Below are 68,827 nucleotides of genomic sequence, written 5' to 3'. Positions count from 1 at the left end.
CAGCTCGCATTGATGTGCCATCCTGGATGAGCTGCACTACCTGAGCCACTTGTGTGGGTTGTAGACTCTGTCTCATGCTACCACTAGAGTGAGAGCACCGCCAGCATTCAAAAGTGACCAAAACATCAGTCAGGAAGCATAGGAACTGAGAAGTGGTCTGTGGTCACCACCTGCAGAATCACTCCTTTTTTGGGGGTGTCTTGCTAATTGCCTATAATTTCCACCTTTTGTCTATTCCATTTGCACAACAGCATGTGAAATGTATTGTCAATCTGTGTTGCTTCCTAAGTGGACAGTTTGATTTCACAGAAGTGTGATTGACTTGGAGTTACATTGTGTTGTTTAAGTGTTCCCTTTATTTTTTTGTATATAATTTTTATTTTTGGAACTCAGTCAACTTACTGTTGAGCGTTAGAATAATAGAATACACAACGTGCCCATTTAAGCAACATTGTTTTTAGATTGGTAAGTTAGCTAGCCGCTAGACTATCTAAACTTGTATAAGCAATTACTGACTGAGGTGGAGCCCATTGATCATCAGTTATCATACTAAAAACTGCAAACATTTGCCTCCACCCTATAGCAAAATGTGTAGAATTGCAGGAAATTAATATTTGCAAATAAATTCATAAAAAATCCTACAATGTGATTTTCTGGATTTCTTTTTCTCATTTTGTCTGTCATCGTTGAAGTGTACCTATGATGAAAATTACAGGCCTCTCTCATCTTTTTAAGTGGGAGAACTTGCACAATTGGTGGCTGACTAAATACTTTTTTGCCCCACTGTATACACCTGTTCTGAAAGGGCCCAGAGTCTGCAACACCACTAAGCAAGGGGCACCATGAAGACCAAGGAGCTTCAAACAGGTCAGGGACAAAGTTGTGGAGAAGTACAGATCAGGGTTGGTTTATAAAAAAATAACTGAAACTTTGAACATCCCATGGAGCACTATTAAATGGAATATGGCACCACAACAAACCTGCCAAGAGAGGGCCGGCCACCATAACTCACGGACCAGGCAAGGAGGGCATTAATCAGAGAGACAACAAAGAGACCAAAGATAACACTGAAGAGCTGCTAAGCTCCACAGCGGAGATTTGGAGTATCTGTCCATAGAACCACTTTAAGTGAAACTCCACAGAGCTGGGCTTTACGGAAGAGTGGCCAAAAAAAAGCCATTGCTTGAAGAAAGAAATAAGCAAACACATTTGGTGTTCTCCAAAAGGCATGTGGGAGACTCCCCAAACATATGGAAGAAGGTACTCTGGTCAGATGAGACTCAAATTGAGCATTCTGGCCATCAAGGAAAATGCTATGTCTGGCATAAAACCCAACACCTCTCATCACCCCGAGAACCCTGTCCCCACAGTGAAGGATGGTGGTGGCAGCATCATGCTGTGGGAATGTTTTTCATCGACAGGGACTGGGAAACTGGTCAGAATTGAAGGAATGATGGATGGCGCTAAATACAGGGAAATTCTTGAGGGAAACCTGTTTCAGTCTTCCAGAGATTTGAGTCTGGGATGGAGGTTCACCTTCCAGCAGGACAATGACCCTAAGGATACTGCTAAAATAACACTTGAGTGGTTTAAGGGGAAACATTTAAATGTCTTGGAATGACCTAGTCAAAGCTCAGACCTCAATCCAATTGAGAATCTGTGGTATGACTTAAAGATTGCTGTACACCAGTGGAACCCATCCAATTGAAGGAGCTGGAGCAGTTTTGCCTTGAAGAATGGGCAAAAATCCCAGTGGCTAGATGTGCCAAGCTTATAGAGACATATCCCAAGAGACTTGCAGCTGTAATTGCTGCAAAAGGTGGCTCTACAAAGTATTGACTTTGGGAGGGGTGAATAGTTATGCATGCTCAAGTATTCAGTTTTTTGCCTTATTTCTTGTTTGTTTCACAAAAAAAATATTTTGCATCTTCAAATCTTCAAAGTGTTGTATAAATCATATGATAAAAACCTCCCAAAAATCTATTTTAATTCCAGGTTGTAATAGCAAAATAGGAAAAATGCCAAGTGGGGTGAATACTTTCGCAAGCCACTGTACATGTAGGTAGAGTTAAAGTGACTATGCATAGATAATAAACAGAGAGTAGCAGCAGCATTTAAAGGGGGACAATGCAAATAGTCTGGGTAGCCATTTGATTAGCTGTTCAGGAGTCTTATGGCTTGGGGGTAGAAGCCTTTAAGAAGTCTTTTGGACCAAGACTTGGCGCTCCGGTCCCGGTTGGCGTTGTTGGTCAATTTCTTCAACAAATGTTCAGGTCTATATAATTATCAAACATATATTAGTAATGGAAAGGAAACACATACTCTTTGCTTAAGTATTAAAATGATCCTTTAGTAATACAATTGTAGGCATAAGTTGGTACAGAGTACAGTATATGATCGCTCTCCCCAGGTTCTGCAAAATGTCTAAGACATCCTATAACTCATATAGCCTCTCCCAGTCCTCCTTTATAAATCTGACATCCCCCTGACAGCAGCAACCATCTTATCAGCAGTTAAAAGCTCAGAAGTGGGTTTGACCGAAACTTGACCTTTCATCACAGGTATAGGGTCATAACAAGGTGAACGAGTCTAAGCATCTTCTGACAGGTGGCTGTTTTCATCAGGCCTGCTGCAACCTTGTGTTCTCAGAAAACCAGTCTTATTCTCAGAACCACAGATAGCCAGGTGGTGCCCAGACAGGGGGAGTATGTATGAACGTAGGCAGTTTCCGCCTTCTGATAATGTCTGAAGGGCAAAACACTCAAAACAGGTGTTAATACACACACAAACGTCTCCTAGAAGAGGAGACCTGACAATTTATCATTACACAATTTATTAACCCTTTAAAAGGAATGAGGCCTTGGTTTAACCCTCTTCAGTGTGCGGTAGTAGAGAGAACAGTCTATGACTGTGGTGGCTGGAGTCTTTGACAATTTTTAGGGCCTTCCTCTGACACTTCCTGCTATAGACGGAGGGAAGCTTGGCCCCAGTGATGTACTGGGCCGTACACACTACCCTCTGTAGTGCCTTGCGGTCGGAGGCCAAGCAGTTGCCATACCAGGCAGTGATGCAACCAGTCAGGATGGTCTCAATGGTGCAGATGTAGAACTTTTTGAGGATCTGAGGACCCATGCCAAATCTTTTCAGCTTCCTGAGGGGGAATAGGCTTTGTTGTGCCCTCTTCACAACTGTCTTGGTGTGTTTGGACCATGTTAGTTTGTTGGTGATGTGGACACCAAGGACCTTGAAGCTCTCAACCTGCTCCACTGCAGCCCGGTCGATGAGAATGGGGGCTTGCTCGGTCCTACTTTTCCTGTAGTTCACAATCATCTCCTTTTGTCTTGATCACGTTGAGGGGTAGGTTGTTGTCCTGACACCACATGGCCAGGTCTCTGACCTCCTTCCTATAGGCTGTCTCATCATTGTCAGTGATCAGGCCTACCACTGTTGTGTCATCGGCAAACTTAATGATGGTGTTGGAGCCGTGCCTGGCCATGCAGTCATGAGTGAACAGGGAGTACAGGAGGGGACTGAGCACGCACCCCTGAGGGACCCCCATGTTGAGGATCAGCGTGGCAGATGTGTTGTTACCTACCCTTACCAACCACACTTTCATGTGACACGTTAACTTGTTAACGTTAGCCTTCTACATCTAGCTACATATTCAACTTCCATCCTCTCAGGCAGGGGAACAACAATGATCCGGAACAGCCATTACTCTCACGCATGGTTCAGTGTTGCTTGCCTCGAAGCAAGAATAGAAGGCATTTAGCTCGTCTAGTAGGCTCGCGTCACTGGGTAGCTCTCGGCTCGGTTTCCCTTTGTAATCGTGATAGTTTACATACCCTGCCACATCCGCCGAGCGTCAGAGCCGGTGTAGTAGGATTCGATCTCATTCTTGTTTTGACGATTTGCCTGTTTGATGGGTTGTTGGAGGGCATAGCGGGATTTTTTATGGGCTTCCTGCTCCTTGAAAGCGGCAGCTCTAGCCTTTAGCTCAATGCAGATGTTGCCTGTAATCGATGGCTTCTGGTTGGGATATGTATGTATGGTCACTGTGGGGATAACGTTGTGGGATGTGGTAAACTCCTCAATGTCATCAGATGAATCCTGGAACTAATGCCAGTCTGTGCTAGCGAAACAGTCCTGTAGCTTAGCATCTGCTTCATCAAGACCACTTCCCTATTGAGCACGTCACTGGTACTTCCTGTTTGAGTTTTTGCTTGTAAGCAAGAATCAGTAGGATAGAGTCATGGTCCAATTTTCCAAATGGAGGGCGAGAGAGAGATTTGTATGAGTCTCTGTGTGTGGAGTAAAGGTGATCTAGAGGTTTTATCCTTCTAGTTGCACAGGTGACATGCTGGTAGAAATGAGGTAAAACAGATTTCACTTTGTCATTAAGAGTTATTGAGTGTAGATGGGTGAGAAAAATAAATGTTGGATTCAGGCTGTAACACAACAAAATGTGGAATAAGTCAAGGGGTATGAATACTTTCTGAAGACTCTGTATATACATGTGCTTGTGAGAGAGGGGAGAAAGAGGGAGAATGCTATAGCATGCCTCACTATCCATTGACTTGCATTGGATTTGCTTGTACCAGGGATGGACTTTAATGGGGGTGGGGGTCACAAAAACTGAGTTATTATTGTATTGATCCGAGTGCCTTCAAAAGGGGTGGCAGGTAGCCTAGTGGTTAGAGCGTTGGGCCAGTAACCGTAAGGTTGCTTGATCAAAGTTAACCCAATGTTCCCCGGTATGCTGTCATTGTAAATAAGAATTTGTCCTTAACTGACTTGCCTAGTTAAATAAAGGTTAAATTTAATTAGAAAAAATATTTTTAAAAGGGTGTCCGTGGGCTGCAGTGGCCAATCCCTGTCTTATACTGTATATTAGAAACTGGGTGGTTCAAGCCCTGAATGCTGATTAGCTGACAGCCGTGGTATAGCATGGGTATGACCCAAAAAATATTTGTACTGCTCTAATTACATTGGTAACCAGTTTATAATATCAATAAGTCACCTCGGGGGTTTGTGGTATATGGCCAATATACCGCGACTAAGGGCTGTATCCAGGCACTCCGCGTTGCGTCGAGTTTAAGAACAGCCCTTAGCCGTAGCATATTGGTCACATACCACACCCCCTCGTGCCTTATTGCTTAAATATACTCTAGGAGTGTGAGTGTGTGTGGAATACTTTAGATAGCCGCAATTTGTCGGGCATGAACTCTACGAGGTGTAGAGTTCATAGAAGACCATCATCCCGGAGTCGCCTCTTCACTGTTGATGTTGAGACTGGTGTTTTGCGTGTACTATTTAATGATACTGCCAGTTGAGGACTTGTGAGGCGTCTGTTTTCTCAAACTAGACACTCTAATGTACTTGTCCTCTTGCTCAGTTGCTCAGCGCTGTTCTGTGAAGGGAGTAGTACACATTGTTGTACGAGATCTTCAGTTTCTTGGCAATTTCTCGCATGGACTAGCCTTCATTTCTCAGACCAAGAATAGACTGACGAAGGCCTCCCGGGTGGTGCAGTGGTCTAGGGCACTGTATCGCAGTGCTAGCCGTGCCACCAGAGACTCTGGGTTCTTGCCCAGGCTCTGTCGCAGCCGGCCGCGACCGGGAGGTCCGTGGGGCGACGCACAATTGGCCTAGCATCGTCCAGGTTAGGGAGGGTTTGGCCTGTAGGGATATCCTTGTCTCATCGCGCACCAGCGACTCCTGTGGCGGGCCGGGCGCAGTGCGTGCTAACCAAGGTGGCCAGGTGCACGGTGTTTCCTCTGACACATTGGTGCGGCTGGCTTCCGGGTTGGAGGCGCGCTGTGTTAAAAAGCAGTGCGGCTTGGTTGGGTTGTGTTTTGGAGGACGCATGGCTTTCGACCTTTGTCTCTCCCGAGCCCATACGGGAGTTGTAGCAATTGGATACCACGAAATTGGGGAGAAAAGGGGGTAGCACTTTTTTTAAAATAAATAAAGAAGAATAGACTGATGAGTTTCAGAAGGAAGTTATTTGTTTCTGGCCATTTTGAGCCTGTAATCAAACCCACAAATGCTGATGCTCCAGATACCCAAGTAGTTTAAAGAAGGCCAGTTTTATTGCTTCTTTAATCAGGACAACAGTTTTCAGCTGTGCTAACATAATTGCAAAAGGGTTTTCTAATGATCAATTAGCCTTTTAAAATTATAAACTTGTATTAGATAACTCAACGTGCCAGTGATGGTTGCTGATAATGGGCCTCTGTGCGCCTGTGTAGATTCCATAAAAAAGTCTGCCATTTCCATCTACAATAGTCATTTACAACATTAACAACAATTAACAACTCAAGGACATTCAGAGACTTGTCCCGAAGCCACTCCTGCATTGTCTTGGCTATGTGCTTAGGGTCGTTGTCCTGTTGGAAGGTGAATTTTCACCCCAGTCTGAAGTCCTGAGCGCTCTGGAGCAGGTTTTCATCAAGGATCCCTCTCTGTACTTTGCTCTGTTCATCTTTCCCTCGATCCAGACTCGTCTCCCAGTCCCTGCACTGAAAAACATCCCCACAGCATGATGCTGCCACCACCATGCTTCACCGTAGGGATGGTGTCAGGTTTCCTCCAGACGTGGCGCTTGGCATTCAGGCCAAAGAGTTCAATCTTGGTTTTATCAGACCAGGGAGTCTTGTTTCTCATGGTTTGAGAGTCTTTACGTGCCTTTTGGCAAACTCCAAGGGGGCTGTCATGTGTCTTTTACTGAGGAGTTGCTTCCGTCTGGCCACTCTAAAAAAGCCTGATTGGTGGAGTGCTGCAGAGATGGTTGTCCTTCTGAAAGGTTCTCTCATCTCCACAGAGGAACTTTGGTCACCTCTCTGACCAATGCCCGTCTCCCCCAATTGCTCAGTTTGGCCAGGCGGCCAACTCTAGGAAGAGTCTTGGTGGTTCCAAACTTCTTCCATTTAAGAATGATGGAAGCCACTGTGTTCTTGGGGACCTTCAATGCTGCAGACATTTTTTGGTACCCTTCCCCAGATCTGTGCCTCGACACAATCCTGTCTCGGAGCTCTACGGCTTGGGTTTTGCTCTGATATGCACTGTCAACTGTGGGACCTTATATAGACAGGTGTGCGCCTTTCCAAATCATGTCCAATCAATTGAGTTTACCAAAGGTGGACTCCAATCAAGTTGTAGAAACATCTCAAGGAGCTCAATTTCGAGTCTCAAAGCAAAGGGTTTAAATACTCATGTAAATAATGTATTTCTGTTTTTATTTTGTATATATTTGCAAACATTTCTAAAAATCTGTTTTCGCTTTGTCATTATGGGGTATTGTGTGTAGATTTCTGAAGATGTTTTTTATTTAATACGTTTTAGAATAAGGCTGTAACGTAACAAAATGTGGATGAAGTAAAGGGGTTTGAATATTTTCCGAAGGCATTGTACCATATGCAGAGGCTGTAAAACAGATTGGTGGAACTACAGCGTGGACTGATGGAGCTTCTATGGCGGACCTACTGGAGCTTCTAAGTGGACCTACTGTCGGGGCTGGTGATTCTGCTGGTCCTGGCATGGTTTCGACACCTGTTCAGAAATCTTGCAGACATGATTGTGCTCTGTCAAAGGACACTTTGATAGTGAATAAAGTTAACTTCATAGCTTTCATTGGTAAGGTTACCAACACGACTCGGGTTGTGGAAAGCAGTAATGCTAAGTTAAAGGTTATCGTGGATACGGCAAAATAGTTATTGGGGGTAACAGATGTTATTGTCGAAATGGTTGTTGCCGTGCTCAATTATCCTAAAGTTGGATTGTTTCAGCCTGGTATAGATGAAGTTTAATGGATTGGGAGGGGGGGGGGGGGGGGTTGTAGTAGTAGTACAGAATTAGGCAGACTATGATTGATCACGCACTCCAGCACAGTAGACTGTTATCCACAGTTAGCACACCTTGAACGTTTGTTTGCGGACCGCCATAATATCATTGAAGATGAAGAAGAAGAAATCTACTCAGACTGGTAAGCCAATCAGAGCTACTGTAGGACTATATGCAAATAAACCACTTGCCACATGGGCCTGCCATCGTTCAATTTGAACTGGACTGTGTGTTCACGAGCAGTAGCAACATCGCAACTTTAGATCATTACAACGCATTCGCCAAAAGCTACACCTGAATACCACAGGAGTCCTCTTACATTTGGGAACTTCACAGTCCTATTGACCAAACAACCATGAAAAGGTAGGATCTCTCTGTTGCCTATGCACATCAACTCGATCAACAACTAACAACTAACAACTGCAAGCCAGAGCAAGATAGGCTAAAATCTAATACTCTCAAACTTAAGGTAGTTAGTTGGCCGTCAAAATTGCACTGAAATGATGGAGAGGGGTGCTTTTTAATTTGTGGACCGTTCCAAAAGGAATCTGTTCCAAAAACAAAAACAAGTAAAGTACAAGGAGGTTGCCCATGGGGAGTACCCTGCTCATCCTTCTGCAGGCATGCTTTTGACAACTGAATGAGAACCTGCCTGCCTGCCAGCACATTTGATCGAGGCCAAAATACATTTCATTGACAACTAAAAGATATGCTAACTGTGGATAACAGTCTAGCTGTAGCCACCGAAAGGGGAAAAAGTCAGTCACTCACCCAATTTTGTATTTTTAATTAACCAGGCAAGTCAGTTAAGAATCAATTCTTATTTACAATGACGGCCTACCCCAGATGACGCTGGGAAAATTGTGTGCCACCCTATGGGATTCCCAATCACAGCCGGATGTGATTCAGCCTGGATTTTAAACAGGGACTGTAGTATTTCCCCTTGCACTGAGATGCAGTGCCTTAGACCCCTGCGCCGGTTGGGAGCCCCCAATGACATCCTCCCAGAAGCTAGCTAGCTAATGTTAGGCTCAGTTTTTTTTGATGCCAATTAACGTTAAATAGATAGTTACATAAATAGATACGATAGCCCAGGGGTGTCGAACTCAATTAGTGCACATATTGAAAAAAACACAACGAAATCGTGGGCTAGACATACCATATTTTTGGTTTTTACAAAAAAACATGCACCTGTGAAAAAATATGGCCCTTTAAAATGTCCGCTTATTTACATAGGATGCTGTAATTACAATTTTAACACATTAAAACAAAAGAGAGAAATAGTATTTGTCAATTCTTTGCTGCTGTGCTTGCAGATGTGCATAATACACTGCAAACCTAATCAAAAAGTATTTAATAACTCCAAATAACAAAATCATAGCTATAGGTTTATTGTAACATTTACATTTTTTGCACTGCATGGATCACCGGTGCAGTTGAATGCAGCCTTGTTGTACGGTACACTCAATGTATTATAGCTGAGTAGCCAGCCTAGGCTACTGCTCAAATGAAGCTGTTATAGGCCTACATGTTTCTCCCGTACATGTTGTTTTCTGGCAGGTTGTGTTTTTTGTTATTCAAGCTTTTAAAAAAACGAAGCCAGACTGCGACATTTTAGTACACTTTCCCTTAGCTGCACGCTGTAAACGGGACACATGAAAGGAGTGCATTTGAAGTTGAATTCATAGATGAGAGCGCATTAGGCTGTAATTTCATAAAGTATATGACTCAACTGTTGACTTGTTTGTGTGTCTTAATCGGCCCCAGAACCTTGTTTGACACGTACGCTAGCCTATTAGCCATGTTAGCAATAGTTTTTTGGACTACCAAGAAATGTATTTGTGAATTATATATAAAATGCATTGAATTGCATCCATCTATTCTGCCAACAATGCCTTACTGTACATCATGGAATTCTGAGTCAAAGATAACCTATTTTTAAAGCCTCTTATAAAGTTGTGAAATTCATATTTTTGAGTGATATTATGATTGTCAGTTTGTATCATATCTGCAAAGTAGTTAATGCCGTCAGTTTAAAGACGTACAGTACATGACCAAAAGTATGTGGACACCTGCTCGTCAAACATCTCATTCCAAAATCATGGGCATTAATATGAAGTCCCCCCCCACTAGATGTTGGAACATTGCTGTGGTGACTTGATTCCATTCAGCCACAAGAGCATTAGTGAGGTAGGGCACTCATGTTGGATGATTAGGCCTGGCTCTCAGTCGGTGTTCAGTTCATCCCAAAGGTGTTCGATGGGGTTGAGGTCAGGGCTCTGAGCAGGCCAGTCAAGTTCTTCCACGCCGATCTCGACAAACTATTTCTGTATGGACCTCTCTTTGTGCATGGGGGCATTGTCATGCTGAAACAGGAAAGGGCCTTCCCCAAACTAGCACAGAATCTTCCAGAAAATTGGAACAGAAATGGTGCTACACCAAACTGGAAGTCGTCCGACTAGCTTGGAAAGACAGTACCGTGCAGTATCGAAGAGCCCTCACTGCTGCTCGATCATCCAATTTTTCCAACTTAATTGAGGAAAAGAAGTACAATCCAAAATGTATTTTTGATACTGTCGCAAAGCTAACAAAAAATCAGCATTCCCCAAGAGAGGATGGCTTTCACTTCAGCAGTGATAAATTCATGAACTTCTTTGAGGAAAAGATTATGATCATTAGAAAGCAAATTACGGACTCCTCTTTAAATCTGAGTATTCCTCCAAAGCTCAGTTGTCCTGAGTCTGCACAACTCTGCCAGGACCTAGGATCAATGGAGACACTCAAGTTTTTTAGTACTACGTCTCTTGACACATTGATGAAAATAATCATGGCCTCTAAACCTTCAAGCTGCATACTGGACCCTATTCCAACTAAACTACTGAAAGAGCTGCTTCCTGTGCTTGGCCCTCCTATGTTGAACATAATAAACAGCTCTCTATCCACCGGATGTGTACCAAACTCACTAAAAGTGGCAGTAATAAAGCCTCTCTTGAAAAAGCCAAACCATGACCCAGAAAATATAAGAAACTATCGGCCAATATCGAATCTCCCATTCCTCTCAGAAAATGTTGAAAAAGCTGTTGCAAAGCAACTCACTGTCTTCCTGAGGACAAACAATGTATACAAAACGCTTCAGTCTGGTTTTAGACCCCATCATAGCACTGAGAATGCACTTGTGAAGGTGGTAAATTACCTTTTAATGGCATCAGACCGAGGCTCTGCATCTGTCCCCGTGCACCTAGACCTTAGTGCTGCTTTTGATACCATCGATCAGCACATTCTTTTGGAGAGATTGGAAAACCAAATTGGTCTACACGAACAAGTTCTGGCCTGGTTTAGATCTTATCTGTCGGAAAGACATCAGTTTGTCTTTGTGGATGGTTTGTCCTCTGACAAATCAACTGTAAATGTTGGCGTTCCTCAAGGATCCATTTTAGGACCACTATTGTTTTCACTATATATTTGACCTCTTGGTGATGTCATTCTGAAACATAATGTTAACTTTCACTGCTATGCGGATGACACACAGCTGTACATTTCAATGAAACATGCTGAAGCCCCAAAATTGCCCTCCCTGGAAGCCTGTGTTTCAGACATAAGGAAGTGGATGGCGGCAAATGTTCTACTTTTAAACTCTGACAAAAAAGGGATGCTTGTTCTAGGTCCCAAGAAACAAAGAAATCTTCTGTTGAATCTGACCATTAATCTTGATGGTTGTACAATCTCAAATAAAACTGTGAAGGAAATCAACGTTACTCTGGAACCTGATCTCTCTTTTGACGTACATATCAAGACTGTTTCAAGGACAGCTTTTTTCCATCTATGTAACATTGCAAAAATCTAAACTTTCTGTCCAAAAATGATGCAGAAAGTTTATCCATGCTTTTGTCACTTCTAGGTTAGACTACTGCAATGCTCTACTTTCCGGCACTAAATAAACTTCAGTTAGTGCTAAACACGGCTGCTAGATCATATTACTCCAGTGCTAGCCTCCCTACACTGGCTTCCTGTTAAGGTAAGGGCTGATTTCAAGGTTTTACTGCTAACCTACAAAGCGTTACATGGGCTTGCTCCTACCTATCTTTCCGATTTGGTCCTGCGGTACGTACCTACACGTATGCTACGTGTAACCGATGTGAAATGGCTAGCTAGTTAGCGGTGGTGCACGCTAATAGCGTTTCAATCGGTGACGTCACTCGCTTTGAGACCTTGAAGTAGTGGTTCCCCTTGCTACCTTGCTACCTTACTACCTTGAAGTAGTGGTTTCCCGCAGCTTTTGTGGAGCGATGGGTAACGATGCTTCGTGGGTGACTGTTGTTGATGTGTGCAGAGGGTCCCTGGTTTGCGCCCGGGTCGGGGCGAGGGGACGGACTAAAGTTAAACTGTTACATTGGTGCATTGACCCGGATCACTGGTTGCTGCGGAAAAGGAGGAGGTTGAAAGGGGGGTGAGTGTAACCGATGTGAAATGGCTAGCTAGTTAGCGGTGGTGCGCACTAACAGTGTTTCAATTGGTGACGTCACTCGCTTTGAGACCTTGAAGTAGTGGTTCCCCTTGCTCTGCAAGGGCCGCGGCCTTTGTGGAGCGATGGGTAACGATGCTTCGTGGGTGACTGTTGTTGATGTGTGCAGAGGGTCCCTGGGTCGGGGCGAGGGGACGGACTAAAGTTAAACTGTTACATACAGTCACAAGACGCAGGCCTCCTAATTGTCCCTAGAATTTATAAGCAAACAGCTGGAGGCAGGGCTTTCTCCTATAGAGCTCCATTTTTTATGGAATGGTCTGCCTACCCATGTGAGAGACGCAGACTCGGTCTCGACCTTTAAGTCTTTATTGAAGACTCATCTCTTCAGTAGGTCCTATGATTGAGTGTAGTCTGGCCCAGAAGTGTGAAGGTGAACGGAAAGGCACTGGAGCAACGAACCACCCTTGCTGTCTCTGCCTGGCCGGTTCTCCTCTCTCCACTGGGATTCTCTGCCTCCAACCCTATTACAGCGGCTGAGTAACTGGCTTACTGGTGCTCTTCCACACCGTCCCTAGGAGGTGTGCGTCACTTGAGTGGGTTGAGTCACTGACATGATCTTCCTGTCCGGGTTGGCACCCCCCCTTAGGTTGTGCCGTGGGGGAGATCTTTGTGGGCTATACTCGGCCTTGTCTCAGGATGGTAAGTTGGTGGGTTATATCCTGCCTGTTTGGCCCTGTCCGGAGGTATCGTCGGACGGGGCCACAGTGTCTCCCAACCCCTCCTGTCTCAGCCTCCAGTATTTATGCTGCAGTAGTTTATGTGTCGGGGGGCTAGGGTCAGTCTGTTATATCTGGAGTATTTATCCTGTCTTATCCAGTGTCCTGTGTACATTTAAGTATGCTCTCTCTAATTCTCTCTCTCTTTTTCTCTCTTTCTCGCTTTCTTTCTTTCTCTCTCTCTCCGCCCCGCATTGAGTAAATGACAACGTAGCCCCCGTCCAGACCACATTAAAAAAGGGAGAAAATAAAATCAATGGCCCAGCCTACATATAGTAGGCCTAGGTTATAATATGGGGCCTATCCCTCTCAGCTAAAGGAACATAAATATAGATTAGACGGCCATAATGACATTTGTAGGGCGGGTGGGTCTTTGGATATCGGCTATATGTTGTCTTACCTCCTTTAGTAATAACAGTAATCGCATTTAGTCATTGGTCCATTTCTCATTGACCGGGGTTGGGGGCCTCAGTGCTTGGTGAGCTCTCTCGAGTTCTATGGGCCTGTCGGTGGACAGGTGGAGCCACTCGGGAAGTTTGTCTTGCAGGTAGCGGATCAGTGGCATGTTTCCCTCTTCTTTTTCGCCCAGATTTAATAGAACACAATTATTCCTTCGCCCCCTGTTTTCCAGGTCCTCTGTTTTCTCTTCCAGCTGCTCAATGTTTTTTTTAGCATATGCTATGGTTTCCATGGCGTCTGTCAATAAGTTTTCCATGGATAGGATTCGCCCCTCTGCCTCGTCCAGGCACCCCGCGTTTATGGTTATCTTGTTGTTTATGTCAGGCAAAGCATTTTCCAGGATTGTCACCTTGCCCCCTATCGCACTGAGCTGAGCGTTAATGGCATCTAGTTTAGTGTTGAGTTCTGTACGTTGGGATCTCAGCTCAGAAAAGATGTCTTCGACAGAGTGCGAGGTTGGCATTCGTTGGGCCTCTGGGGGGAACGGGTCCTCTTGCTCCTGGCTAATGGCGCTAGCTTTTTCTGAAGCCAGCTGCTTCTTGGAGGCTTTTTCCGTCGCTAGAGCTCGAGTCCAGGTAAAAATGTCACCTGTAGTGTCGCCTTTTGTAGCCGCCATGACTTTTTGACTAAAGCTAAATGAGTTTAAACTTGAAGTGGAGGTAAGATTAGGAATTGGAAACTACTTGTGCGGAGCTGCTAGTTCATGCGGCCATCTCGTTCAGGGGTCACGTGATCCCTCGATTATTATTATTTGACCCTGTTGGTCATCTGTGAACATTTGAACATCTTGGCCATGTTCTGTTATAATCTCCACCCGGCACAGCCAGAAGAGGACTTGCCACCCCTCATAGCCTGGTTCCTCTCTAGGTTTCTTCCTAGATTCTGGCCTTTCTAGGGAGTTTTTCCTAGCCACTGTGCTTCTACACCTGCATTGCTTGCTGTTTGGGGTTTTAGGCTGGGTTTCTGTACAGCACTTTGTGACATCAGCTGATGTAAGAAGGGCTTTATAAATACATTTGATTTGATTTGATTTTGATTTGCTCCACCCACATCAGACAAAAAGCCGGATCCAAGGCAGCTGCTTTCTCCACTGGTACAATTTGATTGGCTGCTGTCCGAATCAAACTGTAATCCGTTAAATGAAGAGTTGACGCGCTGCACACTTTTTTAAATGGCATCATTTTTTATATTTGGGCTTGGGGAGGGTATCAAGTCAGTTCGAGTCAAAAGGCTCAAGTCCAAGTTAAGTCACGAGTCATTGGTGTTAAAGTCAAAGTCGAGTTGCAAGTCATCATATTTGTGACTCGAGTCTGACTCAAGTTCAAGTCATGTGACTAGAGTCCACATCTCTGATAAACACCATGGGACCACGCAGCCGTCATACCGTTCAGGAAGGAGACACGCTCTGTCTCCTAGAGATGAATGTACTTTGGTGCGAAAAGTGCAAATCAATCCCAGAACAACAGCTAAGGACCTTGTGAAGATATTGGAGGAAACAGGTACAAAAGTATCTATATCCACAGTAAAAAGTCCTACATTGACATAACCTGAAAGGCCGCTCAGCAAGGAAGAAGCCACTGCTCCAAAACAGCCATAAAAATGGACAATGACCCCAAGCATACTTCCAAAGTTGTGGCAAATGGCTTAAGGGCAACAAAGTCAAGGTATCGGAGTGGCCATCACAAAGCCCTGAACTCAATCCTATAGAAAATTTGTGGGCAGAACTGAAAAAGCATGTGCGAGCAAGGAGGCCTACAAACCTGACTCAGTTACACCAGCTCTGTCAGGAGGAATGGGCCAAAATTCACCCAACTTATTGTGGGAAGCTTGTGGAAGGCTACCCGAAACGATTGACCCAAGTTAAACAATTTAAAGGCAATGCTACCAAATACTAATTGAGTGTATGTAAACTTCTGACCCACTGGGAATGTTATGATAGAAACAAAAGCTGAAATAAATAATTCTCTCTACTATTATTCTGACATTTCACATTCTTAAAATAAAGTGGTGATCCTACCTGACCTAAGACAGGGAATTTTTAATAGCATTAAATGTCAGGTATTGTGAAAAACTGAGTTTCAATGTTTTTAACTAAGGTAAATGTAAACTTCCGACTTCAACTGTAGATGGGAGTCTGTAGGACTTCCCCTTGAGCATGAATTATGACCACATTTCAACTACCTCAAACATTATCAGTATTTATTCATTCCATATAGCTGAGCATCTGAAAGAGAACTCTATCAAAATCTAGACCGAACAAACGTGTCATTGACAAACTCATTTTAAATAATCAGATAAGTGTGTTGTAACTGTTGCCAAATAATTGCATTACCTTATATTGCTAAGAACATGAGCATAGGGTGACTCCCATAGTGGTTCTCGAACCCAACCCATAAACGCCAAGGATAAACACACTAACCTCTGTCTTGCAAGTGCATGTACTTATTGGTTCAGTATAGTTAGTCCCTGTCCAAACAAAACCATAACCCCTCCTCCCTAGGCACTTACGTAGATGAAACAACCTGATAGGTCTAAGCAATTGGGTGAATGCACTTGCCTTGATAGACCGTTCCAATGCACTTGATAGACCGTTCCAAATGAACCTTCACCCAGTCTCTTAGACAGTTTTAAAGAGTTAATCTCCCAGGTGTCTACAGAGACAAACGGTGGATGGAGGCGCAAGACGGAAATGCAAGATCAAACAGATTATCAGCAGATCAGACCCCAATTTGAGTCACCTAAAATACTAATGTGTTAGCATCATAGTTTTTGTGGAAATAGGTTTTATTTCTTTGTTTTTTATGTATCTGGCAGTTGACCAAAATATTTTTTTCTGAGGAATCTCCAGTAGGAGGCACCATTGAAGTTAGTTTGATAAGCTTGGAGATGAGACAATCTTTTTAGCATACACATTTTAACTTTGGAACAGTCTATTTAGAAGAAGAGTTCTTCCCTCCATAAAAAATGTCAGGTCTTGTTAAGAGCATGACCAGCACCCCGACCATGAACAACAGGAACGGCAACATCATCCACTCTTGCTATCTCTGCCTGGGGTTACTGGATAAATTCCAATCGTGAATGTTGATGACAAGAAAGCAAAAGCATAAAATTATGTATCAGGCAGCTGCTGTAGCCTAGATAGCCATACCGACTAAAGAGAACACATTTTCATTCTGTATTCATTATTTCAATTTCATAGATAGAGCTATGGATGCAAGGTCTGACCATCCATGATATCAAAACGATAGCTTTAACCATGTTTTGAGGCTATGCAATTTTTGTTTACATTTACACTGTTCACAAACATTGGAGTAAAACAAGCATATGTTTTATGGTGCTGATGGGGTATGACAGTTGAACTAAGTTCATGAGACATTTATGAGTTATATTCTTCAAGAATCAATGGGTACATATCATTTATTTATATCTCCAAAAATGGATGTAGGAACTGCAGATTGCCCCTTTATAGGTGGTACTTGTCAGCAATTTCCATTTATGATACTTTAATACATTTTATGTTTCTCTATGGCTTTTCCTTTTGAGATTTTACCTTTACAGCCAGACAAAATGACAACTATATTTTTGATTCATTTGTTTGTTTGTATTGCCATTTTGTGATCCATTGCCATAGCGATATTTACTGGAATTCACCTGATATCCCAGGTCAGTGTACTTTGGCTCTGTACTTAGTACTCCACCCAGTACTAAAGTATTAAAGTTGTTATCAATGATATAATCTCTAAAAAAACAGACCTAGGCAACAGCACTAGTTTATGACGCAACATTGTTAATGTGGGACGCAACCCGTCTGCCGAGGGAGACTATTAATGATACCTAAAAAGAATCTGTCTTTAAACCTGAGCTGTGAGGCTGTGATTTGACAACATGCAAAAGTACAGTTTCTATATGCTTATTTAAAGATGTATGGTGTCAGTTACACTAGTGTTGGGTCAGTTACCGAAAGGTCGCAAGCACTTAACCCTAATTGCACTGGATAAAAGTGTCTACTAAAAGGGCCTCCTGAGTGCCGCAGCGGTCTAAGGCACTGCTTCGCAGTACTAGAGACGTTATTACAGACCCGGGTTCATGTGACACAACCGGCTGTGGACGGGAGTTCCATAGGACAGCGCACAATTGGCCCAGCGTCGTCCGGGTTAGAGGTGGGTTTGGCCAGGGGGGCTTTACTTATCCCCGGTCGCAAGTTGAACGGTGTTTCCTCCCACACATTGGTGCGGCTGGCTCCAGGTTAAGCTGACTGGTGTTAAAAAGTGCGGTTAGGCGGGTCATATTTCGGAGGATGCATGACTTCACCTTCGCCTTTCCCGAGCCGGTTGGGGCGTTGCAGCGATGAGACAAGTTCTTAATTGAAATTGGGAGACAAAAAGGGGTGAAGAAATTAAGTGTCTACTAAAATGTAAGAATAATATTTTGTGTTTTAAAATGTCAGACCGAGGATGATCTCTAAACCTCTAGTGAAGTATTTCAAGAATTAAAATGAGGACTAAGTTATTTTCGACATAAAAAGCATCTTTAATATACAGTACTTTGTAAACACTTGGACAAGAAAGTAATCTGAGTAAAATGATGAACGATGTTGAACATAAAAGAGGCTAATAACAGGACTTCAGTTAAAGTTAGTTGTTAAACATACAGTATATAAAAAGATAAGACAGGGTTAAAGACAGAATTGTTCCCAAAATCAGAATATATTCCATATTCCTTACATTCTTCTTTCAGTTTTCAAATTGGACAAAACAGAAACTTCATATGTATCCATCTCACTTCTTTTCCATTCCCTCCTCTCCTTCCCTGAAGTTCCTCTTTCTTCTTTTGATGTCTTTACCCAAAAGCTCCATCTCTTCTACACTTCTCTTTTCATCCTTCTTGCATCGTTATTTTTTATGTGTGTGTGTGTGTGTGTGTGTGTGTGAACTGTGGCATTTATAGACACACGGGGAGTCGGGACATAGTTTACTTCTTCTTAGCCATACCAACGGTGCGACCACTGCGACCGATGGTCTTGGTGTGTTTGCCACGGACACCCCAGAAGCGCCTGAAACGACAGTGAGCCTTGTTCTTCTTCTGCCTCTCACGAACCTCTCTCAGCTTGTTGTCCTGAACGTTAGCAAGTACCTGGCTGTAATTGGCATCCTTTTCGTCCTTTTCCATCAAGAGTTCATTTAACTCTTGGTGGATGTGAGAAGAATGTGATGAGATGGTCTTACACCTGTTTGTAAAGCTGGAAGACTCTCCGTACTTGGTCAGACTTGTCTTTGTCTCACCGAGATGCGTTTCTCCCTTTACCACGACACCCTCTCTGTCCTTATCTACCCTTCTCACTACATCATCCTGTTCTATTCTGTCCACAACATTATCCTCTTCTTTCAATGATGAATACCTGATGGGCAAAATATAGTCATGATGAAACACACGGATTCTGCCTAATTTCCGACATATCTCTGGAGTCTGCTGTTTCTCTGTTATCAAAACCACATCATATCGTCTTGTTTCATCCACATCCTCTCTCCTGTGTGCAGCATCCTCCTTTCTTCTCTCTATCAAATCATCATCATCATCTCTTCCTGTATCTGCCTTTCCTACATTTTCCTTTCTTCTGACTGCAACATGTTGTCCATGTCCTTTATTTCCATCAACACCGTGATCATCATCTCCACTTGTCTTTATTTGAACATGCTCTCCAACCTCTGTAACCCCATCCTCTCGGAGTGAACCGTGAACTCGGTTGGTTCCATGGTTCTCACGATCTGAAGCATGTGCTTTGCGAGGGAAGGAAAATGAAAGACATCAGTGATACAGTTTCAAGGCAATTGATAAAAAGAGCACAGTTCGTAAATACTTCATAAATGAACTTACATTTCCTGTACACCAGTAGATAAGCACTCCAAGAACTAGAGAGAGAATAATTTGTTATCTTACGTATTTAATTACTAATTGGAACGCCTGTTAATGTTCTGGTTCATACATTTGGCAATAAACTTTGGATACATAACTGGAAACACAAACACACGTGAAAAGAAAAACGTACCTTTCAATCAGTGGAGCTGGTTGGAGCTGTAAGGGAGGAGCAGCAATGCGTCAACATTAAATAAATAGAATATATTGCCAATGGCCTTAGATAAGATTCTGACGGAGTAGCATGGTATTTGTGATGATTCCCCACTAAATCAATGCAAAAATTAACTATAATCATATTTGTTCTTGAAGTGATAACCCTTGTCTGACTCACTCCAGCGGCGATTTTATCATGTCAATCTTGGTAGGCAAAACAACCAATTTGTTTAGATGCATGCCAGCGAAGCCACTACACAACTCTAAAAAAGACATAAAATGCACTATAACGGTGACCACAAACTGTTAGGGTCTACATCAAGCTGTCCCAACAGTGGAGCTTATGGCTGACTTGCAATATGGTTTCTTCTGACTCCTTGTGGATTTGTGTAACTGGATAAGAACCGCATTCTCCTTCAATAATAACGAATGTCAACATGAGTTTAGACTTTTGAACCATACACCAACATTATTACATTTACGTTCAGTAAATTCATGATGTTTGGTCTTTTATAATCAACACTTAGCTCTAAGTATAAGCAAGTGCAAGCAAACGAGCTGCAACAAGGTAGGCCTATTCATTCAGCACTTTCAAAATGGACAGCGACAGAAGTTCAGATAGATGTTAGTTCAGATAAATTCAGTGAGATGTTGAGGCCTTAACTTTACTCTTCTTTAAGTCACAGCGGAAAAAGAAAGAGAGAGAGAAACACACTCAACGGTTAGCCTACCATTTGAAGTATTTTATTAGGCCTACGTGGTCTAAAAAGGAAGGACAATTCAATTACAAGGATCCACTTTTATAGACAATATACAGACGCACTAAACAGCGCATTGCTCAAACAAAACAACCCTTGCAATATCAACTGGAATTACAAGGGTCTATTACTGAACTTTTTGTTGAACAAAAGTATTTGAATGGGAAGAGACTGTCACTGGCAAACATGGTTACGTCTGTAACTTACTGTCACGTTCCTGACCTGTTTTCTGTTCGTTTTTGGATGTGTTAGTTGGTCAGGACGTGAGTTTGGGTGGGCAGTCTATGTTTTCTGTTTCTATGTTTGTTTAAGGGTGACCTAATATGGCTCTTAATTAGAGGCAGGTGGTTTTAATTTCCTCTGATTGAGAGTCATATTAAGGTAGGTGTTTTCACACTGTTAGTTTGTGGGTGGTTGTCTCCTCTGTCTGTGTATGTCGTTGCGCCACACGGGACTGTTTTCGGTTTGTTTGTATGTTCGTTCTTTTATGTAGTCAGTTTCCCTGTTCATGCGTTCTTCGTGTTTCATGTAAGTTCGTCGTCCAGGTCTGTCTACGTCGTTTATTGTTTTGTAGTTTGTTAAAGTGTTGTCGTGTTTTCCGTTTTGTAAATAAATATTATGTCGACTTCAAACGCTGCATTTTGGTTCAATCCCTGCTCCTCCTCTTCGGATGAAGAGGAGGAGGAAAGCCGTTACACTTACAGACCCAACAACATTATATACTATCCCCTCCTCGTGGAGAAAAGCACCTGAGCTAATTATAACACACAAAGTAAGCAAAACAATTAAATGCATAATTCTAACATTGCCTAAAATTATGAATAAGATACTGAGATATACCTAATGTAACCAATATAACAATGCAGATGTACAAACTATGGCGTATAGACCGATAAGTGGTTATTAAGAGGCAAGCTGTAATTTCGATTAAGTCATGAGCGAGCTGAGATGGATGTAGTCAGAACAGGGCTCCGGGCAGCCGAGCGGAAATGAAGGAAAACTCGCCTCCCTGCGGACCTGGCATCCTTTCACTCCCTCCTCTCTACATTTTCCTCTTCTGTCTCTGCTGCTAAAGCCACTTTCTACCACTCTAAATTCCAAGTATCTGCCTCTAACCCTAGGAAGCTCTTTGCCACCTTCTCCTCCCTCCTGAATCCTCCTCCCCCCCCCCCCTCCTCCCTCTCTGCAGACGACTTCGTCAACCATTTCGAAAAGAAGGTCGACGACATCCGATCCTCGTTTGCTAAGTCAAACGACACCGCTGGTTCTGCTCACACTGCCCTACCCTGTGCTCTGACCTCTTTCTCCCCTCTCTCTCCAGATGAAATCTCGCGTCTCGTGACGGCCGGCCGCCCAACAACCTGCCCGCTTGACCCTATCCCCTCCTCTCTTCTCCAGACCATTTCCGGAGACCTTCTCCCTTACCTCACCTCGCTCATCAACTCATCCTTGACCGCTGGCTACGTCCCTTCCGTCTCCAAGAGAGCGAGAGTTGCACCCCTTCTGAAAAAACCTACACTCGATCCCTCCGATGTCAACAACTACAGACCAGTATCCCTTCTTTCTTTTCTCTCCAAAACTCTTGAACGTGCCGTCCTTGGCCAGCTCTCCTGCTATCTCTCTCAGAATGACCTTCTTGATCCAAATCAGTCAGGTTTCAAGACTAGTCATTCAACTGAGACTGCTCTTCTCTGTATCACGGAGGCGCTCCGCACTGCTAAAGCTAACTCTCTCTCCTCTGCTCTCATCCTTCTAGACCTATCGGCTACCTTCGATACTGTGAACCATCAGACACTCCTCTCCACCCTCTCCGAGTTGGGCATCTCCGGCGCGGCCCACGCTTGGATTGCGTCCTACCTGACAGGTCGCTCCTACCAGGTGGCGTGGCGAGAATCTGTCTCCTCACCACGCGCTCTCACCACTGGTGTCCCCCAGGGCTCTGTTCTAGGCCCTCTCCTATTCTCGCTATACACCAAGTCACTTGGCTCTGTCATAACCTCACATGGTCTCTCCTATCATTGCTATGCAGACGACACACAATTAATCTTCTCCTTTCCTCCTTCTGATGACCAGGTGGCGAATCGCATCTCTGCATGTCTGGCAGACATATCAGTGTGGATGACGGATCACCACCTCAAGCTGAACCTCGGCAAGACGGAGCTGCTCTTCCTCCCGGGGAAGGACTGCCCGTTCCATGATCTCGCCATCACGGTTGACAACTCCATTGTGTCCTCCTCCCAGAGCGCTAAGAACCTTGGCGTGATCCTGGACAACACCCTGTCGTTCTCAACTAACATCAAGGCGGTGGCCCGTTCCTGTAGGTTCATGCTCTACAACATCCGCAGAGTACGACCCTGCCTCACACAGGAAGCGGCGCAGGTCCTAATCCAGGCACTTGTCATCTCCCGTCTGGATTACTGCAACTCGCTGTTGGCTGGGCTCCCTGCCTGTACCATTAAACCCCTACAACTCATCCAGAACGCCGCAGACCGTCTGGTGTTCAACCTTCCCAAGTTCTCTCACGTCACCCCGCTCCTCCGCTCTCTCCACTGGCTTCCAGTTGAAGCTCGCATCCGCTACAAGACCATGGTGCTTGCCTACGGAGCTGTGAGGGGAACGGCACCTCAGTACCTTCAGGCTCTGATCAGGCCCTACACCCAAACAAGGGCACTGCGTTCATCCACCTCTGGCCTGCTCGCCTCCCTACCACTGAGGAAGTACAGTTTCCGCTCAGCCCAGTCAAAACTGTTCGCTGCTCTGGCACCCCAATGGTGGAACAAACTCCCTCACGACGCCAGGACAGCGGAGTCAATCACCACCTTCCGGAGACACCTGAAACCCCACCTCTTTAAGGAATACCTAGGATAGGATAAAGCAATCCTTCTGAACCCCCCCCCCCCCCCCCCCCCCTTAAAAGATTTAGATGCACTATTGTAAAGTGGCTGTTCCACTGGATGTCATAAGGTGAATGCACCAATTTGTAAGTCGCTCTGGATAAGAGCGTCTGCTAAATGACTTAAATGTAAATGTAAATGATATGCCGCCTATTCGTTCAGCACTTTTGAAATGGACTGCGACATAATTCAGAACATGGGCCGTTCTTACAGTATTCTCCCTGTACACCAAGTCCCAACAGTAGGCTAAATTAACGGGGGCACATAAGAGGACAATTAAAACTCTTACAATGGGGGCACGTAAGCAGACAATGAAAGCTGTTACAATATCCGATGATGACATTTCTCTAAAACAGGCCATAGGCTACATGTGCACCACTAAGGCAGAACAGTTGTACAAACAGGCCCTGCAGTGCTGCCTCACAATTGCTACACAATATAATGCATGCTATAATTCTGGCAAGCATGTACCTATTCTCCTGTTGTTGGTTGTGAAGGTTGATAGCTCGTCTCTATGCGGTGTCTAGCTGAGCCACAACGTTTGATTTCCCCAGCAACCCGAGTTTAACAGCATTGTCTATATGTGATGCACAATTCTCATGTTTTGAGAGAGACAGATGTTTTAAATCCTTGAACCCAGACTCGGACCACATACCCTCCCCACTGAATAGCAGGTAGGGGAGGTAAAATAGGGATTGCTTTGAGATGCCAAACCATTCATTGTTGAATTTACGATTTCTGACTTGTGAAATGTTTATGTCCAAAGACGTTTTATCCTTAATTTCTCTTCAAATGACAAGGATTGAAAAGGATGTGCCAGTAGATTGTCAACGTGATTCATAATGATGACTGCTTGTCAATCTTGCGAGCTAAGATTTTGAAAATATGATGTTTACATAATCAGTCTAATCAAAGCTACGGTAGATAAAACATGATTTGACGTCCTTTTATCAGTGGCCAATGACCTTGAGCCTTCTTGGATGGGCAGTTCTTATGTAACTCTATGGCAGCACCCAAGGGGCTTGAATTTTCTAGCTGTCCCTGTAGAATTTGCAGTGACACATCCTGTCTCAGCTTCCAGTATTTATGCTGCAGTAGTTTATGTGTCGAGGGGCTAGGGTCAGTTGGTTATATCTGGAGTACTTCTCCTGTCTTATCCGGTGTCCTGTGTGAATTTAAGTATGCTCTCTCTAATTTTCTCCTTCTCTCTTTCTTTCTCTCTCTTGGAGGACCTGAGCCCTAGGACCATACGTCAGGACTACCGGGCATGATGACTCCTTGCTGTCCCCAGTCCACCTGGCCTTGCTACTGTTCCAGTTTCAACTGTTCTGCCTGCGGCTATGGAACCCTGACCTGTCCACCGGACGTGCTACCTGTCCCAGACCTGCTGTTTTCAACTCTCTAGAGACCGCAGGAGCAGTAGAGATACTCTTAATGATCGGCTATGAAAAGCCAACTGACATTTACTCCTGATTATTATTTGACCATGCTGGTCATTTATGAACATTTGAACATCTTGGCCATGTTCTGTTATAATCTCTACCCGGCACAGCCAGAAGAGGACTGGCCACCCCTCATAGCCTGGTTCCTCTCTAGGTTTCTTCCTAGGTTCTGGCCTTTCATGGGAGTTTTTCCTAGCCACCGTGCTTCTACACCTGTTTGGGGTTTTAGGCTGGGTTTTTGTACAGCACTTCGAGATATTAGCTGATGTACGAAGGGCTATATAAAATAAACTTGATTTGAAACTTGATTTGACATAGTGTCCCCTTGAGTGACAGAACACTGAGCCAATCACGGCACAACTAGAGAACATTACCAACCCCTACACTCCGTATTTTCCGCTGGCTGCCCCACCAGCATAGAAATCACTTAGTTAGGCTGAAACACCTGCATTTTGGAGCTGCCTTCCTCAAGAAAGAAAAAAATAGACTATGTTTGTATGTGGTTTTATTAACTCAAGGATTTTTTGTTTTTACATTGTTTGCAAACTGACATCTGACACGTATTAATGCCACCTGCCCTGAACACGAGTCGCCACTGATTCACTCACAGACCCAAATAAAATGGCAAATACAATTTATGATATTAGAAAAATGATGGTATAGGCTGTATTGAATTAAATAAATAAAAGAATCTTGCATACCTTTGTGACATGTGAGTCATTGAACTTATACCAGTTGTGATCTTCAAAGGACTTGATCTTAGCAGTGTAGTGTCCACCTCTAAGACTTCCGAAATGGTCCACAATCGCATAGAGTTCATATTCACATTTCTGTTCAGATAAATCAGAAGACATGCCATTAACTGAACTACAGATGTAAAAACAGACAGCACTAAATATGTTATTTTTCTGATGGGCAATAAAGTGAAGGCGATATACAGTACGACATAATGATCTGTTTAATTTAGTATAGCTACATTGCGAAGCCCTAAATGTAGACTTGTATGAGAACAAAACCTGTTGAATAAAGGTTTTGTAAGTAGTCTACCTCTGTCTGTAGTGTGTGAGGCACATCCACGCAGCAGTTGATTTTGACATATGACATGCTGTAGTAGTCAAATTCAAACCGCTTGAGGAGCAGAGTAAGAATTTCTGGGTGATATTCCATCTTGCATTCCTATAAATGACAGAGGGAGGCATTGTAATACAATACCTTCTACAGTGAAAAGCTTGATATCCATTTTTGAGAGGGTTTTGGTACAAATAATTAAAGCTGCACTAAGCAGAAATGCTCTGCCATTTCCTGGTTGCTGAAATGGTTATAGTTCGCCTAATTTCAGTTTATGTGTCAAAATAAGCACGTATAGCGTAGAGAATAATTGTACCATCTAAACTGCTGTGAAATACTGTATCTTTTCCGTAACCAAAAATATTGTATTTTCAGCTGTTTGAAGCTGGTGTACACAACTGAAAGTAAAAGACACGAAAACTAAACTTAAGAACGGGAAGCATATTAATAGCGCACAGAACTACCGCTTCTTAGATATGCTTTCAATGAGAATGACATATATATATATATTTCTCTTTAATTTGCTATACTAAATGAGAATTCTAAATATCACTACTCACAATGGTTGCATCTGATTTCGTTTCACATTCATCGCAGTACATTTGGTTTTCCCTGCTGACAGTTGAAGACTTGAAGAACTCCTTAAAGCCATCTTTCTGAAAACACAGAAACACAAAATGTTATCTTCCTCCAACATACTGATATATTTTCCTGAATTTGTTTTATTGTCATATTATATCAACGTATAATATTAACTACAATACCATGATCATGAAAACTGAGACAAATAGTAGAGTAAGCCTACACACATGCCAAATTACGACATAATACATTCCCACTGGACGATTATGCTAGTATTGAATAACAATAATATAGGCTATGGTATTTTAAGTGTTGGTTAGCCTTGTCATGATCATATGATATTTGCCATCATAAAACAATGTTTTTTGCTTTAGGTTAAGTTATATTTTTCCTACCACACTGTAGGTTTTGTAAGAGTCAGATGGATCTGCTATTGAGAGGGGCAGTGTCCAAAATGGACCAAATCCATCACTCATCACATGTTTTCCTGAACAGGTAGTGATGTGCCTCAATTGTCCTTTGAAGATCTGGAGACAAACTCTTGTCAGTCTTGTCATATCATAACTTATAAACATTGCATGGTTAGCTAACAGGTTTTGTCCAAGATGAGGTAAGTAATGCAGTAGCCTACCTTTGACACTTCAGGATTGACCATGCCTAAAATCTTCTCAAAATACTCAGCCGCATCACATTGCTTGTTTACTGGGGGAGCAAAAAATACAATGAAGGGTCTTCTCCTACAAATAACCACAAATACTATACTTCATGCTACATAACATCACAAGCTGTACATCTAACAAAGTTGCTGAATTTTTAAATGTATTATTTAGCAGCTATGATAGCTCAACTCACCATCATCAATGCCTAGTATTGATGAGATGCCCTTTGTGTTAGTTTCACTTTCACGTAAAGTTGTAAACAACTTTCTCAGCTGTAGATCAACAGTGTCTTCTTCTTGAGGAGGCCTATTACTGTAAAAAAAAAAAAAGATGACTGATTTTGTTAAGATATACAGTGTATGAGATGTTTAGTACTATTCTCAGTGTACTGTGTAATGATAATGTTTCAATAGTAGAGACGTGAGACATGTATTTAGTTAGATACATGGCTCTGGTATGACTCAATCCATTTCTAATACATTCACGGAGATACAGTATCATTGGCACACAGAGTAAGAATGAAAAACCTTTCCACAGCCTCTCTGAAGTCCTTAGTCATGAAGAGGACCTGCAGCACACTGTTCAAATAACACGTTGCCCCTTGATTATACAGGCCATGGTGTTCTAAAAGGAATAGATTTATCAATTAGTGGATAAATGATAAGATACAGATATAGCTGCATTGTGTTGTACTGTACAAACAGTAAATCACATACCTGGTCCTGGAGTGGGAAGTATGCTTTTGAGCCTCGGTAGTGTCTTGTTGAAATGTTCAGCTCCATTGTTTACAGTAGTTTTCACAGTCCAAATAAACGCCATAGAACACCCACTTAATGACCTGGAAATGTAAGATTTGATCAAAATGAATTGCTCTTCAGGTGATATGGAATTCACATACTCAAGATTTCCAACATCAGAATGGTTCCACTTGCATTGATATGCTAATGAAAAAATACAATGGGATTATCAAATCAAATGCAATATTTCTATTTGTCAGTTGAGTTATCCAAAAGTGTTTCTAGTTTGTTTAGTCAATAGAGCAATACAAGAAAATCGAATGTAGGCTAGACTATACACATTATTCAATCCAAATTTACTGATTTATTCGTGTATTCTTGTAGCGAAAAGCGTCCCTTCGAGTTGTCACCTCTAAGGAAAAACAACGACGATGAACCAGCTTCACTTTCGATTTCGGCTATTCCTGTCAGTATCACACCGCTCCAATAGAACAAATATGAACGCCTTTTTTAAATGTTCCTTTTTAGCAAAGTTGTCCTTATGAAGGCACACTCAGAAAATAATTAAACGTTGAATTGTTTTCCAATCACATCAAACGAAACTCTACATTTTTGGACTTAATTTAAGATATATAGGCTTGGCTCTATGATTCTTGAAGAATATAACTTTAAATGCATGAGTTGATCAGATAATACAATGTTTTAATCCTATATTGAATTATTATAGTAAGGTTTCAGGCGGCCCCCTAGTATTTCTAATCACACTTGGACACACTGACACCTTTATGTTTCTGCATTAATTCTCTGCATGGACGAAAATAAATGAATAAATAGTCAACCAAAATATTTAAATATGAATACTGTAACTGTTATTTTTCCAAATGAATGAGTCAGAGAGAGAGTTCAGAATTGGGAGAACATTAATTTATTGTTGAATATTGTTGTTGTTGAAGACTTCCATACAGTAAAGTCACAGATAAAAGATAAAGTCACAGAATTGAGAAGTTCTGGTACAGGTTCAGAGAATAAACCAAATGCTTTCTGGCCACATTTTGTTTATATTTTGTTTAAAAAAAGAGCCCATACATTTATCAACATTAGTTCCTTCGTGTGCTTTGGCAATGGGATTGGCAGTGAGATTAATATCACAAGACTACAGTATTAAAAAGACACCAAAATGCAGACAAAGATTCTCTCTTCTGTCCATTCGTCAATGTCTCCATCCCCCAGGCACCCTCATCACTAGCTGAATGACAGACTGGTTCTGGATCCCATATGAGGAGAGCACGGATGAGTCCTCCAGCTGCTTGTTTGTGAAGATCAGTCGCAGGGTCTCCAGATTGTCCCCTAAAAAGGTCAGATGTTTTAGTCAATACAGTTGACAACTAATACAATTTCCTTAATCACTGCTCAACCATTGCCCCGCAATTAAATAAAATACTTAATTTAGTTAATCATCGAATTACATTTAATGAAACTCTCATAATGAGTGATGATTAATGATTCCACTGTGGAATGAATATCTCTCTACCTGAGTTCCCCGGGAGTCTTTCAGAAATTTTATTTTTCAGTTGCAGTACTGTCGTACTGTTCATTTGTTCTTCCGTATTGCTCACGTCTATTACCATTTTCTCCCCTCTGAATCCAATCACTGTGACCTGGTAGATCTTTCCCATGGTTCCGAATATGTGCGTGAGCTGCTCAGGGGTCCGAGTTATTCTGTCAATTGATGTAACAGTATGTATGTGAGAGAATGAGGAAGGCAAAACGCTCCTCCTTCTCAGAAGCAAAAACAATTTGTCTACCTTATCACATGACATATAATAAACAGACCTAACTTTTGAGTACAGAAATTAAACTGAAAGTAGGTACAGTGACTTGGGAACTCAGGGGAATACCATCACACTCAAATAAATGAACAATAAACAAGTTTGACTCAATACATTTGGTGACTGACATGGTATTCGCTTGAGATCCCAAGTCGCTTTACCAACGCCAGCTGATACAGGTTTATCTGCATTACAACGCTGCAATTGAAAATGTTATGAGAACAACCTCAAGTGAATGCAGTCAACATAATTTACCGTATATCACGTGTCTTCTTGAAACTTGAAAGTGAAAGCTTCTGATGTTGAATAACAAGTCCAAGGGATATACAAGGGCTTAGCGGGACTCACAGCGGAACATTTTATCCCGCGAACGCGGTCCCGGCACAGCATTCAAGGGAGAGCACACCTGCCTCCGGTGGTCATATCATCGTCCCACAGGTGAGTGTGAAGAAGTAGGATTACTGTACAAGACAGTGAAGATAGAGAGCAACACGATGACAACCCAACAGCAGGAGGAAGAAAAGCGATATGACCCCGGAGACACCACGCTCAAGTTCGTCAACCGACAGGACGATTTAGATCGTAAGCAATCCATTTAATCAATAAACCAACATTATCCAGGTAAAAAAAATAAGAAAAATGTGGTATTCATTATTACTTAGCCCCAACTAGTCAATGTCCTCTTCGTTCCCGGAGGAACATAGTCAGTGGTGTAATGTGCGTAGGTAAAAATACTTTAAAGTACTACTTAAGTAGTTTGTGGTATCTGTACTTTACTTGACTATATTTTTTACATATTTTACTTTTACTCCACTACATTCTTAAAGATAATGTACTTTTTACTCCATACGTTTTCCTTAACACCCAGAAGTAGCTACTCTTTGCATTTTGAATGCTTAGCAGGACAGGATAATGGTCCAATTCACGCACTTATGAAGATAACATCCCTGGTCATCCCCACTGTCTCTGATCTGGCGGACTCACTAGCCTCTGATCTGGCGGACTCACTAAACACAAATGTTTCGTTTGTAAATTATGTCTGAGTGTTGGCGTGTGCCACAAGTAAATCGTGCCATCTGGTTTGCTTAATATAAGGAATTTGAAATGATTTATACTTTAACGTTTGATACTTAAGTATATTTGAGCAATTACATTTACTTTTGATACTTAAGTATATTTAAAACTAAATACTTTTTGACTTTTACTCAAATTGGATTTTACTGGGTGACTCACTTTTACTCAAGTCATTTTCTATTAAGGTATCTTTACTTTTACTCAAGTATGACAATTGGGTACTTTTTCTACCACTGAACATGTTTTCCAGAGTTTTCAATTATTACATTTCCTCGTTTTATTCTCAGCCCTAGATGATGACACTGAGACTCTGAAGGCAGAGATGTCTTGTGGTCATGCGGTAACCCCGGAGTCGCTGACCGGATGGTGTCGCAGCCTACTGGACCAGGTAGGCCTACTCGCTTTTCCTTAAAGGGGCAATCTGCATTTGAAATAATAACAAAGCAGGCACCCTGCACTGTTTTGGTAAAAAGCTGAGGGTTTGGGCTGGAGAAATGTAACCTCTCTCAAATTCATAAACAGAGCTATGGATGCAACCATGATATCAGAATTATAGTTTTAACCATGTTCTGAGGCTGTACAGTGTTTATTTACATTTACTTTGTTCACAAACAGAGTAAAACAAGCGTAAATTTGGGGTTCTGATGGGGTATGACCAATGATGTGTATAAACCCTGGATGACTGACAGGGGGCACTGTGTTGAAGCCACCTTGCAACCATCTTGGTACTCCTCCTCAATTGTAAAAAAATATTTAGGAAACTATAGAAATGCATTTATTATTGTTTACATTTGTTTTTGACACATTTATTTTTATTTCAGACACCTTAATGCATACTGTTAAATTATATTATGTGAGCTCTACACCTTGTAGAGTCCATGCCTCAAAGAATTGAGGCTGCTCTGAGGGAAAAGGGGGTATACATGTAAATACTTAGCATTTCATTGAAATACTGTAGGACAAATTACATGTATATAAGTATTTTTTTCCAGTAACATTAGTACCAAAAATATATACTTTAAGCAAAATGTTCTTATATATTTTTTCTTTTTTTTGTTAAGCTCACATATATTCCATTAATTCCTATTGAGGACTGCTCCTATTTGGGAGTGGCAATATGCCCAACCGGTGGCTTCAAAGCCTCTCAATGGCCCAAGCATAGCATCAGCATTGGGTATGACAGTTGAACTAAGCTCAAATACTGAGTGTACAAAACATTAAGAACACCTTCCTAATATTGAGTTGGACCCCCTTTTCCCTCAGAGCAGCCTCAATTCTTTGAGGCATGGACTCTACAATGTGTCAAAAGTGTTCCACAGGGATGCTGGCTCCAATGCTTCCCATGGTTGTGTAAAGTTGGCTGGATGTCCTTTGGGTGGTGGACCATTCTTGATACATACGGGAAACGATTAAGCATGAAAAACCCAGCAGCATTGCAGTTCTTGACACAAACCATCTGACATGGATAGGTAAAACAAGGATTATGACCACATTTCCTCAATTTAAATATTAGACCTATGGAGACACCTATACATTTGGCAGCCAAGCATGAGTGATCATTGTAGCCTTTTATCGTCTAGACATGATGTTAAAATATCTTCAGACTCAATTGAATATCTTAGACTCAATTGAATAAAAAAAAAAGAATTACAGGGGGCAGTTTAGAAAAATGAATCCCATGCAAATCTTCCTCTGGAATAAGGCACATGTTTGGAAAATAACTACATAACCAACGTCTCTAGTAATACAATAGCTGTCTCTCTCCCCCTCTTCAAACTTTCCATGTCAGGGCCCCGTTTCATAAAACATCTTAATTTTCTATAATCAAGACAAGATAGCCAAATTGCTTCAGAACATAATAAACCATGTTTCATGTAGTTACCTTTTGCCTCAACTTGTTCATATTACTTTCTAGTACATCAAGCTAGCTTACAAAGTAGCTACAGCTAACTAGCCAGCTAGCTTTGTAGCCATGAATTGTGCACCTTCCATTGTTTAGATAAGTAGCTACTTAAGATAAGTAGCATAAGTGTCCTTATGACCTCATAGTATGGAAATATAATAATAAAAAATACATGCACTGCCCCTTTAAGAATCAGTGGGTATATAGGGCCTATCATTTATCATAAATTAATATTAAATAGGTTGACATAGAGCCAAACTATACCATATTAATCGAACAAATTATATATTTTAATATGAATTACATCATGCATATTAAATATATTGCACTATTTTGATATCCAATGTCCATCCATTGTCCTTGAAAACTTTTCTTCTTTGTCCTCCCAGAATCAGTTCAAGTTTTTGTGCCCTGCACTTGAGGATGGCACCTTTGTGAAGTGTGGTGCTGAGTGGTCTTACCAGGAGGTACGTAGGCTGGCTGTTCTGACCACTGAGGAGATGGAGCACTTTGAGAAGACCATGGCAGCTTTGGCTGCTGCCACATACTGTGAATACAAATCAGTGAGTGCATGTCTCATTGTTCAAATTCTTTGCAAGGTTGTTTTTACTACTGTATAGAATATTATTAATATTTTATTTATTAAACCTATATTTTATCAGGGAGTCATACTGAGACCAAGGTCTCCTTTGCAGATGAGCCCTGAATTACATAAATTACAGAAAATACACACAACAATATAAATATAAAATGCAAGCAGAAAGAAACAAACACATTCATCAGTAATAAGGTCCTCAATCAGCTTTCTGAATTAACCTAGAGCAGACCTGGGCAATTCTTTTCCATGGAGGGCCACATTAGAATATATTTTTGCCATTGCGGGCCAGAATCATATTACAGGATTATACGTCATGTGTATGACTGTGTTGACAGAAATATCTACGGTAAACCACATCCAGATATGCTACTTATTTTACAGTTTTAACATGCACAGAAATAAACCACCTCTATGTTCTCCTTTTGGTAGATATTTTCATTATTAAACATGCAATGAACTACACGGAGGGAAAAGTACACTGCGCATTCAGCACCACGGACAGAACTCTTGTTAACAGGCATGCACAGAAATACAAGAAAGAGAGAAAGCTCAACATTACATTTAAACAACTCAAGTGTGAGGAGTGACATCTCTGATGGGCATTGACTAGAGCAGTGAAGTCAGGTATAGTTTCTGACGTCGCTATGTGCAGGATTGCTGAGAGATGAGAGTCAGTAAGAGACGATCTGTGCCTTGACTTGTTATATTCATCACTGAAAATGTCTGTTCACATACATAGGTTGACCCAAACAGTACCAACATCATCTGAGCATGACTCCTAATCTTTGGAAAGTTTTGTTCATCGAGAGATGCATAGAACCTCGTCAGTGACATTCTTTTGAATATTTCTCCAATCACTGCACCAGATTGAAGATCGATAAGCTCTAGTTTCAGGTCAGTGGGAGCGTTATCCACATTGAAGGTGAAAGGAGATGAAACCAACAGCATGTCATTTTCCAACACTTTTGAAATCCTCTAAATGAAGAGAAAACTCACCGTTCAAAGCACGCAGCAGCGATGTATACCTTCTCCCGTTGTCATCTGATTAGGAACAGACAAGTAGGGTCGGAAAGTCTGTGAGATTGTTGGCTTCTACTTGACGGGTCAGGAGGAGTAATTTTCCCTTGAAGGATTTGACGAGGCTGTACATCTGATGTGTAAAAAGGCCCTTCCCTTGTAATTTGGAATTCAGTTCATTCGTGAGGGTCATGATGTCCACGGTGAAGGCAAAATCAGCCAACCATTCTTTATCTTGCTGTTGAGGGAAATCCACATATTTTCCTTTCATTTTTCAAAACTCAGCAATCTCTGACTTCAGGTTCCACACCATTTTAAAGCACCTTCCCCAAACTCAGCCATCTCACGTTTGTGTGGTAGGGGAGATCAGCATGACCTGACTCTGTCTCTTCCAACAGTGAGACAAACAACCTGTGGTTAAAAAAAAATTCTCTAATGAAGTTTACCACTTTAGTGACTGTATCCACAACATGGCTCATTTTCGGAACACATTTACAGAGCACCTCCTGATGAATAATGCAATGCAGGAAAATAATTTTCTGATCTGGGTTCAGCACAGCTACTTAATCTTGTATCCTTTTCAAAAAGTCAACGTTTTTTCCTCAAGTTTGGGCACCCATCAGTGGTCACACTGGATAACTTTTCAAAACTCAGTCCCAGCTTTGCCACACACTTATTAACCTCCTCCAATAAACATTTCACTGTGTTTGTGCTCTTCATTGACTGCACCGAAGCAAGCTCCTCTGTAATTTCAAAGTCTGGGGTTATGCCTCGTAAGAATATCAACAACTACGCCGTGTCACGTGCATCACTGCTCTCATCCAAGGCTAAGGAGAAATTGGTGAAATCCTTAACCTTGTCTTTCAACTGTTGTTCCATATTATCTGCAATGTCCTTAACACGCCGTGTCACTGTTCGTCTTGACAGGGAAACATTTTCAAACAGCTCTTTCTTGTCGGGGAAAAGTATTGCTGCAGAGTCAATTAAACATTCCTTAATGCAACCGCTGTGTTAGATTTTTTTAAATAACTTTAGTACGACATACAGCTTACGTTATAGCGAGACAGCGCCCAAAATCAGGGGGGAAAATACGACGACACATTTTCGACAGAAATACGAAATAACATCATAAATGGTTCCTACTTTTGATGATTTCCATCAGAATCTTGTACAAGGGGTCCTTTGTCCAGAATAATCGTTGTTTGGTTGTAGAATGCCCTCTTCATCTGTCGAATTAGCAGCCAAAGCTAGCCATGTAGCGCAGGAGTGTCCAAAATCACCATAACGCAAAACAAAGAAAATCCAGAAAATCGCAATAAACTGATATAAACTGATATAACTCGGTTTAAAATAACTACTTTATGATGTTTTTAACACATATATCAAATAAAATCAGAGCCGGAGATATCTATCGTCTATAACGAAAGCTTTTCAGAACGCAATCCAGGGGTCCCTTTCGCGCCATGCTGAATAAAGGAAAGAGTGGTCGCGTCATTCCAACAGGTCTCGTTCGGCCTCAGATAAAGCTATACACCCCATTCCACCTCTCACTGCCTATTGACATCTAGTGGAAGGCGTATGCAGTGCATGTAGACCCATAGATTTCATGCAAATTAATAGGATGGCCCTGGAACAGAGCCCCCGATTTCAGATTTTTCAGTTCCTGACAGGAAGTTTCCTGCAAAATGAGTTCTGTTTTACTCACAGATATAATTCAAACGGTTTTAGAAACTAGAGAGTGTTTTCTATCCAATAGTAATAATAATATGCATATTGTACGAGCAAGAATTGAGTACGAGGCAGTTTAATTTGGGAACGATTTTTAACAAAGTGAAAATACCGCCCCCCTATCGAGAAAAGGTTTGAATGAATTCGCCCACAGCGAATGGCTATGTTTAGCAATTTTGTGGGACAGAACATAGCTAGCTCTCGCAATTCCGTTGTTTGCTGAATGCAGTTTTGTGAAAAGTCCTTGCTGCTTTTGCAACTGAGAAAGCAACTCTTTTGATGCACTTTTGATGCACTACATATTACTGTATTTCTCTGCATTCTTCGTCTGGAAGTGTCGGGATAAGTTGTAGTCTTTCAAGACAGCGATGCTCTCTTTGCACACTAAGCACACAGCTTTCACTGATACCTAAATAAATAAATATTTCGATGTCCACTCTTGCTGGAACACCCTACATTCATTGTCTATCTTCCTTTTCTTTGAAATCTTTGAGAAACTAATTTTTGCGCAATTTCTAGCTAGCTACTATTTGTAACTGTGACGTGTGGCAGCCTGTCAGTCACTGTCTGTCCTTGTGCAGTTGTTATTTATACGTGCCTTCAAAATAAATGTCCCACAAGCGGTGGGAGTTAAATCATTACACAAAGGATAGTATTCATTGGGCTTTTAATTTGAATAGCAAAAAGATTTTTCAAAACTTTACTATCGCAAATTCTTTATGTGATCTGAACATAATTCCACGGGCCGTATTGAATCAGGTCGTGGGCCCCATACGGCCCCCGGGCCGACCTTTGCTCAGGCCTGCCCTAGAGTCACCAAAACATAAAATGTAAGGACATTTAGAAAATTGTTCCACAAATATGGTGCAAGAAAACAACTAAAGGCTGATTGACCTAACTCAGTTGAGACCAAAGGAATTTACAGCATTAACCATCCCTGAGACCGGGTGTGGTAACTCGTTTGTCTAAAGTTTAGTAAAGATGTTAGGTACATTGGAACTTTTTGTAAAAAGGCTTTATAAATGAAAACATAGCAATGTATCAACCTAGGTGACATCAGAGGGCCAACAAACTTTCTGGTAGAGAACGCAGTGATGAGTACTAAAATTGTTGCCCGTAATAAAGCGCAGTGTGCTGTGATAAACTGCATCTAACGGCTTTAATGAAGTGTCAGTAATAATAAGGCATAATATACATACAACTACAGAGCTATGAACAGGTGGGTGGGGACAGATCACCTCTTAACTACAGTACATAGCTTTGGTCAGAGATTCTTTACTGTGTTATCCAAAACGAGTAATTACACATGTTTTATTATTTATACCCTCTTTTATAACAGTGCCCTGTCTGCGAAACCTTCGTAGAGAGAGGGGACCTCACCAACCTCAGTGTCCTCTGCACAGTGTGCACTGCAGACAAAGGTCAGAGGTATGAGTTCTGCTGGCAGTGCCTGAAGCAGTGGAAAGGTCCCGCGCCACGCTCTGACCGCTGTGACAACGATGGCTGTGTCAACCAGGACCTGGAACTGCTGAAGAACTGCGAATCCACGTCTCTCCCTCAGGTGGCAGGTGTCACCAACTGCCCCTCCATTCGCGCCTGTCCCACCTGTGGCCAACGGGTGGAACACGACAAGACTGGTTGTAAGAATATTCTCTGCCCAAGGTGCAATAAAGAGTTCTGCTTTGTGTGCCTTAAGCTCACGGAGAAGTGCTTGCAGACCAGCTCATATTTCACAGCCTGCTCTGCTGGAGTGGCTCCTCGGCAGACCTCTATACCCACCTGGAATAGAAACTGAAAAATAAGATGCCTCTTATTCACTGCATACTGTAAACTCTGCTTACATTGTCTCCAACAGAACACGTAGGTAGAAATGTTGCTCCACATAAACATTTCTTCTCCATATATTTCTTATCCATATATTGAGTTTGTGTGCAGTGCTTCATGTGAAGCATAATGTTTTCTTTTACCATCTTATATTAAAATCTTAGATATTATACAAAGCAAGTTTCATAGTGTGTAGACTCAGTCCTTTATGTTAATTATGATTTCTATACCATCTTATCATTATTATCATGTTGCTTATGTGCATCATCATGTAATCTAATAAACTACTGACAAAAGTAACAAACTTCATCTGTTTGTTATTGATGTTTTTGTACTCCATAACAACAATGGAAATCAAACTGACGTCTTCATTTCAGGACACAGATTTATGAGATCAGAATAATAAAACAAATTGCTTATACCAGTAGCAAACATCCACCCAATAATACAGTATTTTACTGGTAAAACAAAACGCTTCAAATCAAAAGTCCCTTTTATACTGAGCCTGTGCAGATCTTAACTGATATCTTATCAAACAGTCCATTATATGTAAAAGGGCTAGGCTAACACATAATGCATGAAAGATGCGCTTTTAAGCATCATTAACACATAGCTTTCAATATACAGTAAATCTAAGAGGTATAGAAGTGGAGAAATGCTTTGTTTTAAAACAGTGAAAGAGAAATTAGTAATAACTGTTCATATTGTGACACTAAACAATCCTTGACAATGCAACAACAATAATAAAATTAGAATACGAAAAAAAATTAAGAACATAGTAATATCAAATGGCAAATTCTTTGACATAAATGTGCATGGACATTTAACTGTATACTCAAAAATCAAAAACGGTCTGACAGTGAGATCTATACACTGGATAAGTTATCAGACATGCAAGGACAGACAGTGTAGTGGGATAGTGTGTGACTGGTGAAGATACTCTAGTCTGTCTGTGAGAGGCACAGCGCAATGGTATGACTCAAATAGCATGGCTGATACAAGTACATATTTGATAGAGGACCCCAGGCAGACTGCTCCCATGAAACATATCTAGAACATCAATATATTATGCTCTGAGAACATGACAACCATGTTCTGTTTAAGTTTGGTGATAAGCTGATGGAATATTCTTGTAACAGTCAGAAAACTGGATGAGAAAATTCTTGCAAAGTTCCCATGAAACGTGTCTAGAACATTAATATTGAATATACTGAGAACTTTGTAATCACGTTCTGGGTAAGTTCTGTTTTACATTAAGGGAATGCTCTCTTCCATGAAAATGTTAAGTAATGACCTAATGAGACTCTTAAGGGAACGTTCTGTCAAGTTGTGGGAAAGTTTGTTGTAAACTGGGTTGTAGCCTTGGTAACTTTCTCATTCATCATTATTTATGATTCATTCATTATTCTTAATCATGGCATTATCAGGATTAATTCAGAAACATCTTCTCACTTAGAAAGAAAATTACTCCAGTAATCATTCACCATTCAGTCTATATTGGGCAAAACATAACCCAAAACACAACCAAATCAAACTGCAAATGCATCCAAAGAGTTTGTAGAGTCACAAGCTTGATTGCGTGCTAGGAACATGGGACCAAATACTAGTGGAAAACATTTTCCGTATGGAAAGTATTAGAGGACAAACCAAGGATTTCAAATAATCCAGATTCAGACAAAGTTAGTTATACATTCAATGGCATTTTAATATCATTAGCAAAGTCATCATGGGTATAAATATATTTCATTAAAGTACATTTTTTTCGTGTCCAGACATGTGAGAGAGGTTTGCAACCTACAGTGAATTCGGAAAGTATTCAGACCCCTTCCCTTTTCCCAAATTTTAGTCTTCAAAATGTTTGCAGAAAAAACTGAAATACCTTATTTATATAAGTATTCAGACCCTTTGCTATGAAACTCGATATTGAGCTCATGTGCGTCCTGTTTTCATTGATCCTGTGGTAAATTCAATTGATTGGACATAATTTGGAATAGGCATTCAAATCAAATCAAATGTATTTATATAGCCCTTCTTACATCAGCTGATATCTCAAAGTGCTGTACAGAAACCCAGCCTAATACCCCAAACAGCAAGCAATGCAAGTGTAGAAGCACTGTGGCTAGGAAAAACTCCCTAGAAAGGCCAAAACCTAGGAAGAAACCTAGAGAGGAACCACGCTATGAGGGGTGGCCAGTCCTCTTCTGGCTGTGCCGGGTGGAGATTATAACAGAACATGGCCAAGATGTTCAAATGTTCATAAATGACCAGCATGGTTAAATAATAATAATCACAGTAGTTGTCAAGGGTGCAACAAGTCAGCACCTCAAGAGTAAATGTCAGTTGGCTTTTCATAGCCGAGCATTGAGAGTATCTCTACCGCTCCTGCTGTCTCTAGAGAGTTGAAAACAGCAGGTCTGGGACAGGTAGCACGTCCGGTGAACAGGTCAGGGTTCCATAGCCGCAGGCAGAACAGTTGAAACTGGAGCAGCAGCACGGCCAGGTGGACTGGGGACAGCAGGGAGTCATCATGCCAGGTAGTCCTGAGGCATGGTCCTAGGGCTCAAGTCCTCCGAGAGAGAGAAAGAAAAAAAGAGAGAAAGAGAGAATTAGAGAGAGCATACTTGAATTCACACAGGACACCGGATAAGACAGGAGAAGAACTCCAGATATAACAGACTGACCCTAGCCCCCGACACATAAACTACCGCAGCATTAATACTGGAGGCTGAGTCAGGAGGGGTCAGGAGACACTGTGGCCCCATCCGATGATACCCCCAGGCAGGGCCAAACAGGCAGGATATAACCCCACCCACTTTTCCAAAGCACAGCCCCCACACCACTAGAGGGATATCTTCAACCACCAACTTACTATCTTGAGACAAGGCCGAGTATAGCCCACAAAGATCTCTGCCACGGTACAACCCTAGGGCGGGCGCCAACCCAGAGAGGAAGAACACGTCAGTGACTCAATTCACGTCAGTGACCCACTCAAGTGACGCACCCCTCCTAGGGACGGCATGGAAGAGCACCAGTAAGCGAGTGACTCAGCCACTGTAATAGGGTTAGAGGCACAGAATCCCAGTGGAGTGAGGGGAACCGGCCAGGCAGAGACAGCAAGGGCGGTTCGTTGCTCCCGAGCCTTTCCGTTCACCTTCACACTCCTGGGCCAGACTACACTCAATCACATGACCTACTGAAGAGATGAGTCTGAACACTGGATAATATGATCAAATACACCTGTCCATATAAGGTCCCACAGTTGACAGTGCATGTCAGAGCAAAAACCAGGCCATGAGGTTAAAGGAATTGTCCGTAGAGCTCCGAGACAGGATTGTGTCAAGGCACAGATCTTGGGAAGGGTACCAAAACATTTCTGCAGCATTGAAGGTCCCCAAGAACACAGTGGCCTCCATTCTTAAATGGAAGAAGTTTGGAACCACCACCACTCTTCCTATGGTAAAGTGGCTAGACCGAAGCCACTCCTCAGTAAAAGGCACATAACAGCCCCTTTGGAGTTTGCCAAAAGGCACCTAAAGGACTCTCAGACCATAAGAAACAATATTCTCTGGTCTGATGAAACCGAGATTGAACTCTTTGGCCTGAATGCCAAGCATCAAGTCTGGAGGAAACCTGGCACCATCCCTACGGTGAAGCAGGGTGGTGGCAGCATTATGCTGTGGGGATGTTTTTCAGCGCCAGGGTCTGGGAGACTAGTCAGGATCGAGGGAAAGATGAACGGAGTAAAGTACAGAGAGATCCTTGATGAAAACCTGCTCCAGAGAGCTCAGGACCTCGGACTGGGGCGAAGGTTTACCTTCCAACAGGACAGTGACCCTAAGCACACGGCCAAGACAACGCAGGAGTGGCTTCGGGGACAAGTCTCTGAATATCATTGAGTGGCCCAGTCAGAGCCCAGACTTGAACCCCATCGAACATCTCTGGAGAGACCTGAAAATAGCTGTGCAGCGATGCGCCCCATCCAACCTGACAGAGATTTAGAGGATCTGCAGAGAAGAATGGGAGAAACTCCCCCACCCCCCCAAAGACAAGTGTGCCAAGCTCGTAGCGTCATACCTAAGACTCAAGGCTGCCAAAAGTGCTCCAACAAAGTACTGAGTAAAGGGTCTGAAAACTTATGTAAATGTGATATTTCCGTGGTTTATTTTTAATACATTTGCAAAAATGTCGAAAAGCCTGTTTTTGCTTTGCCATTAAAATCAAATCAAATCAAATTTTATTTGTCACATACACATGGTTAGCAGATGTTAATGCGAGTGTAGCGAAATGCTTGTGCTTCTAGTTCCGACAATGCAGTAATAACCAACAAGTAATCTAACCTAACAATTCCACAACTACTACCTTATACACACAAGTGTAAAGGGATAAAGAATATGCACATAAAGATATATGAATGAGTGATGGTACAGAACGGCATAGGCAAGATGCAGTAGATGGTATAGAGTACAGTATATATTTAGGTAGCCTGTTTTGTCATTTTGGGTTGTGGGCGATTGTCCATGTGTAGTGTTTGTGTCAGCACGATTGTTCATTAGCTTCACGGTTGTCACTTTGTTGTTTTGTAGTGTTCAGTTTTTCCATTAAAATGACGAACACTTACAACGCTGCGTATTGGTCCTCCAATCCTTCTCGCTTCTCCTCATCAGATGAGGAGGACGAAGACAGCCGTGACAATAGGATGCAGTCTATCCCAGTGCCATCCGTTTTGTCACCAAAGCCCCATATACTACCCACCACTGCGACCTATATGCTCTAGTTGGCTGGCCCTCGCTTCATATTCGTCGCCAAACCCACTGGCTCCAGGTCATCTATAAGTCTTTGCTAGGTAAAGCCCCGCCTTAATTCAGCTCACTGGTCACCATAGCAGCACCCACCTGTAGCACGTGCTCCAGCAGGTATATTTCACTGGTCACCCCCAAAGCCAATTTCTCCTTTGGCCGCCTTTCCTTCCAGTTCTCTGCTGCCAATGACTGGAACAAATTGCAAAAATCACTGAAGCTGGAGACTCATATCTGGCTGGCTCTGGCGGATCCTGGCTGGCTGGCTCTGGCGGATCCTGGCTGGCTGACGGCTCTGGCTGCTCATGGCTGGCGGAAGGCTCTGGCTGCTCCTGTCTGGCGGAAGGCTCTGGCTGCTCCTGTCTGGCGGACGGGCAGCTCTGACGGCTCGGGACAGACGGGCAGCTCTGACGGCTCGGGACAGACGGGCAGCTCTGACGGCTCGGGACATACGGGCAGCTCTGACGGCTCGGGACATACGGGCAGCTCTGACGGCTCGGGACAGACGGGCAGCTCTGACGGTGCTGGGCAGGCAGGCAGCTCAGACAGTGCTGGGCAGATGAGAGACTCTGGCTGCGCTGGAGAAGAGGAATGCTCTGACAGCGCTGGACAGGTGGAAGCAGCTGGAGAGAGAACCCGGAGAGACAGCCTGGTACGGGGGGCTGCTACCGGAGGACTGGTACGTGGAGGTGGCACCGGATTTACCGGACCATGAAGGAGAACACGAGCTCTTGAGCACCGAGCCCACCCAACCTTACCTGGTTGAATGGCCCCCGTAGCCCTGCCAGTGCGGCGAGGTGGAATAGCCCGCACTGGGCTATGCTGGCAAACCGGGGACACCATTTGTAAGGCTGGTGCCATGTACGCCGGCCCAAGGAGACGCACTGGAGACCAGATGCGTTGAGCCGGCTTCATGACACCCGGCTCGATGCCCAACCTAGCCCGGCCAGTGCGGCAAGGTGGAATAGCCCGCACTGGACTAAGCACGCGTACTGGGGACACCGTGCGCTTTACCGCATAACACGGTGTCTGACCAGTACGACGCCCTCTCACTCCACGGTAAGCACGGGGCGTTGGCTCAGGTCTCCTACCCGGCTTTGCCACACTCCGCGTGTGCCCCTCCCCCCCCAAGAAATCTTTGGGTCTGACTCTCGGGCTCCCAACCGCGTCGCCGCGCTGCCTCCTCATACCAGCGCCTCTCTGCCTTCGCTGCCTCCAACTCCGCCTTGGGACGGCGATATTCCCCTGGCTGAACCCAGGGTCCTTTGCCGTCCAGGATCTCTTCCCAAGTCCACGAGTCCTGTGTCTTCTGTTGCTGCTGTCGCTGCCCTTTTCCACTCCGCTTGGTCCTTTGTTGGTGGGTGTTTCTGTAACGGTAGTCATATTCCTCCTCCTCGGACGAGGAGAGGCGAGAAGGATCGAACCACTCCGCGAATTGGTCCGATTCTTCTCGCCTCTCCTCGTGCGAGGAGGAGGAATATGACTACCGTTACAGATATTTAATGTACACGAAAACAATACACGATATAAAACAACAAACGAACATACCGTAACAGTCCCGTGTGGCGAAACACTAACACAGGAACAAACACCCACAAACCACACGTGAAACCCCGGCTGTCTAAGTATGATTCTCAATCAGGGACAACGATTGACAGCTGCCTCTGATTGAGAATCATACCAGGCCGAACACAAAATACCAACATAGAAAAACACACATAGACAACTCACCCCAACTCACGCCCTGACCATACTAAATAAATACAAAACAAGGGAAAACAGGTCAGGAACGTGACAGAACCCCCCCCCCCTCAAGGTGCGAACTCCGGGCGCACCACCTAAAATTCTAGGGGAGGGTCTGGGTGGGCGTCTGTCCACGATGGCGGCTCTGGCTCGGGACGTGGACCCCACTTCAACAATGTTTTTGTCCGCCTCCTTAATCGCCCCCGTGGCCTCTTATGAGCGGCGATCCTCGCCGCCGACCTTGGCCTGGGGACCCTAGCCATGGGTCCCGAATGAACGGAGAATTCCGGCAGCGCCGGACAGGCGGGAGACTCCGGCAGCGCAGGAGTGAAAGACGCCTCCGGCAGCTCCAGAGTGAAAGGCGATTTTGGCATCGCCTGGCTGACTGCAGGCTCTGGCAGATCCTGGCTGGCGGCTCTGGCAGGTCCTGGCTGACTGACAGTTCCGGCAGGTCCTGGCTGGCTGACAGCTCTGGCAGATCCTGGCTGACTGGCTCTGGCTGGTCCTGGCTTGCTGGCTCTGGCAGCTCCTGGCTGGCTGGCGGCTCTGGCAGCTCCTGGCTGGCTGGCGGCTCTGGCAGCTCCTGGCTGGCTGGCGGCTCTGGCAGCTCCTGGCTGGCTGGCGGCTCTGGCAGCTCCTGACTGACGGACGGCTCTAATGGCTCGGGACAGACGGGCGGCTCTGACGGCTCGGGACAGACGGGCGGCTCAGACCACGCTGGGCAGGCAGGCAGCTCAGACAGCGCTGGGCAGGCAGGCAGCTCAGACAGCGCTGGGCAGGCAGACAGCTTAGACAGTGCTTGGCAGGCAGACAGCTTAGACAGCTCTGGGCAGGCAGGCAGCTCAGACAGCTCTGGGCAGATGAGAGACTCTGGCTGCGCTGAAGAAGAGGAAGGCTCTGACAGCGCTGGACAGGCGGGAGCAACTGTAGAGAGAACCCGAAGAGACAGCCTGGTGCGGGGGGCTGGCACCTGAGGTGGCACCTGATATACCGGACCGTGAGGGAGTACAACAGCTCTTGAGCACCGAGCCTGCCCAACCTTACCCGGTTGAATGTTTCCCGTAGCCCTGCCAGTGCGGCGAGGTGGAATAGCCCGCACTGGACTATGCTGGCGAACCGGGGACACCATTTGTAAGGCGTTCATGGCACCCGGCTTCATGGCACCCGGCTCTATGCACAAACCAGCCCGGCCAGTGCGGCTAGGTGGAATAGCCCGCACTGGGCTAAGCACGCGTACTGGGGACACCGTGCGCTCCACCGCATAACACGGTGTCTGACCAGTACGCCGCCCTCTCACTCCACGGTAAGCACGGGGAGTTGGCTCAGGTCTCCTACCCGGCTTAGCCACACTCCGCGTGTGCCCCCCCCCCCCCCCCCCCCCCAATACATTTTTGGGTCTGACTCTCGGGCTTCCAACCGCGTCGCCGCGCTGCCTCCTCATACCAGCGCCTCTCTGCCTTCGCTGCCTCCAACTCTGCCTTAGGACGGCAACACTCCTCTAGCTCTGCCCAGGGTCCCTTTTCGTCCAGGATCTCCTCCCAAGTCCATGAGTCCTGTGTCTTTCTCCGCTGCTGCTGCTGTCCTTTCCCACTCTGCTTGGTCCTTTGGTGGTGGGTGTTTCTGTAAGGACTGGGTGTCAGAGTGCGAAGTCAGGCACAGGAAACAGAGGATGCAATAACAAATGTTCCTTTAATGAAACACGGTGAACTTCGGCCACCCTACTCGTCTTAAGGACAAGGTCACTAATCTCTGTCGGCTGGGTAGCAGGACATGTGTGTGCGTATGGTTGTGTGTATGCGTATGGTTGTGTGTATGTGTGTGCGTATGGTTGTGTGTATGTGTGTGCGTATGGTTGTGTGAATGTGTGGGCGTGAGAAGTCAGTATAAAATGAATTGTGTTGTATTCTTGACTTTAGAACGTTCCCGTGAAAAAAACTTTTGGAATATTTTATCTGGGCCTCCGTGTCACGTTCCTTACCTGTTTTCCCTTGTTTTGTATTTATTTAGTATGGTCAGGGCGTGAGTTGGTGCGGGATTGTTAGTTGGTAAGCGTGGTGTTTGTTTCGAACTATACGTGTTTGTGTATGTTCGAGTTTGTTACTGGACTGTTTTCGTTCCCCCAGTGTCTGGGGCAGTTTAATGAGAGCACCCAGAGACGTGCTCCCCGTTCTCTCCCAAATCTCTAGTCAGGTCGGCACCAAGCTCAGACAGTCTGTGTTTAAAATACCATAAAGACATATTGTCTTTACCCTAATTCTGACTAGGACTACACATTTATTGATTATGATGTTATACATTCTAATCAATTCCATACAATTATATGTTTCAGGGCGGAATATTCTAATCATTCAATTAACAGATAATTCTCACCTATCATTAGCTAACATGCTAAGTAGTTGCAATGTAGCAAGTTGTCCATGATGAGATTCAAACCCGCAAACTTTGGGTTGCTAGACGTTTGTGTTTTTGCCTTAAGCAAGCATCTGTCTTATGTGACCCTACCAAATGTAACATATCATACTCATTTGAGTGTCTCGGATTTCAATTTACTATGTTACATCTAGTCTATGTAACCAGGTGTCCACAAGATGGGACTGAAATATGGAAATTCTGACGTGTGGAGGGAACAGGTGAAGTGAGGGAATTCCAGAGCCTGGGTGTAGCTCTAGAGAACACCCTGTCACCAAAGCAGAGGTTAGACTTCTTGTAAATACAAATGTGACTTCTTGTAAATGCTAGGTGGAAAGAGAGAAACATTTACTGATGTTGAAAATCAAGGCCAAGAAAATTCCAGGGAGAGCACACCTGCTTGCCTGCATGCCTCCCTTAGTCATATCTCACAGTCCACCCTGTGTGTATGAGGCAGTAAATGAAAGACAGAAAGAAACAAAATGGAGGACGAGAAGAGCTATGACAATGGAGACAGGATCCTCAAGTTTGTAAACAGACAGCCTGATATTAGCAAGATTGATTTATGCCTCTCTTATGATTTGAAGTAAAACAGGTTATGAGGAAATGGTTTAAAAAATGTATTAACTATATAGTAACTGTTGTGGCTCTCAATTTTGACATCATGTGGTAAGTCAAACTCAAACAACTTGAGGAGCATTAAGAATCTCTGGGTGTGGATGTACCATCTTACATGCCCGGAGACACAACTCACACCATAGGCGAAATTGCCACAGAAATGGAGGGGGGGGGGGGGGATATCCCCTCCAATATTCAGAACAGATCGACCCCCCCCCCCCACATAATTTGTTTAAAATGTAATAAAAATGGTGGGGATGTATACCGGTTAAATTAAGAAGAAGAATGCGAGTAGATTGCTGATTGGCCAGCTCATTCTCCTTAGGAGGATGACATCATCAAGTTTGAGATGGGGTTTTGGAAGTGTTTTTCTCCAATGTATCCTTTGGCCACAAATACGAGTATAGGATGAATCAACAACATTATTTGGGTATGAGTTAACAGAATGCGAACCTTTAAAATCTAGATTTTCACTGGACAGCTAACTTTAAAACTGCAACATTTTCTCTCATCCTCATGGCAAAATGTGAAGAATAGCATGATATAAGCTATAAAACAGCACATTATATCTGCCAATGGCAAAATGTGTAGAATTGCAGGAAATACGTTTTAAAATGTTAAAAGTATTCCGGGGGAGGGCCCCATTGAATCCCCGGCTACTGTTCGTCCCCCCAATATCTACACCACTATTTCGCCCATGAAACACACTATTATCACACCTATAGAAGAAGACCCAGTAACAGAGTATTTTTCTAGATGTCTTTCTGAGAAACTTTTGGTACAATTATCGAGTTAGGATATTGATTGAGTATTCTAAATATCATAACTCACAAAGATTGCATCTGTTTTTCTCATTGCAGTAGTCACCGGACAGGAAGGTGGCGTACACTTTCAGAGAAAAAGGTGCTACAATATCTAGAACCTAAAAAGGTTATTCGGCTGTCCCCATAAGAGAATCCTTTGAAGAACCCTTTTTGGTTCCATGTAGAACTCTTTTGTGTCCAGGTAGAATCTTTTAGGGTTTCATGTAGAACCCTTTCCATGGAGGGTTTTACATGGAATCCAAGACGGTGCTCCTATGGGGACAATTGAAGAAACTTTGTTTCTAAGACTGTAACTTGAGCCAAAGGGGTAAGTTGAGCCAACCTTGTTTTTTTTCAACCATAAAAAGGAAGAAGTCATCATTTCATGGAGTCTGTGAAGGAAGAAACCACATGGAAAAAGTGGTAAGTAAATAAGCTCCAAAAACAGATTTTCATCAAGTCAAATAATTTATTTTGTGAAAGGTTTCATGATGCTTCTACACTATATATACAAAAGTATGTGGACACCCCTTCAAATTTGTGTATTCGGCTAGTTCAGCCACATTCATGGCTGACAGGTGTATAAATCCAGTTCACAGACATGCAATCTCCATAGACAAACATTGGCAGTAGAATGGTTTCACTGAAGAACTCAGAGACTTTCAACGTGGAACCATCATAGGATGCCACCTTTCCAACAAGTCAGTTCATCCATTTTTTTCCCTGCTAGAGCTGACCCGGTCAACTGTAGGTGCTGTTATTGTGAAGTGGAAACGTCTAGGAGCAACAACGGCTCAGCCGCGAATTGGTCGTCCACAGAAGCTCACCGAACGGAACAGCCAAGTGCTGAACCGAGTAGCGCGTAAAAATCGGCTGTCCTCGGTTGCAACACTCACTACCGAGTTCCAAATTGCCTCTGGAAGCAATGTCAGCACAATAACTGTTCGTTGGGAGCTTCATGAAATGGGTTTCCATGGCTGAGCAGCCGCACACAAGCCTAAGATCATCATGCGCAATGCAAAGCGTCGGCTGGAGTGGTGTAAAGCTCGTTGCCATTGGACTCTGGAGCAGTGGAATCATACTTCACCATCTGGCAGTCCGACAGACTAATCTGGGTTTGGCAGATGCCAGGAGAACGCTACCTGCCCCAATGCATAGTGCCAGTTGTAAAGTTTGGTGGAGGAGAAATGGGTCTGTTTTTCATGGTTCGGGCTAGGCCCTTTAGTTCCAGTGAAGTGAAATCTTAATGCTACAGCATACAATGACATTCTAGACGATTCTGTTATTCCAACTTTGTGGCAACAGTTTTGAGAAGGCCCTTTCCAGTTTCAGCATGACAATACACCCGTGCACAAAGCGAAGTCCATACTGAAATGGTTTGCTGAGATTGGTGTGGAAGAACTTGACTGGCCTGCATAGAGCACTGACCTCAAATGCATCGAAACCCTTTGGGATGAATTGGAACGTACAGGGCCTGGCTTGTTAAAAGTGTTGTTGTTTTTTTAAGTCACAAGTGTTTGTTAGGTGTTAAGCCTGTTAAAAGATGCTTAACATTTTTAAAAGACAAAAAAGTTATTGTTTTTGTGTTGAATTGTGTTGGGGAAATAAAGATAGACATGGTTTTAAAAAGGTTGTGGTAATATTTATTCAGTACAGACATTTGTAGGCGGCTTAACTTACCCAAGGCTCAACCTCCATACCCGGGGTAAATTGTGCCAAGAGACTACTGTTTTTGGACAAACTATGTTTTCAAAACTGTAATGTTTACATGAATTCTGATTATTTCCAGGAATACACTGTGTACCAAACATTATAAACACGTGCTCTTCCATGACCTACCTGACCAGGTGAATCCAGGTGAAAACTCTGACTGATTGAAGTATTTCTTTTCAGATCTTTCACGGAAATTTGAGGCACACTGCCACCTGTTCTATATCTGATCAGCATGTAAAGAGTGATGAAGTTGGTCCATTTTGGACTGTGCCACTCTCAATGGAAGATAACAACTACTACAGTGTGGTAGGGTAACGCCTAATTCACCTATTATAGCAACTCTCACATGTTCTATGTACAAGGCTGTCAAATACTTCAAATGGCATTTAGTATGCAATGTGTCTTATGGAGTTTAATTAAGAGCATAGTTGTGCATGTATGTATTCACTGTATTTTGGAGTAGGGGGGACAAATAAAATGTTGCCTCATATTGTAAGATAATGATATTATAATTTGATATGATGTGGCAAATTGGTTGAGGCAAAATGTTGGAGGTGCAAGATCAAATGTTGTTTGTTTTTTTAGAGGGCTGGTTTTGAGGATTTTTTCAAGCCTTCAACTGACAGTGGTGACAATCAGATTTTTAAAAATTCAGAGAGCATTTTTTTACATTCAGCATCACACCGTCAAGGGAAATATAGTATTCTTTCTAACAAAGACATATACACTGAGTGTACAAAACATTTAGAACACCTTCCTATTATTGAGTTGCACCCCCCCTTTTTCCCTCAATTCGTCGGGGCATGGACGAAAGCGTTCCATAGGGATGCTTGTTGACTCCAATGCTTCCCACAGTTTTGTCAAGTTGTCTGGATGTCCTTTGGGCAGTGGACCATTATTGATACACACAGTAATGAAAAACCCGTATTGGTTGTTCCAAAAGGGATCCATCATGTCTAAATAATCTGTACCATCATCTAATTGAAAAGATCTGTTGATGGGAAAACATGTGACTTATTTTATATTAAAACGTTTCCATTGAATGTGCATTTCAAATTGACTTCCTGAAGGTTTACAATATCGATGTGTTCACTTATAGGAATATTTGATGAATAAATCAACGGACGCAAGTCAAACAGCTCTCCTTGGAAACAGCGACTTTGAGAGTGATCTGTTCTGGGTGTTTCTTTCGCAATTTGTACAGATGTTGGATATTAATTTGATCACTCTTGTGTTGCTTAGAATTTTCCTGCATGGCAGGAAATGGAGAAGAGCTTTGTTTATATGAACAGTATTCCACTTTTCATGTAGCCTCATTTTGACCAGCTAATAGCCTAACCACCGATCAAACGATATTATGGACTAAACGTTCAAATCCTGTTGCTGCAGAATTATTTTGCTGCGACAGTACAGGGCCAATTAAGATCCTATATATGTTCACTGTAAGGTAGCTAAATAGTTTAGTAAAATTGGCCTTTTTTTTATATATATATATGAATAAAATTGTATTTTCGTGTTAAATTGGCAGTTGGCAACGCATCCATTATGGGATTAATTGACACGTAAACAAACATTACAAAAATGTACTGTGATAATTCAGTGATAATTGTTCTTCAGGTGTTCTCCGCATAAAGAGTGAAAAAAAGCAAGATAAAAATCGACACATAATAGTGAATAAAGTTATTCAAACAATAATCCTTGAATAGTATGCGGTATAGAAGAAGTGTTGTTGGTGTGCTTTAGGTCTATGGTTATTTGTTTTCAGCTCTGAAGAAAACAACATGTTGCAGCTGTTATATCTCCTATAACATCACTTTTGATTTAAGTAACTCCTGTTTAGCCATCTAAAGGTATAGCCTATTCTGCAGTATTTAGGCTACTGCTGTTCTATCACTGTTTTGATACTTAGTCATAGTATGAACTTGGCAATCATTCATATTTTACATGTCAGTTTGGTGTAATTAGAAGAGCAATTTATCACAGCTGTCTCACTAATCCTTATTTGGTTCAATTGAGCATATCATCAAAGTTCATTACTTACATCTTCATTACTTAGTTTTAGATAGAACCATTCTCATGACTTCCATTCAATTATTTTTATTAGTATCAACTTAAACTTCAAGGTAACCTTTTCTCTTTCCCACTGGGTTCTTCTTTACCTCCTTTATTCTCTCTATGAGCTTTTCTTTATTTCCTCATCTCTTTTCAATTGTTTCTTTCTATTTGCCTTTTCCTTCTTTTTCTCTTTTCTACTCTGTCCTCCTAACATCCTCCTAACATACTCTTCTTTTCACCTTCTCTGCTCGTCTCCAATTCCATTTCTTCCTTTTGTCATGTTCACTGATCTTTACCCCTCCCTTTCTTTTTCTCTTGAAGCAAAAACATGTTGTTGTCTCCTCTGGGGTGGCTGTCAGTCTGTTCTGAAATGTACCAACGGAACTGGGATATTTACTGTGGTTAGTTTGACTCATCGTTGTCACATCACAATCCTCTCCTAACTTTGCCACTTCAACCTGTATTGTCTTTAGCTCACCGCCATTTACTTCTGCTGTTCTATCATCCCCAGTGTCATCTACTATTCTACCTGGCTTTGTCTTTGCTGCACCATCTCTATTCCTCTTTCTCTCATTATTATCTCCATCTCTGTCCGTCACAACCACATCCTTTCTATTCATCACATCACCCTCTGTTCCATTTTCCAAGACGTTATCTACATCCACAACAATATCCTCCCGTTTCCTTGCCTTATCTCTTTGATTCTGTCCAGCTTCATCCACAACATGCACAACAATATCCTCCCTTTTCTTTGCCTTATCTCTTTGATTCTGTCCAGCTTCATTCACAACATCCACAGCTGTTACCTCCCTTTTCTTTGGCTTATCTCTTTGATTCTGTCCAGCTTCATCCACAACATCCACAACAATATCCTCCCTTTTCCTTGCCTTATCTCTTTGATTCTGTAAAGCTTCATCCACAACATCCACAACAATATCCTCCCTTTTCCTTGCCTTATCTCTTTGATTCTGTCCAGCTTCATTCATAACATCCACAACTGTTACCTCCCTTTTCTTTGGCTTATCTCTTTGATTCTGTCCACCTTCCTCCTTTTTTTCCAGTTCTCCTTTCACACCATGATACTTTCTTGTCATACCCTCTTCCCTGCTCCGTTCATCATTCATTTGCACCTCAACATTGGCCACTTCACCTTCCTGTTCTTTTTGTCCAACAACATCATCCCCTACTTTCTGTTCTTTCTCTCCATTCAAATAATTATCTTTATCATCAGTAGCAGCAACGTTATCCTCTACACTCCTATCTTTTATGTTCATCTGTCTTATCATATCAACAACCTTTCCATCATCTTTCTGTCTTTCCTCTGGGACAACGTCTGTTCTCCCTACCAAGTCAACTGGATTGATAGATTGATTTGATTGAACTTTTCTCTCTTTTTCTTCGCTTGTTCCGCTGGCTCCCGTCTCAAAGGAACAGGAAGGAGTAGATTGTTGAGAGTCACTGAATGAACTTTTGTGGTCGGTTTCATGGTTCATCTGACGATCTGGAGAATCCACTTAGAAAAGGAGGTAAATTAACAGTGACAGAAGTAACACTGTGATTTATCAAATAGAGGAATGTTTGACCTTATGGAGAAGTAGAATCACATGAATGACATGGATAAAATATACCACATAGATAAAAAAGACAATTCACATTTGTTAACTTACATTTCCTGTACATAAGCAGGTACGCACTCTGGGACCTACAGTAATGGAATAATAATTAGTTACTTCAAGGCTTTTCTAATTTGACAATTACACTTAATTAAATGGACACAAGTTTGCAAATAAAGCGCACCCACATCTATATTTACCTAAAACTCTCATCTTGTTCAAATGGTTTTGAAATGAGCTGTAAGAGAGGAGCAGCAGTGTTCAACTATAACTAGGGATGGGATGCATGTTGAGGAAATAGCAGGGTGGTATATACTAGATTTTAAAAAGTTAAGTATCCCTTACCTGTGTGACGTAGCTGTCATCGAACACATACCAGTTATGATTCTGATAGGACTTGATTCTAGCAGTGTAATGTCCACCTCTTAGACCTCCCACATGATCCACAACTGCATAGAGTTCATAGTCACAGTCCTGTTCAGAGACATTGAGTAAATCAAAAGGTCTGAGCTTTTTCAGATCGGTCCAAAAGTAGGGAAAGGTACAGAGAGGAGGAGGGCTATAAAGTAACACACTGAAAACACATATTTACAATCCTACTCTATTTTTAAAGGCAATTAACATTACTACCTAAGTTATACAACCTAATAAAAAAGTGTTTTATAACACAATAACCTGTTCAAGGAAAAACATTTTATAGTTACCTTTGTCTGTAACGTGTGAGGCACCTCCACACAGCTCTCAATTTTGACATATGACATTCTGTGGTAGTCAAACTGAAACCTCTTGAGGAGCAGAGTCAGAATCTCTGGGGGACATTCCATCTCACATGCCTGGAGACACAAAACATACTATTATCACACCTCTAGAAGAAGACCCAGTAACATAGCATTTTTCACAGTGTTACCTTTGATACAAGTATCGATGTAGCATATTGATTGAGTATTGATTGTATACCATTACTCACAAGGATTGCGTCTGTTTTCCCATCGCAGTAGTCACAGTATATCTGATTGTCACCACTGACAGTTGAAGACTTGAAAAAATCCTCAAAACCATCTCTCTGAAAAAACAAACAAAATTGTATCTTGCACCTCCAACTTCAGCAGCCCAACGGTACAGTGTTATTTGCCTCAACCAATTTGTCACAAAATATCAAATGTTGGCATTATTATCATACAATAAGCCTAAATGTAATTAATTTGCTTTTTCCCTCAAATTCCAACATACAGTAAAATACATTCTCACTGAACGAATATGCTGTTAATTAAAAACATTTAACTAAAGGGCCTCCCGGGTGGCGCAGTGGTCTAGATAACTGCATCGCAGTGCTAACTGCGCCACCAGAGTCTCTGGGTTCGCGCCCAGGCTCTGTCGCAGCCGGCCGCGACCGGGAAGTCCGTGGGGCGACGCACAATTGGCATAGCGTCGTCCGGGGTAGGGAGGGTTTGGCCGGTAGGGATATCCTTGTCTCATCGTGCTCCAGCGACTCCTGTGGCGGGCCGGGCGCAGTGCGCGCCAACCAAGTGGGCCAGGTACACGGTGTTTCCTCCGACACATTGGTGCGGCTGGCTTCCGGGTTGGAGGCGCGCTGTGTTAAGAAGCAGTACGGCTGGTTGGGTTGTGCTTCGGAGGACGCATGGCTTTCGACCTTCGTCTCTCCCGAGCCCGTACGGGAGTTGTAGCGATGAGACAAGGTAGTAATTACTAGCGATTGGATACCACGAAAATTGGGGAGAAAATGGGATAAAAAATTTAAAAAAAAAAAAAACATTTAACTAGATGTATATATTTTTTTACAATACAAAATTTGCACATACCAACGACAATTAAAAATCATTAAGACACATTCCATACCACATGGCATTTGAAGTATCAGGTAGCCCTGTATGTAGAACATGTTAGAGTTGCTATAATAGGTGAATTAGGCATTTCCCTACCACACTGTAGTAGTTGTTATCTTCCATTGAGAGTGGCACAGTCCAAAATGGACCAACTTCATCACTGTTCACATGACGGTCAGATAGAGAACAGGTGGCAGTGTGCCTCAAATGTCCTTGAAATATCTAAAAAAAAAAACTTTTGTCAGTCTTGTAATTTCATAACTTCTATACATTGAATTGCACCTACATTTGTTGAGCGAAGCAGTACCTTAGACACAGCCGGATTGACCTTGTTTAAAATCTTCTCAAAATATTCAGCAGCATCACCTTGCTCGAACACTGCATTGGAAGCAATAGAAACAATTAATGGTACACCCAATGATTTAATGAATGGTAGGCCTACACTCATTCAGGCAATAGGTTATAGAGTCAAATAATACTCTTTTCAATTGTATCATCAAATGCTATTAAAGTGCCTGTACACCTATGCTGATACAAAAAATGCAGATTACTTCTCAGCTCTGATACTTTTGCTTGACTTACCCTTTTCAATGCCCAGTTTTGATGTGACATCTTTAGTGTGAGTTTGTTTTTTCTTTAAAGTCTCAAACAAACATTTCAGCTGAAGATCAAACGTGTTCTGTTCAACATTAACCTGCTCTTGGCTGTAAGGAGACATTTAAGAACTATAAATTGTCATATTTATTAGCAACATCTCTTAATAACTTATTGACAGTTAAGATTCATATTATTATTGTCAATAGTCAATAAATGTACTCTTACAGCCACTAGGGATAGAGGCTACTTGGTTACTGTATATCTCCAAAAGTGCATAGCTTGTTATCAATTTTGAAAAGCTTTTGACAATTGACAGTAAATAGCCTGGCTTTTTTTGTATTCCCAACAGAAAATGTGACAGAAGAGTAGGAGTACCCAAACCTTTCCACAGCCTCTCTGAAGCCCTTAGTCATGAAGAGGACCTGCAGCACACTGTTCAAATAACAGGTTGCCCCTTGATTGTGCAAACCATAATAGAGTATGGTTTTATTGTCTAAAATAAGGACAGAATATTAATAATTAGTGGCATGATGACTGACAGAGGCAGCTCATACAGTAGCTATATTGTGTTGTGTCGTCTAGGCTAAGCTAAATACTGTATATGTCGTTATGCAATGTTTTGTGTGTGTTGGCCAGTGGTGGGAAAAGTATCCAATTGTCATACTTGAGTAAAAGTAAAGATACCTTAATATAAAATACCTTAAGTAAAAGTGAAAGTCACCCAGTAAAATACTACTTGAGAAAAAGTCAAAAAGTATTTGGTTTTAAATATACTTAAGTACCAAAAGTAAATGTAAAATATAAATATAAAATATAAATATAATATAAATAAATGTATAAATGTTAAATATACTTAAGTATAAATTAGACGAGGTACGATCACAAATATCCTACCAAAGGGACAAAAACTGTAATATCCTATGTTGCACGGAATCGTGGCTGAAGGACGACATGGATATTCAGCTAGCGGGATATACGCTGCACCGGCAGGCGGGGGCGGGGGGGGGGGGGGGGGGGGGGGGGTCTGTGCATATTTGTAAACAACAGCTGGTGCACGAAATCTAAGGAAGTCTCTAGATTTTGCTCACCTGAAGTAGAGTATATTGTGAGAAATTGCAGGCAACACTACTTGCCTAGAGAGTTCTCAGCTATACTTTTCGTGGCTGTTTATTTACCACCACAAACAGATGCTGGCACAAAGACCGCACTCAGTCAGCTGTATAAGAAAACAAGCAAACAGGAAACCACTCACCCAGAGGAGGCGCTCCTAGTGGCCGGAGACTTTAATGTAGGGAAACTTAAATCAGTTCTACCAAATCTCTATCAACATGTTAAATGTGCAACCAGAGGGAAAAAAATTCTAGATCACCTGTACTCTACACACAGAGACCCATACAAAGCTCTCCCTCGCCATTTGGTAAATCCGACCACAACTCTATCCTCCTGATTCCTGCTTACAAGCAAAAATTAAAGCAGGAAGCACCAGTGACTCGGTCTATAAAAAAGTGGTCAGATGACGCAGATGCTAAACTACAGGACTGTTTTGCTATCACAGACTGGAACATGTTCCAGGATTCTTCCGATGACATTGAGGAATACACCACATCAGTCACTGGCTTTATCAATAAGTGCATTGAGGATGTCGTCCCCACAGTGACTGTACGTACATACCCCAATCAGCAGCCATGGATTACAGGCAACATCTGCACTGAGCTAAAGGCTAGAGCTGCCGCTTTCAAGGTGCGGGACTCTAACCTGGAAGCTTACAAGAAATCCCGCTATGCCCTGCGACGAACCATCAAACAGACAAAGCATCAATACAGGGCTAAGATTGAATCATACTACACCGGCTCCGACGCTCGTTGGATGTGGCAGGGCTTTTACAAACTATTACAGACTACAAAGGGAAGCACAGCCGCGAGCTGCCCAGTGACACGAGCCTACCAGCCAGATGAGCTAAATTACTTCTATGCTCGCTTCGAGGCAAACAACGCTGAGGCATGCATGAGAGCATCAGCTGTTCCGGACGACTGTGTGATCACGCTCTCCGTAGCCGACATGAGTAAGACCTTAAAACAGGTCAGCATGGGCCTCCCGGGTGGTGCAGTGGTCTAGGGCACTGCATCGCAGAGCTAGCTGTGCCACCAGAGACTCTGGGTTCGCGCACAGGCTCTGTCGCAGCCGGCCGCGACCGGGAGGTCCGTGGGGCGACGCACAATTGGCCTAGCGTCGTCCGGGTTAGGGAGGGTTTGGCCGGTAGGGATATCCTTGTCTCATCGCATCCATGGCGACTACTGTGGCGGGCCGAGCGCAGTGCACGCTAACCAAGGTCGCCAGGTGCACGGTGTTTTGGTGCGCACATTGGTGGGGCTGGCTTCCGGGTTGGATGAGCGCTGTGTTAAGAAGCAGTGCGGCTTGGTTGGGTTGTGTTTCGGAGGACGCATGGCTTTCAACCTCACCCGAGCCCGTACGGGAGTTGTAGCGATGAGACAAGATAGTAACTACTAACAATTGGATACCACAAAATTGGGGAGAAAAAGTTGTATTTTTTATTTTTTTTAACACAAAAAAAAACAGGTCAACATACACAAGGCTGCAGGGCCAGACGGATTACCAGGACGTGTGCTCCGGGCATGTGCTGACCAACTGGCAGGTGTCTTCACTGACATTTTCAACATGTACCTGATTGAGTCTGTAATACCAACATGTTTCAAGCAGACAACCATAGTCCCTGTGCCCAAGAACACAAAGGCAACCTGCCTAAATGACTACAGACCCGTAGCACTCACGTCCGTAGCCATGAAGTGCTTTGAAAGGCTGGTAATGGCTCACATCAACACCATTATCCCAAAAACCCTAGACCCACTCCAATTTGCATACCGCCCAAACAGATCCACAGATGATGCAATCTCTATTGCACTCCACACTGCCTTTTCCCACGTGGACAAAAGGAACACCTATGTCAGTGCTATTCATTGACTACAGCTCAGCGTTCAACACCATAGTACCCTAAAAGCTCATCACTAAGCTAAGGAACCTGGGACTAAACACCTCCCTCTGCAACTGGATCCTGGACTTCCTGACGGGCCGCCCCCAGGTGGTGAGGGTAGGTAGCAACACATCTGCCACGCTGATCCTCAACATTGGAGCTCCCCGGGGGTGCGTGCTCAGTCCCCTCCTGTACTCCCTGTTTACCCACGACTGCATGGCCAGGCACGACTCCAACACCATCATTAAGTTTGCAGATGACACAACAGTGGTAGGCCTGATCACCAACAACGACGAGACAGCCTATAGGGAGGAGGTCAGAGACCTGGCCGGGTGGTGCCAGAATAACAACCTATCCCTCAACGTAACCAAGACAAAGGAGATGATTGTGGACTACAGGAAAAGGAGCACCGAGCACGCCCCCATTCTCATCGACGGGGCTGTAGTGGAGCAGTTTCAAGTTCAAGTTCCTTGGTGTCCACATCACCAACAAACTAGAATGGTCCAAACACACCAAGACAGTCGTGAAGAGGGCACGACTCTATTCGAAGCCTATTCCCCCTCAGGAAACTAAAAAGATTTGGCATGGGTCCTGAGATCCTCAAAAGGTTCTACAGCTGCAACATCAAGAGCATCCTGACCGGTTGCATCACTGCCTGGTACGGCAATTGCTCGGCCTCCGACCACAAGACACTTCAGAGGGTAGTGCGTACGGCCCAGTACATCACGGGGGCAAAGCTGTCTGTCATCCAGGACCTCTATACCAAGCGGTGTCAGAGGAAGGCCCTAAAAATTGCCAAAGACCCCAGCCACCCCAGTCGTAGACTGTTCCCTCTACTACCGCATGGCAAGCGGTACCGGAGTGCCATGTCTAGAACAAAAAGGCTTCTCAACAGTTTTTACACCCAAGCCATAAGACTCCTGAACAGGTAACCAGATGGTTACCCGGACTATTTGCATTGTGTGCCCCCCCCCCCCCCCCGAACCCCTCTTTTACACTGCTGATACTCTCTGTTTAACTTATATGCATAGTCACTTTAACTATACAACTATACAAACTACCTCAATTGGCCCGACCAACCAGTGCTCCCGCACATTGGCTAACCGGGCTATCTGCATTGTGTCCCACCACCCGCCAACCCCTCTTTTTATGCTATTGCTACCCTCTGTTCATCATATATGCATAAAAAACTGGCCTACTGTAGGTCTCCCCAGACTGGTAGGTCCTGTGGCAGCGCCACGCACCAGGCTGTCTCACCGTCTCCTCCCTCCAGGTTCTCTCTCCAGGCCAGAGCCGCCCGTCTGTCCTGAGCTGCCAGAGCCGCCCGTCTGTCCTGAGCTGCCAGAGCCGCCCGTCTATCCTGAGCTGCCAGAGCCGCCCGTCTGTCAGGAGTTGTCGGAGCCGTCCGTCATTCAGGAGCTGCCGGAGCCGCCCGTCAGTCAGGAGCTGCCGGAGCCGCCCTTCACGCCGGCGCTGCCGGAGCCGCCCTTCACGCCGGCGCTGCCGGAGCCGCCCTTCACGCAGGCGCTGCCGGAGCCGCCCTTCACTCTGGCACCGCCGGAGTCTCCCTCCTGTCCGGCGCTGCTGGAGTCTCCCGTCTATTCGGGGCCCGCTGCAAGGGTTCCCAGTCCGAGGTCAGTGGCGAGGGTCGCCACTCCAAAGGCGCCAATTAAGCGGGCAAAGACTATGGTGAAGTGGGGTCCACGTCCCGCGCCAGAGCCGCCACCACGGACAGACACCCACCCAGACCCTCCCCTATAGGTTCAGGTTTTGCGGCCGGAGTCCGCACCTTTTGGGGGGGGGGGGTACTGTCACGTTCTGACCTTAGTTTATTTGTATGTCTTTGTGTTAGGTTGGTCAGGGCGTGAGTTGGGGTGGGTAGTCTATGTTCTGTTTTCTATGTTGTTGTATTTCTATGTCTGGCCTGATATGGTTCTCAATCAGAGGCAGCTGTCGTTCGTTGTCTCTGATTGAGAATTATATTTAGGTAGCCTGTTTTCCCCATTTTGTTTGTGGGTGTTTGTTTTCTGTTTAGTGTATGTTCACCTGGCAGAACTGTTTCATTTTCGTTTTTCCTCGTTGTTGTTTTGTGTAGTGTTTAGTTTTAATTAAATATGACGAACACTTACCACGCTGCATTTTGGTCCTCCTCTCCTTCCACCAACGAGAATCGTTACAGTGTGCAAAATGCATGAGGAGGTAAGGCAATAAATAGGCCATAGTAGCAAAGTAATTACAATTTAGCAGATTAAGACTGAGTGATAGATGAGCAGATGATGATGAGCAGATGATGGTGTGTAAGTAGTGATACCGGTGTGCAAAAGAGCAGCAAAGTAAATAAAAACAATATGGGGATGAGGTAGGTAGATTGGGTGGGCTATTTACAGATGGACTATGTACAGTGAGGGAAATGTAAGTCTCCAGCTTCATCGATTTTTGCAATTCGTTCCAGTCACTGGCAGCAGAGAACTGGAAGGAAAGGCGGCCAAAGGAGGTGTTGGCTTTGGGGATGACCAGTGAAATATACCTGCTGGAGCGCGTGCTACGGGTGGGTGTTGTTATCGTGACCAGTGAGCTGAGATAAGGCGGAGCTTTACCTAGCATAGACTTATAGATGACCTGGAGCCAGTGGGTCTGGCAACGAATATGTAGCGAGGGCCAGCCGACTAGAGCATACGGGTCGCAGTGGTGGGTGGTATAAGGCGCTTTGGTAACAAAACGGATGGCACTGTGATAGACTACATCCAATTTGCTGTGTAGAGTATTGGAAGCTATTTTGTCGATGACATCGCCAAAGTCGAGGATTAGTAGGATAGTCAGTTTTACTAGGGTAAGTTTGACGGCGTGAGTGAAGGAGGCTTTGTTGCAAAATAGAAAGACGATTCTAGATTTGATTTTGGATTGGTTTGATATGAGTCTGGAAGGAGAGTTTACAGTCTAGCAGACACCTAGGTATTTGTAGTTGTCCACGTATTTTAGGTCAGAACCGTCCAGAGTATTGATGCGGGGAGGGTGCGGGCAGCGAACGGTTGATAAGCAAACATTTGGTTTTGCTAGCGTTTAAGAGCAGTTGGAGGCCACGGAAGGAATGTTGAATGGCATTGAATCTCGTTTGAAGGTTAGTTAACACAGTGTTCAAAGAAGGGCCAGATGTATACAGAATGGTGTCGTCTGCATAGAGGTGGATCAGGGAATCGCCCGCAGCAAGAGTGACATCGTTGATATATACGGAGAAAAGAGTCGGCACGAGAATTGAACCCTGTGGTACCCCCATAGAGACTGCCAGAGGTCCGGACAACAGGCCCTCCGATTTGACACACTGAACTCTGTCTGCGAAGTAGTTGGTGAACCAGGCGAGGCAGTCATTTGGCGAGGCAGTCATTTGAGAAATCAAAGCTATTGAGTCTGCCGATAAGAATACGGTGGTTGACAGAGTCGAAAGCCTTGGGCAGGTCGATGAAGACGGCTGCACAGTACTGTCTTTCATTGATGGCGGTTATGATATCGTTTAGTACCTTGAGCGTGGATGAGGTGCACCCATGACCAGCTCGGAAACCGGATTGCACAGCGGAGAAGGTACGGTGGGATTCGAAATGGTCAGTGATCTGTTTATTAATAGAAAGACATGGCAGGATGAATATAGGTCTATAACAGTTTGGGTCTAGAGTGTCACCCCCTTTGAAGAGGGGGATGACCGCGGCAGCTTTCCAATCTTTAGGGATCTCGGACAATATGAAAGAGAGGTTGAACAGACTGGTAATAGGGGTTGCAACAGTGGCGGAAGGTAATTTTAGAAAGAGAGGTTCCAGATTGTCTAGACCAGCTGATTTGTATGGGTCCAGGTTTTGCAGCTCTTTCAGAACATCTGCGATCTGGATTTGGGTGAAGGAGAAGCTGGGGAGGCTCGGGCAAGTAGCTGCGGGGGGTGCGGAGCTGTTGGCCGGGGTTGGGGTAGCCAGGAGGAAAGCATGGCCAGCCGTAGAGAAATGCTTATTGAAATGTTATATTATCATGGATTTATCAGTGGTGACCGTGTTGCCTATCCTCAGTGCAGTGGGCAGCTGGGAGGAGGTGCTCTTGTTCTCCATGGACTTTAAAGTGTCACAAAACTTTTGGGAGTTAGAGCTATAGGCAGTGGTGTAAAGTACTTAGGGTAAAATACTTTAAAGTACTACTTAAGTCGTTTTTTGGAGTATCTGTACATTACCTTATTATTTATATTTTAAAAAACTTTCACTTTTACTTCACTACATTCCCAACGAAAATAATTAACTTTTCCTCCATACATTTTCCCTGACACTCAAAAGTACTATTTACATTGTGAGTGTTTAGCAGGGCAGGAAAATGGTCCAATTCACACACTTATCAAGAGAACACGTGGTCATCCCTGCTTCCTCTGATCTGGCAGAGTCACTAAACACAAACTAAACATAAACACATTCATCATTTGTAAATTATGTGTTGGAGTGTTGGTGTGCCCCATTTATAAAACAAGAAAATGGCGCCACCTGCTTTGCTTAAAATATTATTATTATTATTTATACTTTAACTTTTGATACTTAAGTATATTTTAGCAATTACATTTACTTTTGATACTTAAGTATATTTAGAACCAAATACTTTTAGATTTTTAATCAAGTAAGATTTTACAGGGTGACTTTCACTTTTACTTCAGTAACTTTCTATTGAGGTATTTATACTTTTACGCAAGTATGACAATTGGGTACTCTTTCCACCACTGGATAAAGGTAGCCTACATGTCTCTCAAACCCTAATATTTGTATGTGTATGTAAATGTATATTATTTCAGTTGTATGACTGCGATTTGGAACTAATAAAGTAGTTCTATGTCGAGTTCAACTGTATAACAGGCCTACCTGTGTTCACTTTCTCATTTGGATAATAGTGTTGGGGGATCCAAAAGGGATCCATCATGTCTAAATAATCCATACCCTCATCCACGTATGATCTGTTGAACGGAAAACATGGGACTTTGTTAAATTGTTTGATTACATTCGTACTTCGAATTCACATCTTGAAGGTTTACAACCGACGATAGGAGAAACGAGTCTACTACTATTTGATCAATAAATAAACGGACTCAAGTTAAACAGCTGTCATCGGAAAGAAGGAACATTATGATTTGAGATTGATCTGTTCCGCGTTCTGAGTGTTTCTTTGACAATTTTTACATTGCAAGGTAGCGGAATAGGTTAGTGAAATTGACTTATTAAAACTTACCAGTATCCTTGAATAGAAACAGCGGCTTTGAATAAATGTTGTTGGTGCGCTTGGTCTATGGTTATTTGTTGTCAGCTTTGAAGAAAACGAAAGCTATTATAGTGCAACTGTCATCTCTCCGAGTCCTAAAACATCAGTTTCAATTTCAGCTACTCCTTCCTGTTAATCAACTGAACTATATAATCTGAAGGTGTAGCCTATTCTGCAATATTTACCGCTGTTCATTGGCCATTTCAATTAATTATATCGGCCTGTCCATTGATGTAACTGATAAATGCGTCATTATGTTCAAGCTACAACTGTATTATCCATCATCACATGAATAGGCATCAGTTTGTTTGTTTATTTATTTGATTTAACCTTTATTTAACTAGGTACGTCAGTTAAGAACAAATTCTTGTTTACAATGACAACTGCTGTGCAAATGCTGAAGAGATAGTCGGTCAATCTAGCTGTTTTATCATTGTTTCGATACTTAGTCATAGTTTGAACTTGGCAATCATTCATATCGCACCATGCAAGTCCCCGTTTTGAAAACAGAATGTATTTTCTGTTGCTATAGCCTACTACTTAATTTAAAATGAAAACAGTGGTGAAAGGTATGAAAGCTCAAGTTTCATGCACTGTATTTGTTTGCTCAGATGTGCTGGCCTAGTTTTTTGGTATGTCCCAGTCATTTAGCATATAATGTTTGTCAATTATCAATTGATATCTACACAGGATAAGGACTGTTGGGGGCTCATACAGTAAACAGTATGTCACTGGGACTTTTTTCTGGTACCAAGATTTATCAGAAACTTCAAAAATATTGTACTCAGACAATAAGAGATGTATTGGACTAAAAAAGGTTGGCATACAATGTTCTATTATTATGGACTACAAAAGAACAAACACGTTGAAGTCAAATCAAATCAAATCAAATTGTATTATTCACATGCGCCAAATACAACAGGTGTAGACTTTATAGTGAAATGCTTACTTATGAGCCCCTAGCCAACAATGCAGTTTAAAAAAATACGGACAAGAATAAGAAATAAAAGTAACATGTAATTAAAGGGCAGCAGTAAAATACCAATAGCGAGACTATATACAGGGGGGTACCGTACAGAGTCTATGTGCGGGGGCACCGGTAAGTTGAGGTAATATGTACATGTAGGTAGAGTTATTCAAGTGACTATGCATAGATGATAACAACAGAGAGTAGCAGCGGTGTAAAAGAGGGGGGGTGGGCAATGCAAATAGTCTGGGTAGCCATTTGATTAGCTGTTCAGGAGTCTTATGACTTGGGGGTAGAAGCTGTTTAGAAGCCTCTTTGAATTAGACTTGGCGCTCCGGTACCGCTTGCCATGCTATAGCAAAGAGAACAGTCTATGGCTAGGGTGGCTGGAGTCTTTGACAATTTTTAAGGCCTTCCTCTGACACCGCCTGGTATGGAGGTCCTGGATGGCAGGTAGCTTGGCCCCAGTGATGTACTGGGCCGTTCGCACTACCCTCTGTTGTGCCTTGCGGTCGGAGGCCAAGCAGTGATACAACCAGTCAGGATGCTCTCGATGGTGCAGCTGTAGAACCTTTTGAGGATCTGAGGACCCATGCCAAATCTTTTCAGTCTCCTGAGGGGGAATAGGTTTTGTTGTGCCCTCTTCACGACTGTCTTGGTGTGCTTGGACCATGCTAGTTTGTTGGTGATGTGGACACCAAGGAACTTGAAGCTCTCAACCTGCTTCACTGCAGCCCGGAGAATGGGGGCGTGCTCGGTCCTCTTTTTACTGTAGTCCACAATCATCTCCTTTGTCTTCATCACGTTGAGGGGGAGGTTGTTTTCCGGTCCTGTCCTGGCACCACATGGCCAGGTCTCTGACCTCCTCCCTATAGGCTGTCTCGTTGTTGTCAGTGATCAGGCCTACCACTGTTGTGTCATCTGTAAACTTAATGATGGTGTTGGAGTTGTCCCTGGCAGTGCAGTCATGAGTGAACAGGGGGTACAGGAGGGGACTGAGCACGCACCACTGAGGGGTTCCTGTGTTGAGGATCAGCGTGGCAGATGTGTTGCTACCTACCCTCACCAACTGGGGGCGGCCCATCAGGAAGTCCAGGATCCAGTTGCAGAGGGAGGTGTTTAGTCCCAGTGTCCTTAGCTTATTGATGAGCTTTGAGGGCACTAGGGTGTTGAACGCTGAGCTGTAGTCAGTGAATAGCATTCTCACATAAGTGTTCCTTCTATCCATGTGGGAAAGGGCAGTGTCGAGTGCAATAGAGATGGCATCCTCTGTGGATCTGTTGGGGCGGTATGCAAATTGGAGTGGGTTTAGGGTTTCTGGGATAATGATGTTGATGTGAGCCATTACCAGCCTTTCGAAGCACTTCATGGCTACAGACGTGAGTGCTACGGATCGGTAGTCGTTTAGGCAGGTTACCTTCATATTTTTGGGCAAAAGCACTATGGTGGTCTGCTTAAAACATGCAGACTCGGACAGAGAGAGGTTGAAAATGTCAGTGAAGACACTTGCCAGTTGGTCAGCGCATGCTCGCAGTACACATCGTGGTAATCCGTCTGGCCCAGCTGCCTTGTGAATGTTGACCTGTTTAAAGGTCTTACTCACATCGGCTGCGGAGAACGTGATCACACAGTCTTCTAGAACAGCTGGTGCTCTCATGCATGTTTCAGTGTTATTTGCCTCGAAGCGAGCATAGAAGTAGTTAAGCTCATCTGGTACGCTCGCGTCACTGGGCAGCTCTCGGCTGTGTTTCCCTTTGTAGTCTGTAATGGTTTGCAAGCCCCGCCACATCCGACGAGCATCGGAGCCATTGTAGTACGATTCGATCTTAGTCCTGTATTGACGCTTTGCCTGTTTGATGGTTCGTCAGAGGGCATAGTGGGATTTCTTATAAGCTTTCTGGTTAGAGTCCCACTTCATGAAAGTGGCAGGTCTAGCATTTAGCTCAGTGCGGATGTTGCCTGTAATCCATGGCTTCTGGTTGGTGTATGTACATACCCCAAGTGTTAGTACAGTTTTGTGAGTATAGTTTATTAATGAAGAAGCACAGAAACAACACAATATTAATGAGATTACAAACATATATTTGATTAATTATTGATATTGATGACATACAGTACAATAATATTGATATGCAAAGGGGTGAAGGTTTGGTTGTTCACAAATTCATGAGCACAACGATTGCTATAGAATCACATCATTCTCCATTTTGGCTCAATATGATCAGAGCAAGGGTGATTTGTAGAGTGTTCGTAAATAGTATTGTTTGTTATTGGTGTGGCAACTTGCAACACATGATAAATGAGAGGACAAAAGAGGTAGGGTGGAAAGTTAAACTAGGTCAACTCATAGGGAAGAGAACATGAGCCAACCAGGGACATTCCAGTTACACCTGTATATGGCAGGATTCAGGTGTAGTCAATCACATTGTAACGATACTCTAAATCCTCCTCCTCCTCAGACGAGGAGAGGAGAGAGGGATCTGAAGACCAATGTGCAGCGAGGTATGATGACATGATTTATTTAAGATACGACAAAACAACAAACACGACGTAGACAGAAAACGAACTATACTTGAATAAACTACAAAACAAATAAACGATGAAAACAGACCTGGACACGAACTTACATATAACTTGAAGAACGCACGAACAGGTACACGACTACAAACAAACGCTACAGTCCCGTGTGGCACGAACATACATACAGACACAGGAGACAACCACCCACAAACAAACAGTGTGAAAACACCTACCTTAATATGGCTCTCAATCAGAGGAAATGAAAACCACCTGCCTCTAATTGAGAGCCATATCAGGTCACCCTTAAACCAACATAGAAACAGAAAACATAGACTGCCCACCCAAACTCACGTCCTGACCAGCTAACACATACACAAACTAACAGAAAACAGGTCAGGAACGTGACATAACCCCCCCCTCAAGGTGCGTACTCCGAACGCACCACCAAAAGTCTAGGGGAGGGTCTGGGTGGGCATCTGACCACGGTGGTGGCTCCGGCTCCGGACGCTGTCCCAATCCCACCATAATAAATCCCCGCTTCTGTGTCTTCCTCAAGGTGGCGACCCTCGCCACCGACCTTGGACTGGGAACCCTAGACATGGGTCCCGCTGGATTTAGGGGCCGCCCCGGACTGAGGGACGGCAGCTCCGGACTGAGGGACAACACCGGACTGGCTGGCGGATCCTGGCTGGCTGGCTCTGGCGGATCCTGGCTGGATGACGGCTCTGGCTGGTCATGGCTCGCTGACGGCTCTGGCTGGTCATGGCTCGCTGACGGCTCTGGCTGGTCATGGCTCGCTGACGGCTCTGAAGGCTGGTCCTGGCTGGACGGCTCTGAAGGCTGGTCCTGGCTGGACGGCTCTGAAGGCTGATCCGGTCTGGCGGAAGGCTCTGAAGGCTGATCCGGTCTGGCGGAAGGCTCTGGCTGATCCGGTCTGGCGGAAGGCTCTGGCTGATCCGGTCTGGCGGAAGGCTCTGGCTGATCCGGTCTGGCGGAAGGCTCTGGCTGATCCGGTCTGGCGGAAGGCTCTGGCTGATCCGGTCTGGCGGAAGGCTCTGGCGGCTCCTGTCTGGCGGACGGCTCTAGCGGCTCCTGTCTGGCGGACGGCTCTAGCGGCTCCTGTCTGGCGGACGGCTCTGTAGGCTCCTGGCAGACGGGCGGCTTT

At 43.6% G+C, this 68,827-nt stretch overlaps 3 protein-coding genes across 5 annotated transcripts; 1 reads left to right on the top strand and 2 right to left on the bottom strand.

Moving 5' to 3' along the window:
- Positions 1–18,450: 18,450 nt before the first annotated feature.
- LOC129865481 (uncharacterized) lies at positions 18,451–28,176 on the bottom strand. Of its 2 annotated transcripts, XM_055938320.1 has the most exons (12): positions 28,112–28,176; positions 27,731–27,852; positions 27,542–27,638; positions 27,208–27,326; positions 26,987–27,057; positions 26,751–26,882; positions 26,334–26,429; positions 25,753–25,881; positions 25,407–25,535; positions 19,589–19,614; positions 19,417–19,451; positions 18,451–19,319 (listed from the first exon to the last, which is right to left on the bottom strand). In XM_055938320.1, exons 2-12 carry the CDS (start codon positions 27,831–27,833, stop codon positions 18,514–18,516), a joined length of 1,743 nt encoding a protein of 580 aa, XP_055794295.1. In that variant the 5' UTR covers positions 27,834–27,852; positions 28,112–28,176; the 3' UTR covers positions 18,451–18,513. The 2 variants fall into 2 exon arrangements, with proteins under 2 accessions (XP_055794295.1, XP_055794296.1); XM_055938321.1 differs by having other exon boundaries at positions 27,731–28,173.
- Positions 28,177–29,826: 1,650 nt separating this feature from the next.
- LOC129865480 (probable E3 ubiquitin-protein ligase RNF144A-A) lies at positions 29,827–38,033 on the top strand. Its single transcript, XM_055938319.1, has 4 exons — positions 29,827–30,162; positions 30,942–31,042; positions 32,947–33,120; positions 37,240–38,033. Exons 1-4 carry the CDS (start codon positions 30,075–30,077, stop codon positions 37,693–37,695), a joined length of 819 nt encoding a protein of 272 aa, XP_055794294.1. The 5' UTR covers positions 29,827–30,074; the 3' UTR covers positions 37,696–38,033.
- An 11,707-nt stretch (positions 38,034–49,740) lies between these two features.
- Positions 49,741–64,287, bottom strand: LOC129865479 (ubiquitin carboxyl-terminal hydrolase 47-like). Of its 2 annotated transcripts, none has more exons than XM_055938317.1 (12): positions 64,146–64,287; positions 63,782–63,873; positions 56,297–56,408; positions 55,901–56,022; positions 55,605–55,696; positions 55,415–55,540; positions 54,442–54,537; positions 54,179–54,307; positions 53,820–53,948; positions 53,675–53,712; positions 53,529–53,563; positions 49,741–53,374 (listed from the first exon to the last, which is right to left on the bottom strand). In XM_055938317.1, exons 2-12 carry the CDS (start codon positions 63,852–63,854, stop codon positions 52,080–52,082), a joined length of 2,247 nt encoding a protein of 748 aa, XP_055794292.1. In that variant the 5' UTR covers positions 63,855–63,873; positions 64,146–64,287; the 3' UTR covers positions 49,741–52,079. The 2 variants fall into 2 exon arrangements, with proteins under 2 accessions (XP_055794292.1, XP_055794293.1); XM_055938318.1 differs by having other exon boundaries at positions 55,626–55,696.
- Between the last annotated feature and the right edge of the window lie 4,540 nt (positions 64,288–68,827).

The sequence above is a fragment of the Salvelinus fontinalis genome, chromosome 11, assembly GCF_029448725.1.
Source record: "Salvelinus fontinalis isolate EN_2023a chromosome 11, ASM2944872v1, whole genome shotgun sequence".
Lineage (NCBI taxonomy): Eukaryota > Metazoa > Chordata > Actinopteri > Salmoniformes > Salmonidae > Salvelinus > Salvelinus fontinalis.
Note: the sequence above shows the minus strand (reverse complement) of the source record. Positions and strands in the feature narration are given on the sequence as shown.

Excerpts from the sequence above, each read along its gene's own strand:
- LOC129865481 (XM_055938320.1), bottom strand. The coding sequence starts at position 27,833 with ATGGCGTTTATTTGGACTGTGAAAACTACTGTAAACAATGGAGCTGAA. Across the intron at positions 25,536-25,752 it reads CTCACACACTACAGACAGAG|AAATGTGAATATGAACTCTA; the intron begins GTAGACTACTTA and ends TTATCTGAACAG. Across the intron at positions 19,452-19,588 it reads CCAGCTCCACTGATTGAAAG|TTCTTGGAGTGCTTATCTAC; the intron begins GTACGTTTTTCT and ends TTCTCTCTCTAG.
- LOC129865480 (XM_055938319.1), top strand. The coding sequence starts at position 30,075 with ATGACAACCCAACAGCAGGAGGAAGAAAAGCGATATGACCCCGGAGAC. Across the intron at positions 30,163-30,941 it reads CCGACAGGACGATTTAGATC|CCCTAGATGATGACACTGAG; the intron begins GTAAGCAATCCA and ends TTTTATTCTCAG. Across the intron at positions 31,043-32,946 it reads GTCGCAGCCTACTGGACCAG|AATCAGTTCAAGTTTTTGTG; the intron begins GTAGGCCTACTC and ends TTGTCCTCCCAG.
- LOC129865479 (XM_055938317.1), bottom strand. The coding sequence starts at position 63,854 with ATGGATTATTTAGACATGATGGATCCCTTTTGGATCCCCCAACACTAT. Across the intron at positions 53,713-53,819 it reads ATGACAGCTACGTCACACAG|CTCATTTCAAAACCATTTGA; the intron begins GTAAGGGATACT and ends CCTCTCTTACAG. Across the intron at positions 53,564-53,674 it reads GAACAAGATGAGAGTTTTAG|GTCCCAGAGTGCGTACCTGC; the intron begins GTAAATATAGAT and ends CCATTACTGTAG.